Genomic DNA, 60,948 nt, shown 5'->3' with positions numbered 1-60,948 from the left:
ATACGCTGATCCAGAGCATCCCAAACATGCTCAATGGGTGACATGTCCGTTGAGTATGCTGGCCATGCAAGAACTAGGAGGTTTTCAGCTTCCAGGAATTGTCTACAGATCCTTGCAACATGGGGCCGTGCATTATCATGCTGCAACATGAGGTGATGGTCGTGGATGAATGGCACTACCATGGGCCACTCGATCCACGACGTTAACATCAGCAAACCACTCACCCACACAATGCCAAACAAGCTGTCTGCAATTTGGCCTGTACAGTGAAAACCGGGATTCTTCCTTGAAGAAAACACCTCTCCAAAGTGCCAGACACCATCAAATGTGAGCATTTGCCCACTCACTTCGTTTATGGAGTCAGGACGAGACCCTGTTGAGGACGATGAGCATGCAGATGAGCTTCCCTGAGACGGTTTCTGACAGTTTGTGCTGAAATGATTTGGTTTTGCAAACTGATTGTTGCAGCAGCTGTCAAGGTGGCTGGTCTCAGACGATCTTGAAAGTGAAGATGCTGGATGTGGAGGTCCTGGGCTGGTGTAGTTACACGTGGTCTGCAGTTGTGAGGCCGGTTGGATGCACTGCCAAATTCTTTGAAATGCATTTGGAAACGGTTTAAGGTAGAGAAATTAACATTCAATTCATGGGCAACAGCTCTGGTTGATATTCCTGCAATCAGTATGCCAAATGCATGCTCCCTCAAAACTTGCGACATCTGTGGCATTGCGCTGTTTGATAAAACTGCACATTTTAGAGTGGCCTTTTATTGTGGCCAGCCTAAGGCATATCTGTGCAATAATCATGTCGTCTAATCAGCATCAGGCTAACACATTACTGAATTAAATTTACCTGATTTCTTGCAGCTCTACAGCATGGTCCACTTGTCTTTGCACCCTGGTAAGGGCACTGCTTTCACAAGGTAGTTTATTGTAAGTATTATTGAAATTAATTAAATTTATATTTACAGTTATTTATTTTTACCAAAATAAGAGGGATTATCATCAGTGTTGGGGAAAGTTACTTTTAAAAGTAATGCATTACAATATTGCGTTACTCCCTAAAAAAGTAACTAATTACATTACTTAGTTACTTTTTATGGACAGTAATGCATTACAGTACGTTACTTTCGCATTACTTTTTAAATATGAGCAGGGCTTGATTGTTTTTAAAATAATATGTTTTATTTATAGCAAATGTAAAAGCCCTTTCACACCAAAAAGCGTGATGAATAAACCTCAGGCTGAAGGAAAAGTAAATTCATGTCTGTACAGTAGCACACAAGAAGAAGGTTCAACACTCAAGCAATAATAAAAAAATTTAAAAAATAAACACTGAACCACAATTGTTAGTTTGGGATTAGATACATTTGTGTAGTAACATATTTAATTATTGCAGGTTTGCGTCATATTCTGAGTTTGTATTTCACTGTTTTAATTAATTTTGATGAATACTAAATCAGTTTTTTTGCTAGTGGAATTCACATTTAGTCTAGAACTACATCTTGTTCACACAGCGAACACAACGCCTCTGCACTTCCGATTTCTCCCAATATGGGGACAGGAGACTTGTCAGTCAACAAATGGGAAAACAAAGTAACTGGCATTACTTTTTTGAAAAAATAACTCAGATATTTTCTTGGAAATTAAAAAGTAATGCATTACTTTATTAGTTACTTTTAAAAAGTAATCTGATTACCCCCAACACTGATTATCATACAAAATGCATGTTATTGTTTATTTAGTACTAACCTGAATAAGATATTTTACATAAAAGATGTTTACAGAGAGCTGAGCTCTCGCGCCTACGTTGGTAATAAAAATAGCCAATCATCATCGAGTCATTCACTTTCAGCGCTGAATGTAGGTATTAAATTTACTTTCTTCCGCCTGAAGAGCAAGTTGTCCATTTTATTCTAGAAGAAAAAAGTAATTTCCATCAGAGACTGAAAATTAATTGAATGTGTTATAGAAATTATTGCTTTTTTCCATTTTTTCCAAAAAAAACACTTTTTGTTTTGCATTTATGTGTGTTGGACATCATCAGCAGACAAATTAAATAAACTACCCAGAGTGCAGGGTTGTTTCATTTCTCAAAATCCACAGAGCCAAAAGAAACAGCCACTCAATGTCTGTGAAAGAAAAAAAAACATGATTTTATCAGTGACATAAAAAAAATCAAAGCTGTAAAAAGAAAATGGGACATCTTGAAAGCATCGTATGAACAATAGTGATATAAATCACCATTGCAGCCACACAGAAGTTTCTGAGGTTCGCAGCATTTTCTCAGTGTATGTCACAGGCTAAGATAAACGTGTTCGAGAGTGTGGCAGCTATTATGCCCTATCTTTCCAAATAACCCATAATTGCAGTGTGACACTATAATGTTTTGAAATTGCTAATGTTATGCTCTTTCATTACTAAGGTAGTAAATAACAGATGAATCAAGTGTAATTTGCACATGTCAATGGTTTTTGCTAATATACTTCATGTCTTCTATCAGGGTTCAATGTGGAGATAATTGCCCTTGAGACTACATTTAAACTCAATTCTTCAGACGAAATTAGGCACACTTTTTTGAACGAAGAAAAAAGATTGGGTACAGTAAATGGCTTGAGGTAGTTTTGTAAAATACATTTTATATATGTGTTTTTTGCTACTTTCTTTTTTTTACTTTCTCACTGAGCTCATTTTTGTCCTTTAGAAATGCAGCCATGACCTTTACCCTTTGAAACCTAATTTAAAACAGCACAGAAGTTTCAACCACATTGGTAAAGACTGTTATGTCGATGCTGACAGGAGGCAGACACACTTTAGGTATTTGCTCAGAATTACTGTCTGACAAAACACAATAAAGCTTTCATTAAAGTCCAGAACGAGGTTTAAATACATTGTCCTCAATGACAATGTTTGATTAAAATTCAACTGTAAATTCAAAGTGTAAATTCAAATTACACTCACAATCTTCTGATCCGAAACATTTTTTTGTACTTTTGTTATTTTATTTAGTGTGTTTATTTTGTATGCTATTCTACATTTTGCACGTTTCTGAATTTTGTATTTTTATAGAAAGCATTACACTTCATAACATACAAAACAAACTCCTCATGATTTACCTTTCATACTACTGTAGTCTTGTAAACTGTTAAATTGCATGATAAGCACCAAGTCTGATTTCACGCATCCTTGCGTTCTGAAATGTGTGTGCAGTTCACTACACGCACGTCACAGAAAACCAACGTTTATTTCAAAAAAATTAGAAATGCTTTTTATCTTTCACAAAATATATGAATGTATTTTGAACATAAATAAGCTACAATAATTATAGAAACCCTAATAAAATTGTAATATTTAAAATATATTTTTTCACAAATTATTTATTTTTATTTTTTATTAAACATAATCTGTTTCTGTGACCCACTGACCTATATGGCTCAGTTTCCCCAATTAGAAATGAAACTTTGACCATTTAATGCCTGGAAACTGTAGTCGCAAATAATCTGAAAGAAGAGAAATCGACATCCTAATCTTTCCTTTGCTTTTTTATGTGAATCGATTTCATGAATAATATTTAAGAACAGGTAAAGGCTGTAAATATAAATTTTCAGCTTGTCATGTGAAATGTCAACTCTTTTACACATTCTCGACATTCTCCTTGTGCGCAGTCTGAAGGAAACTTGCAGTGTGCATGACATAATTGTCTCCTCAGCTATCCGTAAAGTCACATCTGCCTTTATCTTGAATCTCTATCTTTCACTGAGGCGAAATCCAGTTTTCAATACATATTTCAAATCCTTAATCCAACTCCATTATTCAAATAGCTTCCACTCAAGGATTGTCACCATTCTACCATTGAAATGCTAATTCTGTATTATGTAGCTTCCGAAAAGATGCACAGCAGAGTGAAATGGAGCTTTGAGGTAGCGTCTCCCACCGTGTTCTTACAGACGTCACCTGTGTTCCTGTGCTGTTTTTCTCCTCTGACAATGGAGAAAAACCTTCACCCAGCCCTCCTGATCTTAAGCCTCATCCTGCCTTATAACAGACCTAATCATTTATATTTTGTGATGTGCCCCATTTCCTTTGATGGCAGCGTCGGTGGAGATTGCTCTAAAAGCACTAAAAGTCAGCAGGCTTTAGCTTGTTATTGCTGGAGTGACTCTGTGCTAGAGTGACCTGACATGCTGGAGATTTTTTCTCATCATCATACACATCAAGAAAGTGTACGGCCATGTATGTCCAAAAATGGGCATCAATAACTGTCATCAAGCCGATTACATGATAGGAAAGTGAAACGGCATGCAAATTACATATTTAAATAGAGATATATATAAATAATGAATTTCTGTGCCAAAACATTATGATGTTCAGTTTTTATTGCTTCACAGAGACAGGATTCTGCATAATTTTCAGGGAAATCAACTATACTTTTAAATAGTCAATGTGAAGACTATAGATGATCTGAGAGCAACTAAGTCTAAACACTCTATATTGGTTGTTATTTATCCCATATTACATGAAAGTGAGTATTCATGCTGTAAGTTTTCCTGAGTGCCCCTGTACTGTCCTGTCTCAAAAAAAAAAACAATCTGGAGAGGCTAAGATTTTTTACTTTACCTGCCATTTCTCACCACTAACAAAATGATACAGCTGATTATGTTATGTTTCATATAAGAGTTTTATTCTTGACCCTGTGTACAGCATAACCTAATCATATCAACCTAATCAAATTGGAGTTTTCAATTTGGTACAAATGAATGTCTATATTATTTGTCTGTATGCTCAAGGATAAAAGCAGCATAACTATGTTTTTTTTTAATTTGTTTTAATTATTAAAAATTATTAATGCAATAAATTGCAGTTTTCCATAAAATATTCTGGTGACACAACAGCACATGGTAATGCTCTCACTAAGTACTGGAGTAATACAACTATATTTTAAAGATATAGTACTCATATTTTGGTCAGAAATGACGGTTTAAAGTGAAAACACCTTAATGCTGGATTTGTTTCTTACAAACACACAGCTTTTGGCTTCACGAGACATTAATTGATGGACTGGAGTCATGTGGATTATTATGATATTTGAATCAATTGTTTGGACTTGCTTTCTGACAGCACCCATTCACCATTTCTTGGATGGAAATTACATCTTGAATTTCCATTTTTGGGTAGTTTTCATAGTGAATGCCATAGAAGAACAATTTCTGGTTCCTCAAATAACCTTCCAGTGAACAGTTCCTAAAATAACCTTTTTATTTTTTAGTGCGAAGGACATTTTAATAATCTAAAGAAAAAATTTTTCGCTATAAAGATCTTTTAGGTTCCATGAATGTTAAAATGAAGCTACAAATGCCAAGAAGCTTTAGTGTTGTCTTGCACTTGTAATTTCATCCAGTCCTTGTTGCTAAACAATGAGAGCGACACGCAGGCAGAATGTATCTTTAGATCCATCAGAAATGTGGCAAACATACTCAGCAGAGGTGAGAAACAGACAGCTGCCTGTGTGGAACGGCGATATCCATCAAAAGTGACAATAATGTTAAATGGCGCAAAAGGAGGAAATCCCAGTTAATGGACTCTAAAATAAACTTATTTTACTAAACCAAAAAGGTTTATGGTACCCACCAGGTTGGTCTCCCTAGAGACACATCTAAACACACATAAAAGGAACAAATATGCGGCAAGAACAGTGAATTTGTTTTGGCCTGTTTGAAACGGCTAACAGTGAATAAGACTGATGTTCATTGTATTCTGAAATGAAGCTGGATGTGAATCACTACAGGGAGTCAAAAGTGTGAGTCAGTTGTGGTCTTCAAGACATCATGCATCATCATGAGTCAAATCAGGGCTTTCTTTGATCTCATAATGGACCTTTGAGTCCGAAATATTTGCACGTAAAAAAAAAATAATAAAACCTCCCATTGTGTCAATCACATTTACACACTGCCTCCGAAACTTTCTTCCATCCTAAAAAAAATTAGGACCAGGTTTGATTTTCTGCATCCATAGCATGCATTTTGATAGGAAAGGATGACGAAAACGAAAATTTCGGGCTCAGTGTGCAATGACCTTAACTGAGGCTGAGACCTTAACTGCTCAAAAAGTTGCCCCATGCTATGCACCATCATCCTAACGACAAAGAAACATGTTGTAATTAATGGATTTAAAATGCTAACAAGCTTATTTAAGACATAACAACTACACTCTCAGTACTTGGTGAATAAAGTAGAAAAACTGTCTGAAATTGATATGCTGAACAGCTAAGTTGAGCACTCCCAAACAGGTTTAGCTGCTGAAAACAAGTTTAGTTCCATGGATTTGAATGATGGATGACCAATCCGAACCTTATAATCAGTGGCGCTGCACAAGATCCCAGGCCCTATGCATAAGCAGTCCTAATGGGCTCCTCCCCCTTGAAAATATATATTCCATGACTTTTCAAGGGCCCTTTCTTCCTTTGGGGCCCTGGTAATCAGTACTGGTTTTACCCCCAGTCCGACGCCCCTGGTTATAATGAATTACAATATTGTTACAAATGCCTTTACATTTTAGGAAGTAGATCTGTCAAGGTGATTGTTATCAAACAATGTTTTAATAAGCCCCAAAAATATATTATATATGTAAGTTTATCCATCTTTGCTTCGCTTTCCATCGTTTTACAAAACAGCTCGTTTTGCTGCTTGATACTGCAAACTGGTGTGTCTGCTATATTATTTTAATGTAATCTTAAATATGAACACATCTGTTTGTAGTGCAATCAGTTTTACAGTTTACTGCACTTTGTTATTCTTCTCGTTATTTCCCAACAGCAGCTAATGAACTTCTTCCAGTAAAAGCGCTTACGTTAGAAACTCGTGTTCGCTTGAGGTGGTAACTACAGGAACACCAGTCCGCTGATTTCAAGTTTACATGTTCCGGGGTCGTTTGTCAAATTGGTGAATTGTTTTTTTTGTCCCTTTACGGTCTCACAGAAGACAGAAATGAAACAGAAGACGGGCTTGAAAGGAGGTGAGGTACTGTAGTTAACGTAACTTTACTTGGTTTGATTAACCCATTTAATCCCAAACTTTTCCCAGACATGAACATATATATACACATATACACATATATATATATATAAAACATGTCATTAGTAACCATTTAAAATAATTATTATTTGGAAAATTGTTTGGAAAAGTGTTTGAAAAATTGTGTTTTATGTTCGGTCACAATTGTGACCTATAACCTATAGCACCAGTATTGTAACTTATATGTAACTTATTATTTATAGCCTTTCGTTTTGGAGCTTTGATCCAGCCATCATCTTCTCAGCCATCATCTTCTCAAACAGGAAGTAAACTGCTCTGGTCATCTGACAATTTGCACTAACCATGTAAAACTGCACATATTAAATTGAGACCCTTTATTTTCCTCATATTTGCAGAAAGTGCACTAAAACATCAGTATGGTTTTTAGAGCTTTATTAATGGGAATGTAACTAAGGCCTTTTTCTTCCTTGATTTTAACAAATGCATGAATGGCTTTGTAAAACTGCACTTTGTTGGCATGCACAATCCACCCATATAAACATATGAACCCATATTTCCTTCATTACTCAATAAAGCATTTGAAAAATGTCCTTGTGTGGTTTGAATAGTGTTGATTTCTGTGAATCTCTGTATATGCATGTGTTAACATTTCAATAAACACGGATCGATAACAGTTGTAAAGGGGGACTTGAGTAGGAGCAAAGGTCATTGTAATTACCAATACATAATACAATAATCTCTTGACAACATGACTTTTTTATGAAAAGGTATGGTTATGGAGTAAGCTGCAACACAAAGATGTGTATTTATAAATATAATAAATATATCCTAAAATAAAACAACAATAAGTATGTTTACCTTAAATAAGGATTAAAAGGTGTTATGTGCTTCAAACATATATGAAACATTTTTCTCAGAGTAATTTAAAAAAGATTTCTCCTTTTTATTTCTCGCACATTCACAGAAAATAACTTCTGGGTTGCAAAATAACCTGACTAAAGATTATGTGTTTATTGGTCAACGATGATACATTCTTAAAAATATGAGTGTTTCACGATGCCATAGAAGAACCTTTTTGTCTAAAAGGTTCCGTAAAGAACCTTTAACATCTGAAGAACCTCTCTGTTTCACAAAAGGTTCTTTAAAACAAAGATAAGAAAGAGATCTGTGACATCGCTGTGAAGAACCTTTAGAAGCACCTTTATTAGGCTATTATTTCTTTAATATTTTAGAAGCATGCATGTGGCACATTTCAACAGTATCTGGAGCAACCACAACAAAAAAAAAAATCTGTTATTGTAAAACATGAGTTTATGCTGAGCTGGGAATGTCAAACTGGAAAATGTCAAATCCATAATATAATTTTCTTACATCTGATAGATTGTTGAACTGGATGGGACTTATATATGGGACTATATACAATAATCAATAGCACGATAATCAACTGGTCTCATGGACTGACCCGATCGTTGGTAAGTTGCTCTGGCGTTATTATTGACGAAGAGCCTGACGATGTCACCTTTTGACGTCAGAGGTGAGACATTCCCTTTCAATAAAAGGCGCCGGATCCCAGGAGCATCAGAGGAACAGGAATATTAGCCTACTAGTGCTTTTACTCTCCAAAGACCCAACTGATACTCAGGGTAAGTCCCCGGGCTTCTTCTGATTGTGCATGTTCTATATGTTTCAGAGTGCTTCACTGATGCTGTTTTTCAGATGCACAGGTGTGTCGGCGGAGTTTGTGTGTCTCTTATTGTGTGCGCGTTTCTCACGGAAACACTCGGAATGGTGATCGCGGTAAGAGTTACTTTGATTCAAACTGATGAATTTCATTTGGTTAGTCATTTATGTTTGAAGGATATCAAATTACGAAAAAGTTGAAACAGTGATTTATTAAAGATATAGGAACTGTTCTGCTTCTCTCAACTTCACGGTGGCTTTGGAAAGAAAGAAAACGTTTTCAACGTTGTTGCGTTAGAAAAATAGCGCACGTTTGTGACAACATGCCCCAATACCTGGAAATGTTGTCGCGCTTTATTGGCCAAGTTGTCTACGAGATACGGCATTTAATAGAATATTAGAGGGTTTTCGGCAAAATGATTAAAAAGCATAAATGTAAAATGTAGTAAAATGTCAACAATACTGGAAAAGCCAATTTTATACTGTAATTTAATAAAGTGTATAGAGTTAAAACAATAGAACACAAATGACAAATTGCCCTGATAGTAGTTGAACATACACTTGTTTTGGGAACACAATTTAACCATTCAAGGCCTAGGATACTGGATTTTAGGATTTTGAACCATTATACAAAACTATTGCTAAAGAAAACTTAAAAATGATTATTATTATTATTATATTGTAATTTCAGTTCTGATTATAAGAAACAATATGGTTCAGAACTATAAGTTACTGAGAGATGAGGCATGTAACAACTAGCCCTGATCATCACTTAACCAAAAATGTTTGTAATTTTTGCAGAAAAACTATAAATGCTACAGTAAAAATGTGTTAATAGTTTAACATTTAATTTTACAGTAAATCAAATTAATGTTATTTTTTTGCAAGTATAACTATGAATTACTTTATAATTTATGGTAAAAAAAAAAAAAGTAGACTGGTATATTAGCATTACACCACTTAATGAAATATACAGTAATCAGTTTTAAAATATAAAGGCACCTGTCATCCTATAACACCTGAAACAATTTTTACAGTGAATGTCTGCCAACCAACAGTTTTTAACTGTAAATGCACAACATCATTTTTTTTACCATATATATTTATTGAACCTTCTACATTTATATACCACATGTTCTATAAAACAGGAAAAAGAGAAGAGAGGATGGACCCTCAACAGCGCTGGGTATCTCCTCGGTCCTCGTGAGTTCCCCATTACATCTTTTGTAGACTTTTTTCTATCTACTTAAATAATACCACACTCTGTCTTTCCCTGTAGCTGTTTATTAAAAAACAGCTGCCTATGATTTATGTAACTGTTTTAACGGATACATTTTTTCTTCATTTATTTTCCATTACTTCTGCTTTGAGCGCACAGGGTTGCTTTCTAAACCTTGGACTCTTAAGTTTGCTGTACTGTCTGCTCAGGCCTGTTCGCTCTCTTTGATGAAATATGTTGGGGTGCACTGATGTTCAGCTCACCTGTGTAGGTCAGTTACATAAGCTCCCTGTGTTTCAGGTCGTATTGATCACCTTATACAGATTAAGGATTCTCCCAGTGCAAGGGGGAGAGAAGATCTGCTTGGTCAATGTAAGATAGCACCTGCAGGTTATTGAAGTCAGAGGAGGAATTGCTCTGTGGCGTTTCGCTCTTTATGCTGTTTTGCATTGTGGTGAAGTTTCCATTCGGCACGAATCAAAGAAAGATCTTTTCACCTGAACTGGAAAGATCAACCATTGCTGTTTGAGGGCATCATTTAGTAACATATTCTGTGTGCAAATGCATGAAGTATTCTTCATGAACTTTCTAAATACTTCTTAAATTCAATTAGTACTAACCCATTTAGCAGCAGGTTTCTTTCTGAATAGGCTATATAAGCCTATTTTTCCTTGTCTATTTTGTGCTTTCACTCTTTTTACATCTTTAACTTTACCCTCTGTCTCTGCTTGTCATCTTGCTGTGAGCTTTTGCTGTTGTTTTTGCTGCTAGGTGCAAAAGGACTCTGTGAAAAAGGAGTACACTTTAGAATACTTTAAAAATGATAAAGTGCAAGGTTTTGGACACTTAATTGCATATTTTTCCCATTATAGTTAAAATTTATATTAAATGTATTTAGTTGTTTTTGGACCCACTTAAGTAAGATTTAAGTACATCTTTGAAATATGTTTGAAGTGTAGTTTCAAATGTCATAACAATCATTTATGGTTATTAAAATATGCTTAAATGCAATTTCTATTGAAACTTGTATGTCATGTATTATTTGTAATTATATCTAGTACATTTAAAATAAATGAACTTTAAATGAAATTATAATCAAGTATTTTACATGTGCTGCTTGTCAACATATCAAAATAAGTGTACTTCTTTAAAGCACAACAAAAGATTATTAAAACCTGATTTGACGTACATTAATTTACAACTTATATTACAATGCAGTGCAAGGTTTTTAAAAATACTTAAGTGTGTTAATAAATATAGTCATGAAAGAGGACTTTCTTAAATTTATGTAATATAATCTGCAAATACAAATGTAAAAAATATACTTCTATTTGAAGTACACTAAAAGTACTCTTCTTTTTCACAAGGATGTGAGCATGTGTACTTTGCATTGCAACAAAAAAAAGTAATTCCATGACTCAATTCCTGCAGGTTGCTCTACTCAATCTGTCCCAAAAAACAGAAACCCAACCAAAAAGATATTCCTCGGATAATGACTTGTCACATTAGGAACATATGTGTGCCACAGGCAGGTCTATGAATATCAGCCGGGGCGTCAGGGTCTGACGGCGTGGTGCTCAGCGGGCTGATGTTTAAATGATCAATGTGATTACGTGTGCTTTTGCTTTGTGATCAGATGCCATAGACAGCCACAGGAGCCTTGGCGACAAGCACGGACTGGCAGGCAAGAGAGAAATGCCCATAGATGAAGATTTCAAGACAGGTAAGAAACATGCACGGCCTGTAAGGCCTCATCAGTGTGAAAACCCAAAATAGATTTGTGTTAAGATCATGATTCTATAAGCTTCATTAGACTCTCTAAAGGCCAGGAAGTTGATTACACTATTCATTTATCGTTAATGCACTTTCACAGATGTTGTGGCAAGGCTTTGGAAGTAAATTCATAACTGAGAATGAACCTATAAAATCTTGTTTCTGCTTTTTAGCAGCTCTGAGGATAGCAGATGAGGATATTGTCCACACTATTATAGACTTTCTTTCTTATCTCAAATTAAAAGGTAAGTGCAGTTGTTATTTATTAGATTTTTTTTATAGATTTACAAAACTAAAATAAAAGATATCAACTTCAAATTGTTGTGAGTATAGTTAGTATATAAATATGTATGAAATTTTAGTAGTACATTTTTAAATACTTTTATTCAGCAAAGATGCATATTAATCAAAAGAGACTAATATATATATATATATATTATACACATATATAAATATATATATATGTATATAAACCCTCCCTTTGATTTATTTAATTGCACTTAAGATTTAATTAGTTTTTTCTTTTTGAAGAAATGTTATACTGAAATATGAAATAAAATAAACAAAATTTTTCAAATTGTAATCATATTTGGCAATACTAGCTGTATTACTATTAACTAACTGTTTTTAGAAAAAATTCAAATAAAAGGAAAGACCAAAGAAGTTTTCAGTATTTTTTGTTGTTGAAATTCATCTGCTGTGTTAGAAACCATTCAATCCAGTCGTCGCTTCTTACATTTAAAATTTGTTCATTTCAAATTCCAAAGCAGTTAAATTTATAAATGTAGAATTCAACTCTGAATTCTAGTAACTGAAACCATCAAAATATTAATAAACAGACACATAATAGTAATGTATAAACTGTAATTCTGAATAACCACCTCTGTAGGTTTTATGCAAATAAGAGCTTAATTTGACCGCAAGAAAGAGAGTTTTTCACATTTTTACTTACTTCCCCCTGCAGAAATCGGAGCTCTCGACAGTCTGCCTTCCTCTCTCACGTCAGACGAAATAAGTCAAGTCTAATTTTGACCGAATCCAGCACGGACACACCATGACCTCCACAGCGGCCGACTGAACTCACTCTGAGGCTGCATTAACAATCAACGTCTTCTCCACCGCACTGTTCTCCACACGCTAAACTCTCAATATCACCACGCAACTTTAATCTGTCAGAATCACTTGACGCCTGATGTGGAGATGGATTCAAAAATAAAACCTATAAATGGCATTCGACTCACCTTATTGTCTGTCTCATATTTTATTTTATATTCATAGAAAAAGGCAATAAGACCTAAGGTTTCTTCACTATTTTACTTTTTAGTACATACAGGCGGAAACATGAATTATTATTACAGCATGCTGTTTCTCTGGTCTTATCTTCCCAGAGGTCATCTGGCACTCAGACAGTGTGACACACAATATGGAGATCACCAGGGTAAGCTTTCCCCAGTGTAGTCCACAAATCCACCGTGATGCTTCTCTGTTAATCCAGAAATGACAGACAACACTGATGATATGCTCTCCTCTTGGCTCAAAGGTGCCTTCAAATGCAAGAAAATGGGTTAACACATCATTTTTTATCAAGACAACTAATAAAAAAAAATACATTTAGACTCACCATTGATCCACCCATATCAGTGCGCACCCAACCAGGGTGAAGGGCGACGCATAAGATCTTCTCCGCTTCCAGATCAACAGCCAAACATCTTGTAACCATATTCAAGGCACTCTAGAATGTCAAAAATCTAAGTTAAGCATATAGAAGTCCATAATTTATCCCATAAAACAACCAAACAGGTGTTTTACCTTAGATGCCCTGTAAGCGTAAAACTTGAAGCTCCCAACTTCGCCCCAGTTGAGCTGCACAGATCCCAGGAGCGACGACACATTGATCACAGCGGCTCTCTGGATTCCCATGTCACTGCCTTGAGCTGCCGCCCTTCTCAACAATGGCAGGAAAGCCTAGAAAAGATCATGGGGTACTCATAAATAAATATTGAAAATAAAATACTGTTAGGAAAGATTAGAGTTGCCTTTGGATGGTTATTAATCCAGTCATATTACCTTGGTCACAAAAAGAGGAGCCACTGTGTTACTCTCATAAGTTTTCATCATGGCATCTCGAGTGACCGTGTCCAGTTCACATGGCATGTTAATCGCTGCATTATTAATTAAGCAGTTCAAACCATCAGTGCCCACAATGGATTCCACTGACTGCACTGCTGCATCCACGCTGCTGTCGCTGGTCACATCTGAAATTATAAAGACAGACTGATTTTTGAATCCATTTGATCTGGTGGATCTAAAAAAAAACAAAAAAAAAAACAACGAATCTCAAAAGACCAATCTCAATGGTTTATTTATCTAGTTTATTTTTGTACAAAATAAAAATCAATGAAATATATTACAGAAGAGCATAGCTAGAAAACTGCTCACTATGCAACTTTCGATTACTTAGGACCAGTGTTTTGAACTAAAACGACTGAAAACTATTTTAAGTAATTAAAATAAAGTTTGGAATGAACCAACTATATGGAAAGTAAAATTGAAAATTGAAACTTAATAAAATAAAAAATTAAAAGTAAATGGTATCATTAAATAAAAATAAAATAAATACTATATATTATTATGATTTCCAGAAGTGTTTGAATCCGACAGATAACAATTACATAAATGTAATTTGGACTTTATTATAATAAATCTGACAGGGAACTTTGATGTGGACATCAAACACTTGTCACCGTCAAGAAGAACAATTATTTGTCCTTTGTCTCCACCTACTGGACATTTATAAGAATTGCACTAAAGTAGTAAAAATGATAATGATTTTTTGGCGTTTGGGTGTCATTTAAGATACATTATATTAATTGTTAAATAATACATATGAACAAATACACAGTTTATGTGTTTTATATACTTTTTATACATACCTCATTGAAACAAATATAAAGTAACGTTACTGAAATTCTCAACCAGTCAAAAAAAGCAGTCGGTGAACTAAACATTAACATAATTATTGACAAAAATCGTCTTTATGATGATGCAGAAGTGGAATACTACATAATTTAATTCTCTTAATTTATTTAGATTTTGCTCGTGTTGGTCACGTGACTGTGTAACTTACCTAAAGGCAAAACATGAACGTTTGGATGCGATTTGGCGAGTTCTTGCAGTTCCTGACAATGACAGTAAACCATAATCACTCGTTAAGCCACTTGACAGGTATGTTTATGTACACAGACGCTATGGTGCTCTGTGATGGCCTACCTTACCTTTGCAGCGGCTGGATCCCGCGCGGTCGCGATGATCTTTTGTGGTCTGTTCGGTGAATCCAGCAGCTGTCGGACCATTTGCAGTCCGAGACCTCGATTTGCCCCCGTGATGAGCACCGAGCGACACTTTGAGAAATTGATCTTCATTTTCAAGACGTGAGGAACACTCTCACTCTCAAGCGCACCCTCTTAAAGTATTTCACAACCTAAACAAGTTGAACAGGTCCAGCTGGAGGTGGTGTTAGTTTCAAAAGGCGCCAACCCACTTTTATACAGTCTATGGACCAACCTCCATACATTAGCTAATGCATTAAAAATGAATAGGGAAGATGACGCTGCAGAATTCTCTTACTTTTGTAATGGTTTTGTTGAAATGCGTAATCTTAACAAATTGTTTACAAAGCGGGTTTACAAAATAAAACAAAAATGTGTGAAATACCTTTTACTGTCTATGTGAAATACAGACGCACGCGCCCTCTCACGGTGTTTATGCGCGTGAGCTCAAATCCCGTTCGCGCTTTTCTACAGTAGTTATCTGAAACGTCGAAAAACATATCCAAAACACTTGTACGATTTAAGATAAGTTAATTTTGTTAATTTAAGCAGCCAAAATATCACTAACGCACTTATATATCTGGTAAGTATATCATAAAGTCTGCAGAGCTTATATTTTACTAATATTTTGAGGCGGACGAATGATTAGCTAATGTAAATCGCTAGCAAAACCAGTTTACCTCAGAGTTAGTAAACTAAACATCTTATTTAAATATTTGCTTATCTAGTTATATTTATATTATTATATACATTTTTTTTTAGCTCAACACAAAATAAATATCTTAAGAATGGAATAGTTTACTGAAGAGTATAACGTTACAACTTTCTATTACGTAAGTAAGTCGGGACCAGTGTTGTTTTTAAAAATAATAATTTAAATGAAATAGAAATCTTAAAATTAAAGAAGACAAAAGCACAGAATTACTAAAATTTAGATTAAAATGACAACTTTGCTAACAGCATCTGTAGATTAACATTTTGTTTTCTTTTATGCCTGATTGATTATATGTGATTCCAGTGCCATCTAGAGTTGTAGAATGAATGAGTTGGAGGACCAAGAGTACAGCTACAAAAGAGACTTATCTGAAGGGTCTCTTGTTCCTTCACACCACACCCATGACAGTCCTAGAATGGCAAATCTCATTAGTCACGGGATGCATTCAGTACCGGGTTACTCCAGGATGGAGGACGACTACACCACTTACAGGATTCTTCCACAGCTAACATGTGATCCTGTGCCTCCAGTAGCCCACTTCAGCTTAGCGTCCTATCCTGAATACTTACTGGCTCAGTCTAGCCATTATCAGCATGTACTAGGCCAACCGTACAGCTCCTGGCCATCCCAGGAGGCTTTTCATTATGGCATGTCATCAGTGAGTGTGAACAAAATGAAAGGATTTTCTGTGTGAAATCTGAAATTATGAGTCGGAACCGAACACATAAAGCACACGTGTCATGTCCTTAACTCATTAAATAAGTAAACAATGCAGAATTCTTTCTCTCATAGGGAGAGATCTGTCGAGCGGTCACCAGTATCAGCTCTGATAGTGCAGATGTTTACAGTCTGGAGGGGTATTCTACAGATCAAGGATTCAGACATCACGATGTAATGTGCTGCCTGAAGAAGTTTGTGTCATGTATGCAAAGCTTGTTTTGAAGGGACTTAATGGATTATTCGTATATAATTTTCAGAAAAATCAGCCTCATGCTCTTCATGTGCCACCTCATGACCAGAAGCTTCCAGTTGACACATCTAATATTTGTCAGGTATCATGTTTCTCAAATGTCCCATATATATATACAAAATATATTATTGCACAAACAAACACACGTCATAATTCTCATTATTTTCTCAAAAAATAAAAATAAAATGGTCATTTATATGTGGTTTTCAAAAGAAAAAATATATTAAAAAAGAATATTACCAATTGATTAATGTACGATAGAGCCTGATAGAGAATGTTTTTAAAATCATTATATTTGCATTTTCATTTGATGCCACTAGTTAGAAACTATTCAGAGTGTCAGGAGCTGATTGTGCCAGATTTTAGAGAAATAAAAATGAAGTCATTTCATCTTCTCTGAGATGTTACAGCCGGTGCAGATTGTGTGTGATGTGACCGGTGGAGGGCAGGTGGTCGTGCTGAACCATTGCAGTCCCGATCAGATTCCTCACTCTCTGATGATGGATCTCAACACAGTGTCTCTGCCAAAGCCATCTGAGCAGAGCTGCTCTACTGAGGACCACTCACCCACCGAAAAAGGTTAAACAATTATACTTGAAAACACTTGGAACGATTACAAAATGTAGACCCTTAAGGTCATTTAATTAATTTTTTATTCATGCATTTTTCATAGTTTATTTTTTCCCTGGGGTCTGTGTATAATGCTCATTAAGGTTTTTTGGTGCCAAAACCATGATGATTTAGTGTTTCGTGGCCATTTTCCATGCTTTCCATGCTCCTTAGAGTTGAACAGGCCTTTTTTTGTTGCTGTGCCTTTCAGTCTTCTATAGAAATAATCCTTTTTGCATGTAAAATGAAATGCATTTACTGTTGTTAAAAATAAACTCAAATAACTGAACCTCATATCTACTATGAGGTTAGTAGATAAATGTACTGTTGAAGTATTTAAATGTCATCAGATGCCAGACATTCGGAGAAGATCACGTCCACTGGACTGCCTCAGACCCACAAGACATCTGCAGGTGTCACATTCAACCTTGCGCCAGGACCTTACGCTTCTCAGGTAGATTTGCTGGGAAGCTGCATCAGTCAGTCTGAAACATTGAGTGAATGGTTAGCCTTTACCAGATAAATATATATAGGCCTATACTTATTTAAAAATATTTAAAAACACAATTAAGACATTACTTTATGCAAAATTATCCAAAAAAGGTGTTACATATTTGTGAGTGGATTACCAGTTAATTTGTAGGCAACATTAGAGTCTATCTATTCAGAGGTAAGATGGGATAACAGTCAGGTGTCAGTGACGGTCCTGTTTTATTTAAAGAACAGGGATCTATCAATATGATCTTAACAACAAGTTTGAATAATTCAATGTAAAATACAACATGTTTGTATAGTTATTCAAGATCAACGTAATACTCCACGAGATAACAAAGGAACCCAGAGTAACTTCTAAGCAGCTAAAGGTCTCTCTCACATTGATTAATGTTCATGAGTCCATCATCAGGAGAACACTGAACATCTATGGTGTGCATAGCAGAGTTGCAAGCAGAAAGCCATTGCTCTCCAAAAAAAAACATTGTTGACTGTCTGCAGTTTGCTAAAGATCATGTGGACACAACAGAGGCCTATTGAAGAAATGTTTTGTGGACAGATGAGACCAAAATAGAACTTTTTGGTTTAAATGAGAAGTGTTATGTTTGGAGAAAGAAAAACACTGGATTGCAGCATAAGGACCTTATCCCATCTGTGGTTAATCATCTTATCATCTTATTCCATTAGATGGTAATGGTGATATTAATGGTTTGGGCCTGTTTTACTGCATCTGGGCCGGGACGGCTTGCCATCATTTATGGAACAATAAGTTCTGAATTATACCAGTGAATTCTAAAGGAACATGTCAGTATATCTGTCTGAGAACTCAATCACAGGAAAAAGTGTGTCATGCGGGAAGACAACAACCCCAAGCACACAGTTCATTCAAACACCTCAATCCTGTTGAAATGTTGTGGCAGGACCTGAAGTTAAAATTAATTTTAAATTAATAAATTACATTTGTACCTTTTTTAGCTTCATCAGACGCTTTGCCCTACTCAGATTGTAGAACTGGAAGAGGAAGGACAGACCAAAGGACGTAGACGGTACGAGTATCATTACATAAAAACCTCATGCCTCTCATGTTCATTCTTGACAGCTGACCTGTACTTTTTGTAAAACAGTTAAATCATGGTATGACTATTCTTTGTTTATTAGTGTGAAGTGGGAAAAATCTAAGCGACCCTGCAACTGCACAAAATCTCAGTGTCTGAAACTGTAGGTATTTTTTTTTTTTTTAGTATTTCAGTTCTTCAGATGTAACCTCTACTGAGCCATGGTTATATTACCCAACAAATTTATTTGCTTTGGTCATGATGACTGATGCCTCTCTACAAAAATAACTGCTATGTCCCGACCATGAAGAATCAGCTCTTACCAAATGATTTATTTTTTGCAGTTATTGTGAATGTTTTGCGAACGGAGATGTCTGCAACAACTGCAAATGCTTAAACTGCTACAATAATACTGAACATAACTTGGAGAGATCCCAGGCTATAAAGGTCAACCACATGACAGAAACCTCATAAAATAAACCAGCTTAAATGGTCTCTTTGATTAGATGGCACTTCAATTTCTTTAGGCCTGTCTGGACAGGAATCCAGGGGCTTTTCGGCCTAAGATTGGCAGTAGGAAACAGGGGAATGTGAAGGGATGTCACACAAAGGGCTGCAACTGCAAGCGTTCAGGCTGCCTGAAGAACTACTGCGAGTGTTATGAGGTAAGCTGACCTGATAAGTAGTATATTTTCAATAATGTATTTATTTGTAGTCACTTTACACTGCAATTCCACACAGGCCAAAATCATGTGCACGTCCACCTGTAAGTGTGTGGGCTGCCGAAACTATGAGGAAAGTCCTTCAAAGATGAGCTCTGAGTGGGACAGGCCTAACTCCAGCATCTACTACCCAACCAGGTACATGTAATTCCACTGTAATACTAATCATGTAATTACTATTCATTTAAAAATAAAATTAAAATCAAAACACTAGGAACTGTTGGCTTGTCTTGTCAAAAACTTGACAACTTTTGATCAGTTTCATGTGTCTTTTTTGAAAAAAATTATTTCTTTCTTTCTTTCAAATCATATTCACCCCAGACTTTTGAATGTGTCTCCCAGATGCTTCAAGAAACCTACCTGCACAGCTACAGTACTGTTAAAACTGCCAAAATCAATGTCGTAAATAGTTTTTCTTTGTCAATGAACTTCTATTAACTAAAATAAATCAACATTTGGTGTGAGCATCCTTTGCGTTTAAAGCAGCTTTTGCCCTTGGTGCACTTGGGCATTGTTTTTCAGGTATGTCTATTGAAGCATCTTGGAGACGTTGCCACAGTTCTTCTGGATTGAATCTGTCTCAGTTTGTTCTGTTTCATCATGTTATTCCATATATGTGAAGCACTGGCTGTTGTGTTTGGAAATGCAAACTGATATTTTCACTACAGCAAAAGATAGACATAACTGAATTAAAACCATTTTTTATATGGTGAAAATACTCCGTTCTTCTAATTTTGGCCAACACTTGATATCATAAATACAATAATGTATATACAGACACCTCACTTCCGGTATAGGAGGCGTTTCCCTCCCACCTCCACTTCCTCTGTGTGACACCGCAAGCACATATGCAGTTAGAGTCACTCACAGCAATAAGTGGAACTGTCAGCTATGTCCTATCGATCATATTTAAAGAGTAAAAATGAGGGCCCAAGACTTTCAAGGTTGATCTTCAGTAGATCATGTGAATCAAGAGGCCTTCAGTGTCACTTTCAAGACTGATTGGACATGGATTTCTATGAACTGTTAGCCCACATTTATGGCATCACTGTAAACTAGCCCAACGAGATTGAGGTTACAGGCTACTGTTTGTGTCGTGCTTTGTTGGTTGTTTTTCAAATGGTAGTAAATGAGAGCAGTAGGGTTTTGTTATTCCTTTGGTCACTGAGGGTGTCTCTGTTGATAGGAGTCCTCTGGCGTGCATCACGCCCGATGTAGTGGAAGCCACATGCGGCTGTCTCCTCGCCCAGGCTGAAGAGGCAGAGAAGGAAGGGTACACTGCGGCTCACACTGAGAGAATGATTTTGGAGGAGTTCGGCCAGTGCCTAATGCAGATTGTCCGATCAATATTCAAATCTAACAGCGTGCAATTCAATGAGTAGCGGGGGAACAAATGCTCAGTGTTATGATTGATCCAGATGTGATTTGGTTACCGACAAGTGTTGTTTTTCTTTACTTCAGAAAAACACTTTTCTTTACTTTCTTTGAAAAATTCACATCGTCACGACTTTAATAGCACATTTTATTTATAGTTATTTATATATTATACTATTTATTCATTTATTTATTAATCTCTTTTTATTTATATTTTTCATTCCCACCACTTCACTTCAAAATTGTATTTATATTTAAATATATTATCTATATGTTATTTAAATTAATCCAACCACGTTTTTATTTGCAGTACGTTAATATTATTGTGTATTATATAGTATGTAAACAATTTGAACAGGAGCAATGTTTACATTTTTTTTTCCACATTACCTGTTACTTGTTCTGGAATATTTAATCCTGTTTGGAAACTTGATCTCGGTTCTTGCATTACAAATTTAGCGTTCTCATTTTGCCATTTTTGGCTGTTTTTCTGTAATAGAGCAGTCACTGGCTTTATGCATCAGTAACTGTTTTTCTGTCAATATTTATTTATTTAAATATAAATGGCATGTTACTTACAAATTATTAAAATATTTATTATTACTTGTATATATTTCCATTCTTTCCCACCACTGTACATCTGAATGATTTTAATTGAACATTTAATTAATATTATATATATATTTTAATATAAATATTATTTACATTTTTTATATAATTTATATTACCACATAACCTGCTGCTTGTCCTGAAACCTTTTTTACTGTTGGAAAACTTGATCTCGCTTGTTGTGTCAGGGAATTTCGATCAGGTTCTCAGTGCAAGCATTTCCATCCATTAGAAATTTAGCTTGTTAAAATGTTAATTTTGCCATTTGTGAATGTTTTTTTCTGTAATGGAATTCAGTGACTTTTTTCCTGTTACAGTGATATATATATGACTGACTATATAATTGACTGACATTTTTTTTTAAATCATTCCATTTCTTAAAGCTTTTATCTTAACACTTACCAAATCTCCAAATTTGACCACATTCTACATCAGTTTGGATTCAACTCAGTTTGGATTCAAGGTTGAGACACTTTTAGGAGAAAAACGTGTGTTTTCCTCATTTGTAGAATTTTAGAGAGACAGCTGTAGGGTAAACCTCACCGTATTGACTTTCATTATGGCAGATGCTCTTGACGTCAAGAGTGTTCCCATGATAGGACAAGGTTCAAGCAAGTGATGTCTCTCGCAGGGGCTTGTATTGAACCTTGGGTCCTGTTGTTAAAGAAGGACATAAATAGAGGAGTAAAGTACTGGACCACTCAGATTTGTTTAGTTCTTCTGATCAAAACCATTCTTGATCCGACAAAAATGGTAAATATGCATATACCTATTTTTATGTGCATACATTAGAATAGAATACCATTATTTTTTAACTATTTTCTTTTCATAGATATCAAGGATGTGGATTTTATGGACATGCACAGTCATATTTTTACTGGTGAGAGACTGTCATTGCATTCAAAAGGTAAGATCTTTTTAGTGTGAAATACCTTTTTATTATGATTACCTATGCTGTTTCTTTGACTTATTTACTGTTTATGTCTTTTAATAGACCACGTTATCGAAGAACTGGGGACCACAGTCAATGCTCTACTTAAAGGGAAAACGTGAGTGTTGTCTGGCCCCCCAATATTCTTGAAGTAATCAAATCGATTGCCTGTTATTGCTGATCCTGAGTGTCTGTTTTAGCTGCAATCTTTCGTTTTAAGTGTCCAGATTTTGATTGCTTGCTATATTTGTATTGACTCTCCCTTTTTCCCTGCAGATGGAAGACGGTTTGTTCCTGACATTGATGATATTATTTCAAGTTCAGGGTTGAAAAGCTGGTACGCAGTTCTCAAAGGTGTGGATCAATAATTCCTTAATATGTAAAATGGGTGCAGATGCTGTAGATAAATGAAACAAATTTTGACTGCTGTGTTTTCTTGAAGGGTTTCAGAAACTGAAGTCGCTGAACGCAAGAAAACAATCAGGATTGTTCACAATGCAGAACTTTGTTATCCGTTAATCTTTTTGTTTGCTGGGTCTGTACAGTGTGCCATATTTTATAATGTTTAAGATTCAAAATAAATCTTTTTATGTCAAATACGTGGGAGATTGATTGATTTATTTGACTGTTTAGATGGGGCTTTATATATTTTAGGATTGATGGTATATGTTCTGACAGTGGTGTTAGTCATGTTTTTATAAATAAAAGTTATAAATCAAACTTTGTTTGACTTGTTAAGATAACATTCACACTGAAGCTGACTCACATGCCTAGTTGTATGTGGTTATTTTATGCATGCACATTTGTTTCAGTGGCTATTCAATTTTAGTTGCACTTTTCTTAATAAACTGAGGTCATTGTATGTACATACAGACATTAACAACCCAGCTGAGGTACTTCAGATGACCTTAAATACCTCCGATTCACAGCCAAACTGCAACAGCTGCAAAAGGAGAAATCAGATCATGTGAGCAAGACGTGTCGCCTGCTCAGAGAGCAATGGCTCCTTTCACTGCCCTCAAATACACTTCAGTGTATTCAGTGAAAACACAATGGGAGATATTATCTCTCAATATGAGTTCCGGTTAACAGTGTAGATTCATTTATAAACTGCAACGTTCATCTGTCTCTTTCGCCATGCCTTTAGCCACTTTCACTTTCTCAGGTTCACATAACTTTGCAGCAAGCAATTGTGAATAGGTCTGTGTTGTATTTTAAGTATTTGTATGAATGGACTTTGGTATAGCTCAGGCACTTTTAACGTTTTAAATGTTACTTGAGTGTTTACAGTGGCGGGAAAATTAACTTAAGGGATGCAAATAAAAGGTTATGATTACAAACGAATGCATCAAAACATCACAAAATTCATTAAATCTATTACTAATATTTGCTCATGCTTGTTGTACTGTTTTCCCACTGAATATGATGTCAATTCCAAGATGATAAAATACTGACTTTCAGTTATTAATCAATTAAAATTCACACCAGCACTAGTCTCATATATAGTGAGTAAAATATTTATCCAATATGTGTTTATTTTTAATTATCTAGATAAATTGATTGACATTTAATTAATACATTTAACTGATACAGTAAAATAGTAATGCTGTGAAATATTGCGACTTAATATAATTTATTCCAGTTATGACAAATCAGAATTTTCAGCATCCACGATCCTTCAATAACAATTTTTTGGCGACCTGCTCAATAAACTTTATTTCTTCAAAAAAAAAGAAAATAAATGTATATGATGGGGACGTTGCTGGTTATATATCAATAGCTCCATCTTCTGGTATATTACTGGTGAGGCAGAAGGAACTCCAAATGGTTAACAATATTAATATTATTATTAATAGGATACTTATTTTAAGTCTGCGTATAGGCTATATTTTGAAATGCAGGTTTGAAATTCAGCCACTTAATGAGAACAAGAAAATCGATACGTTTACTAACTAAACAAAGTTCAGTATACATATACAATACAAATCAACACTCAAATGTAATAAAATAACAGGTAAAAAGTAGGAAAAAATGAATAAGTCCTAAAACAGTACTTCCGTTTCAAAGGCTTGCAGAGAGGTCCATTAATTTAAAGACTTCTTGCTGGTTGCAGGTACAAAAAAATAAAAGAAAAAAGAACGCTCTCGGTCTCGGTGCGTCTTCGCGCAAACAGAATCGTACAGCCAATTAAACAGATCGAGTTTATCACACGCGCAGCGGATTGGCAAACACACACATCTTTTTCTTTTTTCCTTACCGTGACCTTAATAAGGACTTGGCAGGTGTACAAGAAACTGCAGCTCTGCCTCTGCTCTGACTTTCCCTGTAGGGCGCATTTCCAGAGCACTCGAGCCGCGCGCGAAAGAAGCATTTATTTCAGCGTTTGGATATATCCAACAATTAACAGGACGATGTCATGCTTGAATCGCTCGCTTCATCTGCTGAGGGCTGTGATGAGACATCAAATCATACCTAAAGCTAATATTTCTGCCAAACCCGCCAAACATGTGCTCTCCGCTGGGGTGAGTATGAGTTGATTTCACTTGCTGCGCACTTGGATCAGACTCAGCGCGCGCAAGAGCCTGGCGGCCTGTGAAATACATGTACAAGGTTTTTATATTTAATGCCTGAATGGGCGAAGATAAAAAAAAGTTTTAAGTATGACATGAATACCTGTAGGCTATATAAATAAAATCTGACCCAGTATATAATGTAAAATGAGACTGGACAAATTCCGATAACGCCAATGATCGTATAAGTGAGTGTAAATGGCGCGCGAGTCTGTTTTCTGTCGTATCAACATTTTCTTAGCCATACAATAAAGAAATTAATACTATTCTTTAATTTATGTTTGAAATGCTTCGTGCCCTTGTACGTTCCTGGAAAACAGCCAATTTGCTGATCTTCTCGGACAAATAAAGTCGTCAAGTTGGGAAATCCAGCGCTTCATGCGATGGTCTTGCAGCTTGTTTGCTGGTCTGTGCTGTTCTAGACCAGCTAATATGTCCCAAAACATCAGATATGCTTTCATATAAAATACCTCAAGTTGTGCACAAGTACATTTTGCCCAAATAAAAATCGCATTATGGTCTCCAAGGGAAAAGGAGCCAAAAATATAACCAGCTTGAGGGTGATGCATGGGAAAATAGCTTGGCTAGTTTTATAACTTAAAAAAACAGATGAGCATCTGATCTGATGACCATCTCTGTGTTCTCATTGCAGGAGCAGGTCTTTGTAATGGTGACCATGTTCGTGACCATCCTGGGCCCCTCTGGCTGGGTCCTGGCAAATTTGGAGGAGTACAAGAAACGTCCTAGCGGAGCTGCATAAGAACCACTTGTCTTTGAGCATTCCTCCTTACTAAGACCATTTTCCCCATGTTAAGAATGTGTTAATAAATGAATGTACACCACAAACTGGTGGCTCTGGTCTGTACTGAATAAAAGGTTTTCTATTCCAAGTTGCATTCTACTTACAACATGTGCTTTAAAGTTGCAGGTACACGACCACAAGTCAACATAACTGAAACTAAAAAGATAAAAACCTTTCAATATCATAAATGACCATTTCAAAGTAGTTGACACTGTGAATTTCACTTGTAAAAACTAAGCAGCTAAACTCAGTGAGGTCACATGTTCCCAAACGTTATGACACAGATGACTATATTTTCAGGGTTTAACTTTAACACTGCTGTTCTCCAGTCAATAAAGATCTAGAATGAACAGACCTATTGATGACAAATATACACAATTTTGCTTCAGACGAAGAAAAAAAAAAAAACCTTATAATGACCCAACTCAAAATATCAAATGGTTAGTACATCCAAAAAGTAAGATCTATCATCATTTACTCACCCTCATGTTGTTACAAACCTGTGTGATTTTCTTCTGTGGAACACAAAATCACATATATTTTAAGGAACATTTTTAACCCAGGGCGTATAATTTTTATTTTCGGATCAACTATCCCTTTACATTTGGTGTTGCATATAAAAACCAAAAGAACGATTGTGAAAACAAGCTGCTTTAATGACATAATGAAGATACTGACACGTATCACATTAAGAACTGAGACTCAGGGAGAATGCAATGCAAGGGAACATTTGAATGGGACAGACAGCATGAAGGACATTCAAGTGAGGATGTCCTGAGCCTGCTGTTCCACCAACATGGCCATGTTCTTAACATCCCCACACCAGAAGTCCAGACGATCCTTCATGCCCTTAATCTGTGGAGATGGGGGAAAAAAACACTTAGTGTTGGCCGTAGAAAGTTTATGTATATGTATATATGTCTTCATTGGTTTGGACGTACCTGCTGCACGTCCAGTACTCTGGGCTGGACCCAGGTCATGTGAACTTTCTTTTCCACCTCGTCAATGCTTCCCTTGATCAGTCCGACAGACAGAGCCTTCATCACCAACAGCTCCACCTGAGGGAAAGGAGAAGGATAAGAGCATCTCCAAGACACCGATTAAGTCTGGTCCTGGATATAATACACTAAAAACACTTTATTATTACTAGCTTCAACCTGTGTCTACGTGATGAGTGAAAATGTTAGCCAGTAAGAGTACCATATACATGAGATTGAAGAAAACCATAAAAAAGCATTTAATGCTGTCTTATATGTTAATACATAAAAGTTATTTTTAAAACTACAATATAAATATAATTTATTAATAAACTACTTAATGCTGTGTCTATTCATATATTAATAAACTGATAATAAATGTATTATATATTAAAAAAAAATTCTGATTCAAAAGAGAAAGAAACAAACCTCATTCACTTGGATTTTTGCACTCTGTGCAATTTCCTGGAACGTCAGCTGCCTGTGATTGGCTGGCCGTGTGAAAGTCATCTATGAAGACAATCAGTCATTAACTGTTTTAGCTTTGTTACTCCATAATAACTCTTCCTGTGCAACTTAATTAGCAAGTAATGATGTACTTAAGAAAATGTCCATAAATAGATTTGGAGTCAATTACAAGTTTGATACATTCTTAATCAATAGCATGTATACCTCCATGACACAGAGTAACTGGATCTTCTGCATGAGTTTGGCCTCATGAGCTGCGAGATCAGGCTTTGAGGAGAGAGAGAGAACAACAAAAAATTAATGCAGGTTCACCAAGTAAAAATATTGACAAATCTGAAAAACACTTGATAAGGTTTTTTTTTTAATTTTATTTAATTACTCACCTGTTGACCCCATGCGGTCTTCAGGGCTTGGAATTTCTCCACGTTGCCTGCATTAAATGCATAGAGTGTGTCTATCAGCCACTGTTTATCTGTGTTCCTCAGTGACTCCAGGACCGGGTGCATCAGCTGTAAACATGACAAGCTGTTAGTGCACATAAATCCATAAGGACAAGCAGTTGCCAATGAAGGAGACACGTAGCAGAGAAATTAACTTCAAAATCAAAAGAAAATATAGAAATAAAAGCACATTCAAAATAATAACATATACTATTACATGAAATAAATAACACGTACGACAGGCACTTACCAGTTCTCCGAAGTTGTACACTCCCTCTCCGAGAAGGCCGGCCAGGCCTAATGTGAAAGCTCTTTCTTGTTGCTCTGCTTCTGTTATGAGATAAAGTGAGCATTAAACCACAATCCTAACTGCATCAGCATCTGGTCATTTTTCACCTTGATTTCTGTAGGGCCACCACTAGAGGGTGACACTGTTTCCCCAAGTCTCTTGTCAAATGTAAACATCCAGAAGTCATAATATTTACCTGGCAAGTCTTTTGCTTCCACACATCCCAAGTACCGCAGGGCGTCCCTGTAGTACATAGCGTGGTTCCCAATGATGCGGTAATATTTGCTTGACAGATCGTAAAATCGCCCGTGCACTGACGTCACACCAGGGAGATTGTTCAGCATTTCATCCACTTCCTCTATTAATTTCTGCAAATTTATAATACATAATACATGAATAATGGCCTCAAATAAAAGTGGTGATATCACTAATTTTGTAGATCATGTAGAATCCTATTCAGGGCTTGACATTAAAGGGTTAGTTCGCCCAATTTGCAAAATTATGTCATTAATAGTCATTATCTGGCTCAGCTCGGTGTTCATCTTCAGTTCTCTCTTCACAGCAGTTCAGTCAGTGTACTGTTTGAGTAAATGAATTACTCCGGGATATTGGTTTGTTTGAACTCAGAGGGAGTGTCAGCCACATTAAACAAGTTAACAGCTTAAGTAATTTGTGGATTAATGCATATTGGAGACGTGAACCATTTAAAACGATTCAGTTCGATTTGGTGAACTGGTTCAAAAAGATCCAGTTACATCAAATGATTCGTTTGCGAACCGGATATGACAAACTGCTTTGTTTTGAACTGTCTCACAAGACACGGAAGAGAAGACAATGCTGACTAAAGTCGTAGTTTTTGCTATTTTTGGACCAAAATGTATTTTCGATGCTTCAAAAAATTCTAACTGACCCTCTGATGCCACATGGACTACTTTGATGATGTTTTTCTTACCTTTCTGGACATGGACAGTATACCGTACACACAGCTTCAATGGAGGGACTGAGAGCTCTCGGACTAAATCTAAAATATCTTAAACTGTGTTCTGAAGATAAATGGAGGTCTTACTGGATTGGAACGACATGAGGGTGAGTTATTAATGACATAATTTTCATTTTTGGGTGAACTATCCCTTTAACGCTTGTCCAGGACAAGTCATACAGTCACTTGGTTTATCTATTGAATGAATTATCCGTTCGAAAAAATTGCTGACTTGCCGCCACCAACTGGTGGTTTGGTTTCATATTTAAAAGTATCATTGCATTTTTCCAACATTCCATATTTATTTTGTAAAAAAAGAAAAACATTAATCTTATAACATTATTTATGCATTTGCAATAGTATTGTGTAAATGCATTTATAGTAGTTATAGTAAATACATCTCAAATGCACTTTTAATGCAGCTTTAGTATTTCCTCTGCAGTGGAAAGATGGAGTTTGTTGATCCTGATTTAATTTGAATGGTAACAACCATACAGTCTAATTATTCTAACTGAACTTTTTACTAAGAATTATGAAGAATTTTACATAAATGATGACGTGTACATTTAGTAAGGTTAGGAAAATATTCCCCTTCATAAAGTTAAAAAGTGTCCAATCAATTTAAGGCAAATATTACAAATATGCTGATTAAAGTAGGACCTCACAGAGCAGCGATGAAGAGTATTGCTTCAGAAGGGATTAGATTTACGGCAAAAAAAAGGCTTTTTTTTGCCAGGACAAGTAAGTGAATGTCTGATTTATTTGTCTGAAGGACAAGCACATTTCAAGGCTTAATGTCGAGCCCTGCTATTGAAATGACTGGATTTGATTCAGAACAATTTTCTATGCTATGGTAAATGTAAGCACAACCTAAGAACAGAAAAATGCAAATAAATGACCTTTGTTGCGGGGAGGTCGCTGATGTCAAGCTTGAGGCTGCCAATTGAGGTTTTGCAGAGGATGACGGCCTCATCACTGGCTTTGACCTGATTGAGAAAAAACGACAATCAATGATTTCAACACCGTCACTCATACTGTACATTTCAAAAGAGAGCAAAAGAGAGCATTTTAAGGCAAGTAATGTCTGTCAGCGGCCATCTTTAAAACGCCTCTCGGGCACGCAAGTGCAGCATCCATCTCTTTGAATGGGGAAACATCAAACATAATTTAAGATTTTGTGGATGAAAACCAAGTGGCTTGGGACTGTCCCATAGACTTCCAAGTAAGTTACCCTGTCAAAGTCCAGAAAAGTATGAAAGACATTGTCAAGAATAGTTCATCTGCCATCAGTGGTTCAACTGTAACTGAGGTGGTTGAACCACTGATGGCAGATGGACTATTCTGACGATGTCTTACACACTTTCCTGGACTTTGACAGTGTAACTTTCATCCAAAATATCTTAAATTGTGTTCCTAAGACGAACAAAGCTTTTACAGGTATTTAGAAATGACAGGGGCTAAGTGATTAATGACAAAAATTTCATTTTGGGGTGAAGTATCCCTTAATCTGACAACAACTGTACCATAAATGTTGTTTATTTTGCTCAAATAGCATTAAAAAAAAGCTTATTTCTCAGGTTAGATCAGCCAGTGCGCATGCGCAGTAGTTGGCACGTTTCAGAGTTCTGACTGTTTCTATAGCAACCGGGACTTCTAACAGCAGCTGCACTGACATGCTGACTTAGGGATTGGCTCAATTAGGGATTGGCTCTTTTGCTTAAAAGGCAGGGCATCGTTCGATAGAGCGGCCATATTGAGTGTTGCATATTTCCCCTTTCAAAACTATAGTTTTATATAGAGTTATACATCTTGGTTATTCTATAGTCTTTGGAACAACTTGCTACCTTCTCCTTTGTTTTCTCAAGAAAGGTGATGGCTGTATTTGGATCTGTTAAAAAACAAAGATCTTATTAATATTACAGCATAGAGTAGCATTTTTTGTTTACTCTGTACAGGCTTTGCGATGGGAATCATTGAACACTGATAGGAAACACAAAGCTGTACCTGGCATTTGTTTTGCAACATGAAGGATGATTTCGACTAAGGACAATGGGTTGATTCTGTCCAGAAAAAAAAAATGTTTCCATTAAACTGCAAGTTTTCCAGAAGCACAAGTGCATCACAATGGCCATGTACAAACTGTAGATAACTAGTTGTTAATGGCGCATTCAAACGCACATCAGAGTTGTCGCTTTTCTGTATGTACAGTGTAAGAAAGTACAGGGAACAAACTATGTTTCAACTCAGTGTTGCCAGATCTTGTAAATTATAACATGCCCGCATTAATTCAAATGGTGCATTTTGGAAATAAGCCAGACAAACAAAATATCACAACCTACACCAGTCAACTTTAATAACTACATACACTGAATTGCTTGATGGGATAAAATCAAACATGCTCAATAAGCATAATTTATAATAAGTGGATACGGCAACACCTCAAAAGTGCACTTCTTCCAAACAGGTCAAAGTATCACTTTGGTCAAAAATAGCAGATTTCCACATTTGCTTGATGCCAGATTGTTGTTATGGTTACCATGATGTCAATCATCACCATTTCAACAGTGAGTTCTGTACGTCCAAAATTGTTTTGTTAGAGAAATCACTCTCATATTTAAATGCGGTTTTCACTCCTGAAATTTTACAATGTGTACATGGCAATTGAATAGAGATGCTAAAATGATTGACTGGTTTATAATTATCAGAAGCATGAGTAAATCTTACCGGTGTTCAAAATCACAGAGGAAGTTCTCATAGAGCTGTGGAAAGCAAATAAAGACTTTTAGGATGTTCCACATTATATTTTTGAAGTGTAAGAAGCAATTCTGATCTTACTCTATACCTGAATGAGACCGTCCCCTTTGGAGAAATAAGGGTCCTGCACAAAGACCGTCAACTTCAGAGTCAACTGATGCCACAATCTGTCAAAAGAGAGAGAGAAATTTAATAAATACAATAAATGTGAATTTATCTGTTTTGCTCCCATCTTACCATCTACTCAACTATATAACTACCTAGCCATCCATTTGTTTACCTTCCTTCCTATCTGTCTATGTCATCAAATCAGTGTATTACATTAGAAAACTGTTAACTTACTAACTTTCAAACCTCTCTGATTTCAAATAAAACACTTGAAAACAAACACCACCGCCTCACTTCAGCAATGACTTGCTATCCACAGAAGTTAAACACGCTAGTGCTCAATTTACAGTAACTGCAGCAACAAACATAAAACCATTAACTTACGCAATGAAAAAAAGAAAGGAAAAAACCCTAACGTTTTCTTTAAACAACGTGTAGTTATTACAGTATATTATATCCGATGGTATAATTAATATAAGTCGCCTTTAGCTTAGCATGCTAAATGACTCAGCTAGCCCACACTCGCACACTGAACACACAACATTCATACTTTCTGTTGTACAGATCCTCCATTGAGTGCCACTCCGAGGCCATCTCAGGCGTCGGACTTTTGCTCTGCTGTTGTTTGAGGAATCCGATGACATCTTTCATCTTGAATGTAGACGTTTGATCGTTTGAGGAGAAGAATGAAGCTCTCGCTACTGTCACGAATCAATCTACACCAAGAAACGGAACGGACGCCGAGCAGAACAGCGCGCTACCGCCCCACAGAGGAGTGGAGGAAGGGTGGCCAAGTCCCAGAAAAACACCAGCCCAAACCGGACTCAAAACACGCCCAAAAGTTACGTTAACTCTCTGATATTTTATGATCTCAGCCAAGACCATTATTAAGCCCCACCCCCTTCCCCCCACACACATATTTCTCGTTAACTTTTCCTTTCTTGACATGGTTTTTCCTCAACACACAAGTAGTGTGTAAGTAATTTACAATGTTGATGTGGGCAAAACTCACTTAATCTGTAGTTCCCTATATAAAGTTCACTTCACGTTGTGTTATGGGTTGTCCTCCTGTTTACCCTGTTACTGATGCCTGATCGTTTGTGTAACTGCACAAACCAATGGCGCTTTAGCCCGCCAGAAAAGGTGGAGCCAAGCTCTATACAAGTCGGCTCAACATCTATTTCACCAGAATCTTCAGCAACGAGACCGTCTCTTCACTGACCCTACTACGAAGAAGCCGAAGAAGCAAGAAAGATGACTGCTTACCTTTCCTCCTCACTCTCCGCCATGGAAGAAGCCCCCAGCAGTGGAAGAAGACCTTCCTCTGCGGCCATCCGGCAAATTAAGAGCATTTCCAGATCATATTTCCAGAGCAAATTTCCAATGGCATTGTTGTAAATGTCGTTCTGTGAGTGCAGCGCCTGCAAGGACCCCTTGCAAGACGTTGATGGGCATAGTGAGTGCGTCGCCTGTCTGGGTAACACCCACTGCGAGAACATGAGTTTCCCCCTCCTTTGCTCACGCATCGCATTATTTCACGAAAGTGGTCCTCACCGTCCTGCTCCCCTGTCTCCTTTCTCACCCAAGAGGAAGAAACAGCGGAGCAGCGTGCTTTTTCCCTCGGGCTCGAGTGAGATTACGTCGGCCCAGCGCCTGTGTACCTCACTCCCCCCGCAGCACCTCAGTTCGCCGGTGTGTTTCACACGTGAGGATCAATGTCCCTCGTCTGCTGCAGGCAGCTTGGTGTCTTTCGGCACTTCTGAATAGAAGGTGATCAGTTGACGACTCCATGTCATTGATGGCATCTGACGCTGAAGAGTGCTGCTCAACCATCTGGAGCGCTTTGGGTTGAGAATCAACCTGGCTAAGAGATTTCTGACTCCCAGATAGCGGGTCTCCTTTCTGGGATCAGTTATAGACTCAAATGTGCAAATGTGTTGATTTTGCCGGAATGCTCCCTGAATATTCAGCGAGTGGCGGCGTCATTCCAGTTTGGAATGACACGTCAACTTAGTACGTTTCAGAGGATGCTCGATCTCATGGCAGCTTCCTCCTTGGTTATTCCCCTGGGCCGCAGATTTATAAGTGCATTACCACCACCTATCTCTCAATTGGGCAACTGACACTTCTAATTGAGATTCTAGATAGAATGCCAATGGTCCGCTTGAGAGATAGTTGGCAGTACTGCACTTATAAGTCTGCCAAAAAGCTAGAAGCCTCACGCTCCTGCTGCTGAGAACACGCTCAGGAGGACGTCCTTAGGAGAGTCCAAACAGTTCGGACATTTCTGGAATCAGAGGTAAAAAACAATATAAATACTGTTCAGTTTCTTGCACAGACCGATCGTTTTGTGTCTGCTTTACACATCAATGTATCGTCACAAGCCGAAGGGTTTAATTTGGTTTTGTTTGTGTATGTTTTTTGTTTGTTTGTTTTTTTATGTTTTAGCCATGATTCCCATCCACTTACATTTTAAGACTGACAGACTGCAACGGTGTGAGCTAAAAATCTTGGTTTGTGTTCTACTGAAGAAACGAATTCACCTACATCTTGGACCCCTGGGGGTAAGCAGATAAACATCAAATTTTCATTTCTGGGTGGACTAGCTCTTTAACAAATCAGGCTTCAGTAACAGGGTAAACAGGAGGATAACCCATAACGTAATGCTCATTCCCTTATCTCAGGGAACCGAGGTTACATCAGTAACCAGAGCGTTAGTTTGTGACGTGACATAAAAGAGATTTACTAGCTTTTTCAGTGGTCCATAGTGGGGCTATTCATTCCAAGGATCAATACATGAGTTGTTATGAGTGTTACTGAGTTACTATTGCCTTTTTATCAACTCGAATCAGTCTGACCATTGTCCTCAGGCCTCTGGCATCAACAAGGCATTTTCGCCCACAGAACTGCCACTCACTGAATATTTTCTCTTTTTCAGACCATTCTCTATAAACCCTAGAGATGAAAATCCCAGCAGAACAGCAATTCTTGAAGTATACCCAGACAAGCCCGATATATATAGGACTATGCAGGTCTCATGAGGAATACACACACTCATACATACAGAGCTGGGTAGTTATTAATCTAGATTACATAATCAGATTCAAAAATTACATTTTAAAATATTCGTAATACAATTACTTTTTTGTTGATTACATGATAACATATGATTCACACAATAGCAATACATTTTTCATAATTTATTGGTTCTCCCTAATTCGTCTTTTTAATCTTTTAAAATGTTTTTTCTAAATTAACCTACCACTTATGTACATCCAAAGACTTACAGTATTTTGGAAATTCACATGAAGACCGGTTACTGGGTGGCTACACAGCATTTGATTTTTGGATTTATACAAATCTTTTAAAGGTTTAAGAAAGGTTTCAACATTGCATCATCTACTGATGAACACATACATTTTTATTAGAATTATCACTTAGTAGGTTACTTAACGATGTATTCCTATAGCTTTGGAGAGCTTATGTCTTGCAAACACATTAAAGTGCACAAATTCACTTTTTATCTTATTGACATGTAATGCATGCATTCCCAAACTTTTTTTTTTGTCATCTGAACATCTTTCACCTAATATATTCACTTGAAGTACCTTTGAGATTTTAAAATAAATATTTTAAAATAAGTATCATATTTGCATATTCACGGTTCTCTGTTGGTTGATGGTCACATGACAGGTAAACAAATAAAATATTACATTTTTTAGTAAGTGATTTATTTTAAATGAGTTCCTTTACGAACCCCAGTTAGGGAAAAAGGTAATTGAGGTAATTTAATGTTACTTTATGAAATGAATTATAAAAAAATTAACATATTTTCTTACTCTTTGTATTTTATATCAATATGGTACAAGATCCCTATTTAAGTCAATGTGATAAACAAGTTGGGTCAAAAGTAATCAAAAAGTAATCTGATTACATTACCTAAAATGCATAATGTAATGGATTACATTACTAACGACAACATTAATGATATAAAAATATCAACATTGAATTACCAAAAGGTAGGTATATAAAACATCTCAATTAAAAGAAAAAAAAATATGACAATATATATATTTTTTTAAACACATACAATTTGTGATACAAATTATACAACATTTCCTTCAGTCTTTAAAATGTAACTACACGGGCCACCAATAACAATATAAAGCAATCCATCCTTTAACCACACAGAAGAAAAGAAAAGTTGATCACAGGAGGCTTAAAACCTAAAAATGCTGAACTGTCCTTCCTCATAAAATATCACATCTCATAAACTATATTATATATATATATAGTAACTTAAAAAAATTCTCCTCTCAGCTCATCCTAAAACCAAGTGAATGAATAAATAAATAAATATCAGGTCTCTGTTGTGGTATTCCCCCAGTGTCACATTTGTTTTCTTCTCAGACCACATACTAACTGAAAAATAAAATCTGGTATGTATAATAACTTAAATTTATCCTGTTACATTAATAAATGAGCACTGTGCAACCAAACCATGTTTTCATCATCATTGTACAGAAAATATTACCTAGAGACAGGCCAACACAATAAACTTCAAATGAGACAAACTAACAATCACCAGGTGTTTTCCTTTGGAGCAAAAACAAAGCATTTAAATCTTAACGTGTCAAATTCTTTTATACGATTCACAATAAGCTTTTGTTTTTGATTAGAATTAAATACGCAATCCTATCCGTCCTGTTAAAAAGACTGGAGACTCGTTTCAGGAGAATTAGTTTGTGTCACTGTCGCTGTCAGAATTATTGGACTCTCCGAACTGTTGGCTGGCTAAATAATGAAGCTCTTGTGGCTCCAGTGAAGTCATTTTACCATCAGCTCCGATTTTCATTGGCTGGATCACCTGCTCCCTGAAAGAAAAGCATATTTGCTGTTACTTACAGTGGAAAATATATTATTTTGAAAGCACAATGACAGCATCGCTGCTTCCTAAAGTCACTTCATTACCTTGAGAGTTTGTCGAACATGTTGACCAGTTTCATGGCTTCGAATTCTTTCTGTTCTTCAGTCATTCCCTCCATAGGGTTGGGCTGCTCCTCCTCCACACGGCCGGTCACCGGATTGATGCTGTTCAACACAAAAGACAAACATTTCAGATTTGTTTCTAACTTAGTGATGGCTTTTATGGTTTCTGACAATGACGTACTGAGGTTTTGCCTCTCTGTACTCCTCGGTATCGCTGTCCTCATCTTCTGAATAATGTCCAGGGTCTCGGCCGCCTCTCATCAGTCCCCGAGCGGCCAGCAGCCCTGCCGCGTTACCATAACCTGTGTACTTGATAAACCTGGAAACTGATTGACATAAAAGAATAAACTACAAATTTACCTTTAAATATACACACACACACTAATGTTTAAAAGTATTAACATTATTAATAATTTTATTTTATTCAGGAAGGATGCATTAAATTAACCAAAAATTACAATAAGACATAATGTTACCAAAAAAGTGGTTTCAAATAAATGCTGTTTTTTTTTTACACTTTCAATTCATCAAATAATCCTGAAACAAAATATATCAGTTTCCACAAAAATATAGCATAATTGTTTTCAACATCAAAAGTTAATAAGAAATGCTTCTTGATCAACAAATCAACGTATTAGAATACTTTTTTGAAGGATCATGTGACACTTAAGATTGGAGTAAAGGCTCCTGAAAATTCAGCTCTGCATCACAGGAATAAATTACATTTTAAAATATATATTACAATAGAAGAGTGTTTTTAAATTGTAAGAATATTTCAAAACATTGAAAAATTACTGTATTACTGCATTTCTGATCAAATAAATACAGCTTTGGTGAGCAGAAGAGACTTTTTTTTTTTTTTTTTTAGAATTAAAAAAATCTAACTAATCCTAAACTTTTGAAAGTTTATGAAGCTTGATCACTTTTTTAATAAGATGTTAATATGTAAGTGGAATAATTTTTCTATAAATTTGCTCAAAATTGGATTTAGTCAAGAAATATATCAAAGAAATGTACTGAATAAAAAAAGTAGAGTTTGAGTATTTTTACTAACAATGTAACATACCACTCTCCTTGCACAGCACAAACAGGAACTCAGCCGCACAGTGCTTCACGTCCGTGTCTATGTGTGTCATCAGACGCACTAGCTTGTTCCGTAGAGCGTTCCCAACCTCAGGTCTGTTTTTGACATCTCGTAATGGTGGAAGCACCTGCGTAGACACACAACCATACACTTTCATGACCAAAAAATAAATAAAAATAACATCCATTAAGTTCACAGTCGAGTTTTCATCCAATCTCACCTTCATTCGTAAAAACTTCCTGGTCTCTCTGTGGATGCGGGCGCTCTCTGTTAGTAGATTTAGAGAGGGCAGCAAAGTTTCCTTCAGCTTGTTTCCCTGGAAATACAACATCAACAGGAGGAGACGTGAGCAGTTCAATGGTTGCACACTGGAGCTCCAGCTCTGTTCTGGTGTTGAAATCCCTCAAAGCATTCCAATCAGACACACAGCACAACAACAAACCAAGCACCAAAAGAAAGAACAAAAATAACTTTGTCGCAGGTGTTTCACCTCAACCTAACAAGGTACAACGCAACAAAACTCAAGCCCAATTTATTTGTATAGCTGTATGAATCTGGGTAAGGTTGGATATACTTATAGAAGTTGGAAAATCTGTACATTAATAATAAATGAATGTAATTTATTATTTATTTTTTTTACATTTTTTGTTGGAGAATATATAAAAAAAGAAATAAATAAATACATAAATCCAATGGCATTTAGGAGTTAAAATAAGTACGGTAATTGTAATTTTTTTACTCATTAAAATGATACACAAAAATATGTAAATGCCATATAACTCACAAAATGTGTATTTCTATATATAATTTCTACATTTGCAAAGACAAACAGAAAAAAAACATTTATATATATATACAGTATATATAAATAAGTTTGATTTTGGACCAATGAGATTTCACTGTGGGCGGAGCTAACCATGTGACAAAAAATGTGCCATTTTTAACAAACACTAGAAGAAATGTGACATATCACAATATTATTGTCATGTCTAGTGAAGACCAATAATCTGCATTTAATTAGCTTTTTAACTAATGAATGTTTTGAAATACTAATATTATATTCTTGCACAAAAGCAGTATTCGGTTGCTCACCCGGTCGAGTCTTTTCTCCATGAACTCCAGCAGCACCTTGACGGCGTCCATGTTGACGCCTATGTACTCGATAGAGCCCTGCTGGACTTTAGGCATCAGCAAGACGTCAAGACACGGAAGCGGCAGGTTCCCCAGAAGGTTCACCGTGTGGCTGCAAAACAAATTCACGTCACATTTGCTTTCCTTTTACAAATCGACTACTTAATTGGGATTGAGATCCCTGTGGGTCTGCTCTAATTTGTTACCAAACTCTACAAATCAGATCAAGACACACGGTGAGAATCTGTGCCAGTGTGTCACCGTTTATATGATTCAGTTCTGCAATTTAATGCATTATTGCGAAACAGTATTCTTGCCTTAATAAACCTCTGTGCATCTAAATCTTCTGCTCTGCTGTGTGTGTGTGTACCTGTGCATCTCCTCTGTACGCTCCTCTCCCTCGGAGGTGCTCATAATGCAGTGTCTCAGTATGGCACCCAGGTGTCTGTAAGTGGCTGCTTCCTCCTGCAACACACACACACACACACACACACACACACACACACACCAGCATAATGCAAGTCCCATGAAACCACATTAGATCTGCATCACAAATTAAACATTTATTTACACTGAGAGAACAGATCTAATTGCTGGGGGTCAGTGATGCTTATTCAGCAAGATGTGAGAATGAAATTGACACGCCTTCATGGGATTAGGAGAAAGTAAAAAAAAAAAAAAACACAGGTTTCGTGAGATTCACCAACTGAACTTAGCCAAAATATATATTTGGGAACTAAAATTTATATTATAAAATTCAAAATATATATTTGGGAAAACTTCAGTCCTGCTCACTGATTTGACTACAAAACATTGCCTGACACAATTAAATGTGGCATCACAGTCTCACCTCGTCCACCTTGCGGCGGCTGGAATCAAAGGTGACGTTAAAGAGGATCTTCAGGAGCTCCATGGCTCGCTCCGTCTCCTGTCTCCCCAGCGGGGGCAGCTCTGAGCAGCCGTCAAAGCCTGCACGCGCCACCTCGTACGTGTCGGGCCAGCAGAGGCCGAGCGTGGCGTCCAGAGCCTCGGACAGCAGACTAACGCCCCGCAGCTCGCGGGCCAGCTGGGCTCTTACGTCCACGCGCAGGGCAGTGATCAGGAACATGAGGCGCAGGTCGAAAAATCGCACGTCGTGGTTCCACTGCGGCTCGCGGCACTGTTTGAGCCTCTCGGCCAATCCCACAATCAGCTGGAGCTCCGCCCCTGCCTCCTGAGCCGCCTCACTGTTGAACACGATGTTGCACAAGCACTTCAGGGCCTCCACGATCACTTCCAGGTCCGGGATCTCAGGGGAGAAGCCCTCACCCTGACTGAGGCCAGCATGTCGGATCAGTATCTGCATGGCGTGGCGGGTGGCAAAGGGAACCAGGCTCTTCTTGTCACGGGACAGGATGCGGATGGTTTCCAGGCAGGCCAGCTGACAGGACGGCTGGAGGTCTCTCTCCAGGAAGCCCAGCACTAACTCGCCCAGACGCTGAGAGATGAGAGAGAGAGTTAACAGAGTTACAGTTAACAGCAGCAACCAACTCTCCACCATCACCATATGGACCAGCAGATCTTAACTGGTTTTGCAGATTTAACAATTTGAGTACCAACACTTTGTTTACTTTAAATTTTTACTACTTAAAAAAAGACTGTACATTTTTAAATTAGAAAATGAAATAAAAATGTAAAAATATAATAGAAATATAATATAAAGTATTGAAAAATTACATTAGTACATTTTTTAACGGTTTTGAAAGAAGTCTCTTATGGTCACCAAGGCTGCATTTATGTGATCAAAATATAGTAAAAACTGCAAAATGGGGGAAATATTATTGCAATTTAAAGTAAATGTTGTCTATTTTAATATATTTTAAAATGTCATTTATTTCTGTGATGGCAGAGCTGAAGTCATTTAGAACTTCAGAAAGCACTCTAATATCCTGATTTAATGCTCAAGAAACATATCTTAGTTGTGTTTTTATTTTTTATTTGAAATGTTTTTTTTTCAGGATTCTCTGATGAATAGAAAGTTCAAAAGTAAAAAAAATTAAAAAAAAAAAAAAATTTGTACAATTATAAATGTATTTACTGTGACATTTGGTCAATTCAATGCATCCTTGCTGAATAAAAGTATTAATTTCTTCCTTTCAACAACAAAAAACAAAAGAAAAAAAAACACTGACTACCATTTAAAGGGTAGTTCATATTTTAGATTTGAAATATAAAATATAAATATATAAAATATTTAAAAATACAGTACATATACACATATACGCCTGTGACGCTATCAAAACAGACCTATAAAGAAACCCACCAATTGAGAACCTCTGTTACAGGCTACATGAGAAAATCTCATGCGTGTTATTTTCATGTGATTCAATGTGGTTAAAAACGATCGGCTTTGAATTCATGGTTTGAAGCATACTTGAGACCTGTTTATGCTAGAGTAGCAGAATAACAACATTATGTCCATTTTTTCTCTGCTCTTCCCAATGTAATTTAATGAATCACATTGGGTGTTGTAGAAATAGACACCTGGAGTTTCTGAGAAGGATCATTCATTATTGTTAGAGCAGACAGCTTGCTATATACACGGGTGGATGACTGACAGCTCCTCAAATTCTCCCTGACTGTGTCTCACTGCCAAGACCTCCAACCGTCTCACTGTGGAATTTACAGTTACCAAATTGGAGTCCAACTGTGACACGTCCTTACATAACCCAGTCAAGCCATGAACCAAACCAGATCTGTTTGAAACACATCTCACCATGATAACCAAATATAGGAGCATTATGGAGTTACAGTCTTTACCAGGGGTTTTCAAAGCGGACCTGCAGTTTTATAGTAAAATACTATAGAAATTATTTGAAAAAAAAAAATGTATTTATTAATAATTATTTAAAATATATACAGATATTTTCTAGATAATATTTAAAAATTTTATTTTATCATGTACAAATTAAATGGTAATTATTCAATAAAACGGCAACAAAAATCGTCTTTATAATTTCACCTCAGAATTTTTTTTAGAATAAAGTAAAAAGAATATATATATTTATTTATATCATTTATTGTAAAAGTGCTATAGAAACACATTTGATAAATAATCACTTAAGAATAATTATTTTGAATTCATACAACTATTTTTTTCAGGTAAAAATGTATTGTATTGGGGTTTACTAAAAATGAAAAGCTTATTATTTAGTTTTAAAATGGCAGCAAAATATCACAAATTTTTGTTTTATTATTATTATAATTTTTTAAAGAAAATTAGATTTACTGTAGTAGTTTTTTTATTTGTTTTTGTATTGTTGTAGAAGGGATTGTTGTGAAACAGTTATTAAAATGACAGGAGTCAGCCCTTATATAAGAGACTACAGTAAAAAGCCAGCATTGAAGGCTACTGCATGTCAGTTCATATTAGAGACAAAAGCAAAAAATGTGGTCAGCAAAAGTGCAGTTTGGGAACAGGTTGACCAGAGTCACCATAGACTGAACACGTAAATGAACACTAAAAAAATAAACTGGGATGAGGACTGCAATAAAAATCTCTGCTCCTTCTTAAAAGCTATTCTATTTTTGCATGAATTTATGACTAACATTTTATAGTTTGCATTAAGCATTGATTTTTCTCTGCTTTCATCAACCCACCAGTACAGACCTGCGGGCCATTTTCAGGTCGTGACCCATCAGTTGAGAACCGCTAGTATTAGCATTGGCCATTATTGATCGACTACTAGTTTCAACATCACCAATGTGCTCAAATGGGAAAACATTGCAATTCAATTGAGACAGCATACAGATAAAATCATTTTTGGCTTGTTTCTGAACCACATTGATTCCCATGAAACATTCTCCATCCATCTCAACACAGTGTCATCTTATAAAACCCCAAAGTGTATTTCTTTATGTTTTTAGAATGATCCTGTCATGTGATACTATAAAACCTTCTTTGTTATACAGCAAAGTCAAAATACCAGATTCATAGCATTAGCCATTCAGGAAGGAGAAATAGGCTTTGGGTTCTTAGCTAATTTTAAGCTACATCTAAATCATCGAGCTACCCATATACCTCTTGCGAATGTCCATCCTATCAAAAACGCAAGCCAAAAAAAAGCACATAAAGTCAAAGATAGAACACATTACAATAGCAGCGCTATAAAATATGATTCATTTGACATACCCTGATATAAGCACACTAGCTTCTTATATTTACTGGAAATCAACTGAAGATTTTGTCATTGAAATATTAATGAATACTGAAAGTAATGTATCAAAAATGGCTGGACAAAGCATTAAAAAGCTCTCTGTTCAGGGACTGCTTGCATTATGATATCGAGTAAGGTTTACCTCTCTGTCTTCCTCTTCCCCGGGGGTAAATGAAAAACACTGGGATTTCTAAAAGAGAGGAAAAAAAAACATAATGTGAAATACAAAAACAAATATTTATGCATGGATACAAAAGATACCGCAAAGGAACAGTCCACCTAAATATTTACATTTGTTGAAAAAGTTTGTCTCTAAATCGGAATAGATTTGGAAAAATGTTGCTTTATATAATTTGCTCACCAATGTTAAGTGATGGACCGGAGTCGTGTGAATTATTTGTGATGTTTTTAACAGCTGTTTGGACTCTCATTCTGATGGCACCCATTCACTGCAGAAGATCCATTGATGAGCAAGTGATCAATTTAATGTGGTTCAACCAAACAAGGGAAGCCACAATGACATGAAGTGCCAAACAGCAGTGCATTAAGGAGTACTTATATTTATGACAATGTATTGCTAAAAAGAAATGTTTTTGGAGGGCAGGTCTGCATTACTTCTGACATCCAAGCATGTCAGCTTCGTTTCAAGCTATGTTATTGTTGTAGAGAATTATGTATTGGCTTTCTGTATGGCGTGTCAGGATAACAGCGTGATAGCTGACAACATGAACAAACCCACGGGTACTTTTTCTATTCTATTCTTTATTTGATTATGATATTTCTTTCTTTTATTACAATATTCTATAATATTCCTGGTTGTAAAATATCGTGTAAAAACATAACCTTGTAAATATCCACATCTATACAGGTAAATGACGTTCATTTTATATGCTTTAGCCTACTAGTGAAATTAATATGGATTTGCATAATTTGAAATAATGTATTATTCTGATCAAGGAAGCTCATCGCTCCTTTTTTTTATTACAAAAGAGGGGACAATTTAAATTGCATTGTGAAATGTGCAATATTTACAAAAATCTATATCAGCGTAGGGTATAATTGTATCACACAAGAAACATTCTCCATCTGCACAAAACAGTCACTTCCTCCCAGAATATTAACATGCATAACCTTACAGCAGTTCTGATTGACATATCTGACATGTACCTCTTTATTAAAGGTCTGTAAAGCTGTAAGTGCGGCGTCCTGATCGCCCGTTTCCATCTTCTCTATGATGGCATTTAAGTCCATTTTCATTGCTGTTCCGCCCTTCTGCTTTCAGGAAGAGCCAAAAATCATGTAAACAAAATCAGCTTCTACCCTCCAGCTTTACTCGAGAGATCCAGAAGCTCCTGGATGATGCGATTAAAGGAGTATTGGACTCATGGGATTTGTAGTGAAGACTACCATAGAGCCCCGTTTAAGACATCAACGGCTCTGGACATGCGCAGTGTCTGTTGTGATTGTCCCATAGTCCAACGGGAACTTTTGATAATGTTGATGTTTTAAAACATCAGTGTTGAAATACGATTATAAGAAATGTTCTTTTTTTCTTTATATTTTCCTGCATCGAGTTTTTTTGGTCACAACTGAGTTGTGTATGAAGTATAGATTAAATAACATGCTAATGTTGTGGACAGGAAAAAAAAACTATTGTACTTGTTTTATGACAGCATTTCATTTTTTGGAATAACTTAAAAACCTATATATATATATATATATATATATAATTTATTTTAAAAGTGCTATAGAAACACATTATATAAATAAACAAGAATAATTATTTTTAATTCATACAAATATGTTTTTTTTCAAATAAAAATGCATCGAATAGATGATATGGACAGTTCTGAGGATACATTTAGACATATAAAAAAAACACATATTCACATATTCACACACACACACACACACACACACACACACACACACACACACACAACTACATGGAGTTGTGGAACCATTTTGAGAAACAGCCAGAGTTACAATTACAATACATTGAAAATGTACCCCCCTGTGAATGCAGGTACTTATGGAAATAAATGGAAACTGTAAATGGATGTACTTTTCGAACACAAAGAAACATGGGTTCAAATCACAAGTTTGAACTAAAAAAAAGAGGTCATTCCACAATCCCAAAGATTTGTTCCGTCATGACTTTTGTGGCTTTTCTTATTGATGAGTGTTTCTACACTGACCTCTAGAGGTGGCAAAGGAACATCAGTTTAGCTCTGTTGACCTAAATGTTACTGAAAAGATTTGTGAAATAGTTTGTGGCATTAAATCTGATTTTTATGTAACATTGCCAGTAACTTAAGGGGAACTAATTATAGTGAATCAAGGCCATGTTTCCCATCGACATAATTATTCTGGTTTAACCATAACAAACCACTTCCCCGTTCCACCTTAAAGTGTTGTTTACAGTACGACAGCTCAACGTCTTAGAGTGATTGATTGATTCATTCATATTTTGTTGTTTGAGGAAGTTCCCTCTAATTATCAAAGGTTTTTGTTTTATCTGTGTATGACTTTGTATTGTCTGTGATGTAACATCAACAGCATTAACTGTACTTTGAAATGTTTGCCAGAATATAATTTATACATTAAAGAGGCAACGAAAACCTTGCTATTTTGGAGTTTGACAGAAACAGAGAAAAAACGTTCACACTTCATCTTTCTCTCTTCACCGCCAATGTCTATCTTATTCACTTATTTTCTTTTAAACGATACCATTAATTCTCCAAATGGGTGCAACTTCACACCATTTACTGATGACTCGGTGGAACTGACTGAGCTTGTCGGTTCTATTGTCTCAAGTCAGATGAATTTCAACCTTTGTGTTATTGTCTCAAACATTTGTGACTCACACATAATTACCGTCAAACACTGTTTGGGTGTCTAGTTTAAGATTAACAATACAAAACATTTGGTCAACCAACCCAAGACAGCATCAGTAAGATTATTGTTTAAGATTATCGGCCTATAAACCTTGAATATCATGGGAGGACATACAGTACCTCATTTTTATTTTTGCTTATATATAATAAACACCTTTTGATTTTCCCAAAGATTCTGGACCAGGAAATAAGTATAGGGCTGGTGCTGCTGTTATATTTGCATGGTGGTTAGTGCCATCGAGCTACCAGTAGTATGCAGGGGAAACCCCTCTCAGTGGAATGAGACTTTTACAGGAAACTAAAGTTTCTTTGCACAGGTTTCACCTGTTTAGTGTGTAATCATTGGTCATGAGGAATTCAATTACAAAAATATGATGAGTTACTACCGTTTGTGAATGGCATGTGTTGTCAAAGTCAAGTGAAAATGTAGATATAGACACCATATAAATAAACCACTGTACATCGTGTTTTGTGTTGTTTGATAATTTATTTTAAAAAGCTTATATATATAATAATTCATTAATATATATATATATATATATATATATATATAATTTAATTGAACAAGAGTGATACCTGAGCAGGAAGTATGCCTATGGCTATACAGTTTCACAGTACACAAGTTAGGCTAGCATGAAAAGCATATTGACATTAATAGGCCCATAACATGAATGAATTTACTGAACAAATACAACTTACCACTTTTCTGTAGGGCTGCGTCACGGTCCGTTTATCCAGGTCACTCGTGTCTGTTTTTCTGTCAAAACAAAGTATAGGCCTACCTCAGCGAAACGATTTCTTAGAAGATTAAAAAACTGAAAGATACTGTGCACTGGTAAAAAAAGTGAAGACGTGTAGTTGTCGTTCCCTCAAATTGTTAATTCTTTCGTCATCTACGCACTCAGCATGTTATAAACATGCATGACTTTCTCCCTTTAAAAAACCTGAAAGGGAAATATGAAGAAAACTGTCCTATTTGCTGGTGGCTTGCACGCATGATTCACATTCTGTATTCATGATAATATATAAAGTCATAATTTCATGTGACACGACAGTTTTATCGTGAGTTGAACTCCAATGAATCAGAGCAGTTTGGCGAATCGAACTTAGGAATGATTCGATCGTGATTCCAGCATCGCTACATCTTATCATCAAATATAGGCCTATCACATTTTATATTTCATGGACATAAGGGTGAGTAAATAAAAACAGACGTTGGATTTTTTTTTTAACTATATGACCTAATTTGGGGTTGATTCAGTCCTAGTGAGTAATATTTTGACTTGAAGGCTGTTCACATAATAACCATACTAATTGTTAATTAAATTAGTTAAAGTTAAAAGGAAGACCATTGATGAAGTGAACTAAGCAGGCAAAACGTAACACATTTTTACATTGTACAACATGGCTGACACGCAAAATATGCCATCAGCCAAACGAATGCACCTCATTTGAAACCTCAAAGGAGTTTTTGAATGTGAAGCAAAAAGATAAGAAGTATCCAGACTACACAGAACAAGCACAAAGCCTGCTCTGATCCAAGATCAGCTGATAGACTCCCGTCTGTTGCCACTGTCTTTATACCTGTGGTTATCTGCCATCTCTTCCCTGTTCTGGATGATGCATCTGATGATCAAGATGCTTTAAATAATGAAACGTCTGAATACAACACACATGGCACATTCAAATGGGTTCATAATCAGTGTAGTGTATTGAGATATTGGGTCGTTTAAGCATGTAAAGCAGAATGCTATTGCTATCTCATTCTACGCGTAAAGGCCTTATTTAGGGTGAAATGGATGAGATGTGCAAGTGCATGAACTGCAAAAATCATTTTAAATCAGAATTTTGTTTAGCTTTGCTTTAAAAATATCATTTAAAACATCTTTAAAGCAAGATAAAAAAGTAGTTAAGTATATAATAATAAATCTACTGCATTGAAAAGTATGTCTATTAATGCATTTAATTAGATTAGATCATGTATGCAACATTTTTGGGCCAAAAATATGAATCTCTCGGGTATGTGATGCAACCCTTTGGCCCAGCTCTGAATATATTAGCATGTCGTTTCTGTGATTTGGCCGAACAGTGTGTTGAGACATGCATCGAACAGGCGGCTGTCTTTTATTATTTTTACATTTTTTCCTGCTCAGTCTAACAGCAGACAGTGTGAAAGATGAGACGCTGTAAGATATACTCATTTGCTCTACCTCAGCCTCTCTTCTCTCCGTGCCACGGCCTTTGAGCGCACTATTCATGGATTTCATGCAGAAAAGTTATGTCTTATGTGCTATTTGTGTATAAGGTCAAGAGTTCTCAAACGTTTTTTTTTTTAACCAAAGGCCCCTTTCATTGCCACAAATTATTCAATAACACCATGAGAAAATACCCCCCCCCCCCCCAAAAAAAAGAAGGAAATACAATATTTATTATTTATTTATTTAGTCATTTTTTTACACAGACCCACTTACTGCTAGTTACTCTAACATAATTTTTTTTTCCTAATTGACTTTAAATCTTTACAAACTTGCTCACATAGACGCATTTTATTATATCCGAAATTTATTGATGTTATCGGAGAGTAATTTTATAGAATTTATTGATTGACCTTAATTGCTATGCATTAATACCTTGTTTAAATTACATTTGATACATGTAATAAATTATTCTTTTTAAATAAATAAATAAATATTTAAAAAATGCATTTGAGGATGAGAATAATGTATTTTGAATTAACATGAACAATAAAAAATGTTTAATTTGACATTAACTATAATAAAATGATTATATTCTAATTGATAAAAAAACATTAACCTAGATTAATAAACAGTTGACAAACAACAACAACAACAAACATCAGTTAACAATGAACAGAATAAACCATAATGAAGAATAATACAACATCATTAATTTTTATATCAGAATTATTACAGTTAACAAAAATGTAAAACTGGAACATAAACATATTTTTGGTTCTTTAAATAAAATAAATGGTAAGTGAAACAAGATCTACATACACATATATATATATAAACAAAAATTCAAATATTTATTAAAGTTATATGTAAAATAAACGAATTAAGGGTTGTATTTATATATTTAAGTACTGAGTATGTACTTATTCTATGGTTAGGATTAGGGTTTGATTTCGGGATCTTGCATGCAATCATGCATCATTTATTGTTATTATAATACTAAGTACATGTAATGTGTAACAAGGACACTGTAAAACAAAGTATTACTGAATAAAGATGACTAAAACTTTAACAAAAATGAAAACTTACATTATTTAAATATAAATAAACACAACTATATTAGCATTTCAATAATACAAAATCATGCTGATCTAAAAGAATATATAAAAATCCTTTTCCATTGATCCCCTGCCATTCCTTCTCAGACCCCCAGGGGTCCATGGATTGAAAACACCAGTACTAGTATTAGACAAAATGCCTCAGTTGAAGGTTTGGGATTCACAGTTACAGGAAGTATATCGTCTTAAGTGCGTTACCTACACATAATAAACTCCAGCAGCAACGCTTCAGTTATTCACATATTTGCAGTTGCTGTGTTTTGTTTTACAGGTCCCCTTCCATGATAGGAGCCCGTTTTTCCTTTAGTCACTGATAGGGAATGAAGAGATAGCACAACCATGCAGTGGTTAATTTTGTGGGTGCGGATAAAGATAAGGATTAAAAAAAATATCTAAATAAATCCCTGTGAAATCACGTTTATGAAAAGAACTAATACTCCAGAGAGTGATGGCAAAGAGTTGGAAGCTGAGAGAGGGATTTGCCTATGAAAAATCCAACAGGAAAACAAAGAGAGAGGCCAGAGAGTGTCAGCGGCTCTTATCTCACGGAGCAGCAGGGAGCTGTTTATCTATTGTCCGGAGGTGGCAGCACTGTGGCCGTGACACGCACGGTGGAACAATTAACTCGATGGCATTTCGTCTTATCTAACATAACTCAGCACTGACAACATCTTTGGCCACAGCTGCTGCAAATCATTAGCTATCATTGGCATCCGAGCAACAAAAAAGAAAATAAAAGACTAGCTTGACGTCCAGCTTTGTCCCTGTGTTTGAAGGGATGAGGCGTTCCCGGACTCTCTGGGACATTATTGGCTACTGGTTCAATCAGGTTGAAAATTCATCATTTCTGCGACAAGTCTTTTCAGAAAGAGCCCTTTATTCATCTCAGTCTCACAGATGTTGAAATTAATATAACTTTATGCATGAGTTTGATTCTTTCTAGGATTCTCAGGTGTCTTCCAACTTAAATAATTATGACATGAAATCTGACACTCAAATATTAAAATCAAATATAAATGTTAACATTTGCATAAATAAATAAATAAATCTAATGTTTTATATTAGTATTTTATATTGTTGTTGTTATTATTATATTTAATATTTTGATATATGATATTGATATTTAGACATAATAAAATAGGAGTATATTAAATACCTTTATATAACTATATAAATTCTAAACTCTCTCTCTCTCTCTCTCTATATATATATACATGGTTGTATAATAATAGATTTAATTATATATTTAACATACAAATATATTACGTTTATGAATCATACAATTATTAGATTAATAGAAAATTCAAGGAAAAGCATAAAATTACATCTGTGGGCTAATATTTTAGTTGCCATCTTGTCTAAATCTGGCACAATTTCAATTCGATTAATAGAAAAAAAAGACTTAAAAGGGTCTGTGTTTGCTGCAAGAAATAAAACAACCCTCTTAATTTGGTGTTTAAAATCACTTTTATTCGTTTTTTTTTCTTCATGACTTTAATTATAAAATGCACAACCTATAAACAAATATTGATAAAAACTTTACATTGTGGTTCATGATGTACAAGACCACAACCTAGTGCTTTTTTATACATCTTAGTCCTTCATTCCAAATCCTTTGTTGTTTTACCAGGGTAAGTCTACTCTAAACGGAGTTCATTCTACTTTATGAACTGCTCCCTGCATTCAAGACAAGCAAAGCTATTTAAAAGCAAAGCAGGAGTTGGTTTCTCATTTCCAAAAGCCAGTTAACCAGCTTTTCATAGTTGATACAAAAACATTTATGCCTTTACAGTCAAATGCATATAAAATAGTGGTACATATGTAATGTAAACATAGTAAAAATAGAATCAACTAATAACAAGTTGACAGACAAGTACTTAAAAAAACAACTCAAATGGCTATAATGTTATAAATACAGGTTTCACTAGGAATCTACATGTGAAGACAAAGTCCTTCACTTCTCAGACTCTCTCCAGCCTCGAGCGTTCCGGCCGAACTTATAGACAAGTCTACGTCCATCCACCCGTTCCAGGATCTCTCGTTTATAATAATACCTTTGGAGAGAAAGAAACATGCGACAAGCTCAGAATATTGATCAGAGTCCTTTAAAAAGTTGCAAAGCTCCAGGGAAGATGTTACCTCATCGCTCGACTGAGTTTCTCGTAGGTCATACTGCTGTTATTTTTCTTCTTGCCCCAAAGCTGAGCCACAGCTTCCGACTTAAGGAAGCGGAAAACCCCCTCGGAGCGATCCTCCCATTTGATCAGGCCAGGGTTGCGCTCGGGGTTCAGGAGGATGTCTCGGATGAACTCCCACAGGTGCGTCCCACGAGGGTCTGTGGAAATATGAGACGTTAGTTGAGAAATAGAAGGTATCTAAAACAGCCTCAAGACATCCACGTGCCAGAGGCTTCGGTGCGTGCTGCTGTCAAATTCTCTAAAGACAACCGCCGGGTGAAGTTCAGGACACTTTAAAAAAAAAAAAACATTTAGGGAACATGTGAAAAATTTCAACTCACTGTGTCTTTTGACCTGTGACCGCTTGGGATCTGAAATGAGAAAATTAAAATGAAACCACTGTTTTTAAAGGGGCAGCTCATGTTTCTTTTTGGATCATGGAAAACTTGTGAATAATAACTTCAACTTTGGCTTTTGGCTTAAGGGTACTTTGATGTCTTTTTGTAGTCAGTATTCATGTATTGAACTTTTCACTCCATTCATGGGAATGGAGGAAACCCTATTCAGGAAGTGCACTAGTTAATGCATATGTATTTTTAGTTCCTATGTTTAATTGTGTTGTTTAAGTTTCTATAGGTGGGCTGTAAAGATTTTCATTTGTATCAGTAGCTTTGCAACAGCACTGCATGACTATCTAATTGTCCTGATCTCGGTCCTTTTTGCCTGCAGTGAACAAATCCTTTCAGTTTTACGCAACACAGAATATAAGGAAGAATACAGCAAAGGGACCCACGGCAAATGGTGTTTTATTATAACTTCAAACCTTTGTCTATAAAAATATTTATTTGCAAGCAAGTATAGCATGCATATATTAATGCATTTGCAAATGCTTTTATTCAAAGCAGCTTTCACTGAATTCAAGAAATATTTTTTTTTTTGGGTGGAGTATGCCTTTAACCTGAAACATTACCAATGTTTTTGAACATTTACCATGGTATTACCCTCAAACACAATCCCTATATCATGGTACAGGCATAGTACTTTTTTATCTGGAAAGGAAGCAAGGAGAATGCTGTTTTTTTAGGATTAGATGTAGGATTAAGATCATTTACCTGGGCTTGATGGAGCTGGTGAAGATAATATGGTGTTGGGCTGGAATGAGTTTTTGATGTCAAACAGTTCTGAGGAAAGAGAACATATGACACAATATCATTAAACCATCAGCTTAAATAAATAATCATCTTGTTTTAACTGGAAATATGTAAACAAATGTGATGCTGGACCACAAAACCAGTCGTAAATCGCACAGGTTTATCTGTAGCAATATACAACAATACATTGCATGGGTCAAAATGATAGATTTTTCTTTTTATGCCAAAAATCATTAGGATATTAAGTAAAGATCATGTTCCATGAAGATATTTTGTAAATTTCCTACCGTAAATATCAAAGCTTAATTTTTGATTAGTAAAATGCTTTGCTAAGGACAACTTTAAAGGCGATTTTCTTAATATTAGCTTTTTTTAACCCTTAGATTTTCAAATAGTTGTATTTCTGTCAAATATTGTCCTATCCTAACAAACCATACATCAGTGAAAAGTTTCTTTAGCTTTCAGAATATGTATCTCAATTTCAAAAAACAAAAACAACCCTTATAACTGGTTTTGTAGTCCAGGGTTACAAATTAAAAAAATCAAATCAAATCATTGAGTAATTTCACAGGTACCTGAAGTGTTGTAAAAGTTTGATTCTTCCTTAAAGGGGAGGATTGAACAAGGGAAGTCTGTTGAAGAAAATGAAGTACTTGGTTACAAAATTTTGATATGAAAAGTCTATAATTATTTCGAGAGATTCTGTTAACTTCTGTTTTCAGCAGCAGATGTGGGTCAATGTTTTGTCACTGATATTATGTGAACTTTATGCTAGGAGGATTGGAATGAAACCTCTTTAGTTTTACTTTGTGTGTGGTTACTTACTATCTATTTCTGTTTTAATGTCCGCTGGTGTGAACATATCTGTTTGACCATACTGACCTGTGACATAAGAAAATAAAAAATATATCTCAATAACAGAGTACATGTTTTGCAAGGACTACCATCAAATTTCATCAAATATCATCAAACCAACCAAGTCACTCCCGCATCATGTGGTCTTAAACCAGTTTAACTTGTTGGTACAGTTCTCACATGTCACCTGTATATGTTTTTCTGGATTTTATTAGGTTTAGTAACACACCGTAATGGAAGGTTTATCAAACCTGACGGTTTATGAAAATCTTGGTCTTGTTAGCAACACTCTCCTGGATTCATTATAGCGTTGTAAGAAGAGGTAAGAAGAGGAAAGATGAACAAAGAATCTTACCAACTAGGACAGGTTCTAGGATTAGAATCCTAAAAATATTTTTTTGCCTTTCTGCCTTTATAGGACTGGCGAAGAGAGAAAGGAAACGATTGGAATGGAAAGAGGAGAATGGAACTGGGAAAAGACCACAAGCTTGGACTCAAACTTGGGTTATCCAAAGTCTTTGACCTTTCTACCCACAAGGCTATGTCTTCAACCTTGATTATCATCCTGTATGAAACAACAGTTCTATAGCACAAAACTGACAGAAAAACTCTATCCCTACACAAAGCCAAACCATAACATACTCCGTCAGAAGAAAACTGCAGATTGACGAGAAGTGCTAACTCAGTGTCAACTCTTAAACCCAAACGTGACAATCTGATTACTGGTTGACAACTAGGATCAACAAGATTGTTGATCTAGGAACATGTCAAAATCACATTAACCATCTTGTTCAGGGTTGGAAGGGTAGGCACTAGACAGAGGTAAAATGCAACCTCTAATCCCTCTGTATCTTACCGTTCCACTTTAGGTCAGTCAGGCTCTGGAAAAGAATGGAACCTACGGATCCGGCTGCTCGGGTGAAGTCTTGGAAGCTCATGATGCACAGTTGCCTCCCGTCAAGGTCAAAGTTCTGGAAGGGAATGCTGGTGGCATCGATTTGGTGCATGTCCAGCGTCTGTTGGAGCCATTCCCACACCTGGTACTTGGTCCAGTTTTGTGGGTGAAGATCTTGAGACCAGAGTCGGCTCATGTAACTGGAATTCACTGCGGATACATTGAGATTTCAGAAAGGGTTTAGTAAATGTCCCTGCTAAAAGCTGGTTTATGCTGGTTGGTGCTAGTCAATTTTGGCCTTTTTAGTGAAGTTGGTTGACCAAGAGAAAGTCTTGTTGTCTATCTAAGGGCAACTTATAGAAATACTAACTGGACCTGAGTGAAGTGAAACTGTTAAAAGCTGAGGTCAGTTTTCCAAGACAATCATAAGCTAACTATGGTCACAAGCAGAGATGGGCAGTATTTATAATACATGTATTTCAAATATAGTTTCAAATTAGTCATTTGTATTTGATAGGGTTGATGAAAATGGCTTCATATTTTGTATCAATATGCTATAGTTTAGAATTTTTGTAGTTTTAAAATACTGTAAAATACTTTGTAAGAAGTCTATATGGGGACATCATAAAAATGCAACCTCTACTCAGTAGTTTGCCCAGACTTGTTACTACACTATTAATGTCTACTTTAATGGGTCCTCTATACTTCTATTGCTCTCAATAGATTCAGTGGTTGGAGTTGGAGGTTAATACTCCCTGACAAGTTCTGGTGCTACTTTCTGATTACGTTTTTGGCTACATTTAAAATCAAAACATATTGATCATTTAATAATTGCTGAAATGCTAAAATTTTTGTTTTCAACTTCCAAATAGGTGTCCAATGATTGATAAATAAATAAATATTTGATTGATGAATGTTGTACTATAATTGAAGTAGCTGTTTAGTTTAGTAGGATCATGACATCATTGTATGAATGACTGCCTGAAACATAATTAGGGATTCAAGCATGTAGTGCTGAAACCCTATTATTATTCCGCCCTAAAACTGATCATGCAGTCCAAACCATTAAAATTGGTCAGACCGTAGTAGTCAATCGGCCTATCAGGGGTGCTACAGTGAGCAAAAATTTGAAATATATCATAACTCCGTTTGCTGTAGATTCAAGTGTCTTATATCACTGGAATCCTTGGCTCAAGACAAACAAATCTATCACTGATTTTATTTCCATTCTAGAAAAATATTCTGCCATTTTGAATTTTGTCCAAAACCTACTTTTGCGAACTAGTCCTAGGTTTTTCGCCTGATCGGACCCAAACCAGTGCAGAGATATTATCTGGACAGACAATATCAATAATTATCAAAAAATAAATAAAAATAAATAAATAAAAATTGTTATAAAGGTTAAAAACACTGTGTTGTATGACAAATTGCATGAAATTGCAGTTTTAAACACTAGATGGCAGCAGAAGACCACTAACAGGCTCATTCAATTTACTACTGTTCATAGGTTTGCGTATGAAATCATGCTTAGACATTATAAAATCAGTTATAACATTTAAAATCACATTTAGTCAAAATTTACTATTTTATTCATACAGTTTTTACAATTATGCCGGATTATGATTATTGATCATTGAAACCTGAAAATGGCATATAAAGTCTTGAAAAGAGAAGACTTGCAATAACTATTGTGTCACCTATAATTTATTTCAAATATCTATATGTGTAACAAAATGTGTGTGCATGTATGTCTGTGTCTGTGTATGTGTGTGTGTAAGCATGCTTATTGAGTATTAATATAATAGTTTAACCATTTTTGTGTCTCTAAACCTATTCTCCATTTTTGATGTGTTTTAAGGTCAGTCATACATCCAGGTTTGTCTAGACTCTAAAAGTATATATACCTTAAAGGTCTTAAAGTACTTGAACCCCAGTAATTGCTGCTTGCAGCTATATTATATTATTACATTTATGATTAACAAACAATTGATTAATTAGTTAGAAACTTGTTGCTATGAATTACCGTTAGTTGTCTTCTTATGAATGACTTGTTTGTCAATGAGTCCTGTTGCTGATGCCTTTTGTTACCAAACACAAAGTAACTAAATTAGGACACAATTGTGAGTCATTCGCAAACTGTTAAAATTAAACTGATGTTTACTTTAAAACTAACCTTCATCTGGGAGATTACAGGGATATGTGAATATTTGATCTGTCAACTGGTTGCGTATGTCAGATTTATGGCATGACTCAGACAGATAAAAGCTGTTGCTATCAAACATTATTTACTTAATCAGCTGAGTCAGTGTAATGTAGAAATGATAGATCAAGCAGGCAATTGATGGAAGGTTTGCTAATAAATTTCATGCTCCCTTGTAAAAGTATTTATTAGTATTTGTAAAAAAAAACTATATATATATATATATATAGTACTTTATTTTGATACATGGTGTGGTTTGTTGTATTTTGTAGTCTATTTTGATACACTTTAAATCAAGATATTTGGTATTTAAATACATTTAATGTATCTTTGCCAAACCCTGGTTGCCAGTTTTACTGAACTCTATTGTTAACAATGAAACTTGCAACCATAGCTGCTTTTGTGAAACGCACACCTGGTTAGGAGCTGTTCAAGCTGGATGACCAGCATAATCATAGTGTTATAGCAAAGTTTCCCGATGAAGTTGTTTGACTAGTAAGGTTATTGTTGAAGCAAACTGATTAAGGAAGTCTTGTTTGTATCACTAGAACAAAAGCCTTCAACCCTGCTTTTGGAGACCCATCATCCAGCAAAGTTGATTTACAACCTGCTTCAACAGACCTACCTATGATTTTCAAGCAGTCTTGAAGACCTTGATTAACTGGTTCAAGGTTGGAACTAAACTCTACTTGGGGCCAGTTGCATAAACTGTTTAGACTAGTCTTAAAAAGTTAGTCATCCATTTTTTTTTCTTTAAGACTGGTAATAACTTTTTTAACTCAGTAATGAAAAGGTTGATTGGTCTTATTTGTATTGGAAAAGTAAGACTGATATCCCATTGGCAACTGCTAGGTGGTCAAACTGGTTCTTAAGACAGTCTTAATATGGTGACTAAGTTTATGCAACCGGCATAAAAGCAGGGCTGAAGACCTCTGATCTAGATCATTCCAGCAGCATTACATGTGGGGACCAACATCCAAACAAAAAATATATTCTGGTGAACAGCTAAACTAGTCTTAGCAGTCAGTTATAGACTATAAAAAGTGTAAATAAAAGTACTGCATATGGTTTCTAGATAAGTGTAAATCACTTTCACTATCTGTACATGGTCCCCAGTGCATGCAACTGATAACCTAGTAACTCCAGCAGTGACTGCTAGAGTAAATGATTAATCTGACAGAAAAGTCTCCACCGATTAGATTATAAGCAAAGCCTACAACCTAAAATCTGTTCTGGAATTGTACTTGATGGTGGAATAATCACAAGTTCACCTTCTCTGGAGTTTCAGATAAGAAGAAACTTTACCATCAGTGCAGTTGTAGTGGGATGTCCAGGAAGCAGATAGCTGGTTATCGACACTCACATTAGCTGGGATACTCATGACACCGCTGGCCTGAAGGACCATGATCCAGTGCTATTGAAAGAAATGGAAATGAATGTTTATTTCTTGCCACCCAACCAGAGATGTTTCTGCAACTTTCATACAATGCACTAGAAAAGTCCAACTTAGCCTCAGGCATAAAGTGAATGCCTTATAACTCGTTCTTTGTGGGATTTGACCCAACAACCCTTAGCCCAAAATACTTACACTGCACCATCAAACTCCCTACTCAAACAATGTTTATAAATCTTGTTGCATGGGAGAGTAACAGCACACTTGCCGCCATTCTTGTAATAATAAACATACATACTGTGCCAGAAATTGACATATAATTAAGTGTAGACTTTATACCAGATTACAGTTATGTTCAGTGAGCTAAAACAAAGGTCTTGTATGTTCAAAGGGGTAAAGGGAGGGGGTGAATTTTGCATAGGTGTCCTTCGTGCCACGCTCAACCACACATGCAGACACATTTGCACAGGAATGTGTCAGTGTGTCTAAATGCTTTGCATACATAAAAGGTCCACCTGTCCTTCAGTTTAACAGTTAGATCAATGGTTCAGTCATTCCATGTATTATATGATCATATGATCAGCTTTATACAAAGCACTTTTTAAATTCATCTAACGCTGTGAATGCATCTGTGTTGTGAGTTACAGGTTAGCTGAAAGCTACTGCATAAGTACCTTTTGTACAGAGGAGCTCAATGAAAAACATCAGCATGATCGAATTCCAATCAAGTATCCCGACATGTTTGTCTGTTAAACTTTATAAAATAATGCTGTTACATGATCATTTAAAAACCTAGATTCAGGGCATTATAGATCCTAGTCCAAAAGGTATGCAACTTAATTTTACAGCCTCCTATGATACCTAATAACTTCAATGAAAAATCCAAGATGGTGGAATTTTTTTGCACAAGACAAATGTGTATTGCAAACTTAGATTTTAATGCAACATTAGTGTTTGGTGTGAATTTGTATGGCTATTTCATACTTGAGTAGCAGCATGCTTAAAATGCAATTTTTGTGGTTTGCATCTTATGTTGACTATTACAAAATGGTAATTTATGAGGTTCCACGAGGTTATGAAATGTGGCTTTATGTTGCATTGGAAATTCTAACGTTATTCGTATGCTCATGAGATGCAAAGAAGATGATATTTTATTCTATCTGCAAAAAGTGACATTTAATATAACCTTTAAGTTAACATAATAACCTTTACTTAACTACAGAATCTCACATGACACAGGTCGCGCGATCTCCGGTGTATTCCTATTGGTTGTCCCATCAGGATGCTGCTCATATCATCAATGTAAAGTTTTACTAAGGTCGTACATATGGTTGTTTTGACGCTTCAAGTTCAAGTATTCATATAATGATCATATTATAAAAAAGAAAACAACAACAGGATATGAACATGTAACACATGATAAAAATGTGATTCAGTCAAATGAGGGTAGCAATGACATTATTTAGAAGAACTGAGTTTATTGACATTCCCTGGAACGGTTGTTAGCCTGTTTAGTTTGGTGTCTTTGTCAACTGTGAAAATTCTCTTATACGTTGTGTTGTAGTGTATAAAGCTGTATGGGACCAACTTACCTGTCTTATCTGTTCCACTAACAAACTTCCTACTTGAAATCTGACCTATATTTGTCTTTTTATTGATCCGAAGATGACCTAGCAGATCATTTTATGGAATGTGTGTAAAGCTGGGGGAGCTATGCTAACAATAGAAAATGTTCACACCAAGAGCAAATAAAGGAAATTAAAAACTTAATAAGAAAAACGTTCAGTCAAAACTTAATTAAGATGAACTGAAACACTGAATTTTATCCTTCCTGCCACATAAAAATTATTTGCATTTTTTTCCTTAAATTTAACATTTCCAGTTTACTCAAATTAATTCATGAATAATTATAAAAATATTTTATGAATATATAAATAATAATATGAATGACAAAAAACACTATAATAACCCTTACATTTTTTAAAGTAATTACTAAAATGTATGAAATAATTTCTGGAGTTTAACATTTTCATTGTGCGGCAAAATATTCCTATCAAATATTTCTTGATTTCGTATTTTTATTCATTATTAATTATACAAAGATTTCATGAATATATAAATAATTATACTAATACTAATTAAAAAAATGCTAAGTTGCTTATAATATCATTTAAACTTAAATTTAAAAAGTAATTACTAAAATGAATTAATTTGTGAGGTACAGAACTTTTACAGTTTTCTAATTATGAATGGACACTTTGTGTAATCTCAATCTTCCTTTGTCTAGAATAGTGATATGAATCTCGTTTTATTTCCATGGAAAGATGATTCATAAATCAAATTACTAATGAATTGCTCTTTGTTTCTTTTAACTGGAAAAGCAGGTTGCCAGATTCTTTCCAGCATTATGAAACCCATCTGATGCATTTCATCCTAGACTGGTGTGTTACTATGGTGATGTCTACTTTAATGTATGAGGAAAGAAATCTAGAAACACATATTTGGGTGTTTATCACATTCCTTACAGTAACTGACCCAACAATGTGGGCTACAGGCTGTCAACTTCCTTTACCTATCAGTTACGGAGCAATATGGGCCATTTACACTCAATTTGTTTTGGTTGTACACAGTGTGCAAAGTGTTTCCAAGTTTCAGAGGCCCAAAAGAGTATTTAGACACCTACAAATGTATGAATGCATCATATAAAATAATCAACCCAAGTTGCATCTGCAAACAAATGACGCTTTTCATAAAAGTAACTTTACAGTTTTTTAA

At 35.7% G+C, this 60,948-nt stretch overlaps 8 protein-coding genes across 12 annotated transcripts in view; 4 read left to right on the top strand and 4 right to left on the bottom strand.

Annotated features, from left to right (window-relative positions):
- The first annotated feature begins 8,570 nt into the window (after positions 1-8,570).
- gal (galanin/GMAP prepropeptide) lies at positions 8,571-12,939 on the top strand. 2 transcript variants are annotated; one of them, XM_059536239.1, is made up of 7 exons: positions 8,571-8,670; positions 8,744-8,824; positions 9,856-9,910; positions 10,227-10,298; positions 11,563-11,649; positions 11,873-11,944; positions 12,664-12,939. In XM_059536239.1, the coding sequence occupies exons 2-7, from the start codon at positions 8,744-8,746 to the stop codon at positions 12,723-12,725; spliced, it is 429 nt and encodes a 142-aa protein (XP_059392222.1). In that variant the 5' UTR covers positions 8,571-8,670; the 3' UTR covers positions 12,726-12,939. The 2 variants fall into 2 exon arrangements, with proteins under 2 accessions (XP_059392222.1, XP_059392223.1); XM_059536240.1 differs by lacking the exon at positions 10,227-10,298.
- A 59-nt stretch (positions 12,940-12,998) lies between these two features.
- On the bottom strand, positions 12,999-15,257 carry zgc:110339 (uncharacterized protein LOC550490 homolog). The gene is made up of 6 exons (XM_059536238.1): positions 14,975-15,257; positions 14,827-14,878; positions 13,767-13,954; positions 13,509-13,664; positions 13,321-13,431; positions 12,999-13,243 (listed from the first exon to the last, which is right to left on the bottom strand). Exons 1-6 carry the CDS (start codon positions 15,119-15,121, stop codon positions 13,130-13,132), a joined length of 768 nt encoding a protein of 255 aa, XP_059392221.1. The 5' UTR covers positions 15,122-15,257; the 3' UTR covers positions 12,999-13,129.
- Positions 14,811-21,145, top strand: tesmin (testis expressed metallothionein like protein). 3 transcript variants are annotated; one of them, XM_059536235.1, is made up of 12 exons: positions 14,811-14,924; positions 16,047-16,401; positions 16,536-16,634; positions 16,721-16,795; positions 17,115-17,292; positions 17,673-17,776; positions 18,790-18,860; positions 18,973-19,032; positions 19,214-19,316; positions 19,397-19,534; positions 19,611-19,729; positions 20,778-21,144. In XM_059536235.1, the coding sequence occupies exons 2-12, from the start codon at positions 16,066-16,068 to the stop codon at positions 20,971-20,973; spliced, it is 1,479 nt and encodes a 492-aa protein (XP_059392218.1). In that variant the 5' UTR covers positions 14,811-14,924; positions 16,047-16,065; the 3' UTR covers positions 20,974-21,144. The 3 variants fall into 3 exon arrangements, with proteins under 3 accessions (XP_059392218.1, XP_059392220.1, XP_059392217.1); XM_059536237.1 differs by lacking the exon at positions 14,811-14,924 and adding an exon at positions 15,467-15,611 and having other exon boundaries at positions 17,124-17,292; positions 20,778-21,145; XM_059536234.1 differs by lacking the exon at positions 14,811-14,924 and adding an exon at positions 15,467-15,611.
- Positions 21,146-22,206: 1,061 nt separating this feature from the next.
- Positions 22,207-23,172, top strand: LOC132125029 (spexin prohormone 2-like). Its single transcript, XM_059536241.1, has 5 exons — positions 22,207-22,327; positions 22,407-22,481; positions 22,569-22,623; positions 22,782-22,859; positions 22,948-23,172. Exons 1-5 carry the CDS (start codon positions 22,325-22,327, stop codon positions 23,022-23,024), a joined length of 288 nt encoding a protein of 95 aa, XP_059392224.1. The 5' UTR covers positions 22,207-22,324; the 3' UTR covers positions 23,025-23,172.
- A 1,629-nt stretch (positions 23,173-24,801) lies between these two features.
- LOC132125030 (cytochrome c oxidase subunit 8B, mitochondrial) lies at positions 24,802-25,965 on the top strand. The gene is made up of 2 exons (XM_059536242.1): positions 24,802-25,027; positions 25,728-25,965. The coding sequence occupies exons 1-2, from the start codon at positions 24,917-24,919 to the stop codon at positions 25,833-25,835; spliced, it is 219 nt and encodes a 72-aa protein (XP_059392225.1). The 5' UTR covers positions 24,802-24,916; the 3' UTR covers positions 25,836-25,965.
- A 547-nt stretch (positions 25,966-26,512) lies between these two features.
- psmd13 (proteasome 26S subunit, non-ATPase 13) lies at positions 26,513-32,642 on the bottom strand. Its single transcript, XM_059536010.1, has 13 exons — positions 32,443-32,642; positions 31,873-31,951; positions 31,755-31,789; positions 31,035-31,090; positions 30,875-30,918; positions 29,930-30,016; positions 28,248-28,419; positions 28,013-28,092; positions 27,706-27,831; positions 27,527-27,589; positions 27,284-27,364; positions 26,819-26,935; positions 26,513-26,732 (listed from the first exon to the last, which is right to left on the bottom strand). Exons 1-13 carry the CDS (start codon positions 32,541-32,543, stop codon positions 26,637-26,639), a joined length of 1,137 nt encoding a protein of 378 aa, XP_059391993.1. The 5' UTR covers positions 32,544-32,642; the 3' UTR covers positions 26,513-26,636.
- A 3,983-nt stretch (positions 32,643-36,625) lies between these two features.
- ric8a (RIC8 guanine nucleotide exchange factor A) lies at positions 36,626-44,687 on the bottom strand. 2 transcript variants are annotated; one of them, XM_059536008.1, is made up of 11 exons: positions 44,460-44,687; positions 43,435-43,482; positions 43,157-43,174; positions 39,947-40,573; positions 39,467-39,561; positions 39,058-39,208; positions 38,186-38,281; positions 37,948-38,092; positions 37,063-37,207; positions 36,864-36,983; positions 36,626-36,766 (listed from the first exon to the last, which is right to left on the bottom strand). In XM_059536008.1, exons 1-11 carry the CDS (start codon positions 44,547-44,549, stop codon positions 36,631-36,633), a joined length of 1,671 nt encoding a protein of 556 aa, XP_059391991.1. In that variant the 5' UTR covers positions 44,550-44,687; the 3' UTR covers positions 36,626-36,630. The 2 variants fall into 2 exon arrangements, with proteins under 2 accessions (XP_059391991.1, XP_059391992.1); XM_059536009.1 differs by lacking the exon at positions 43,157-43,174 and having other exon boundaries at positions 44,460-44,686.
- Positions 44,688-51,082: 6,395 nt separating this feature from the next.
- ehf (ets homologous factor) overlaps positions 51,083-60,948 on the bottom strand; it is a 10,565-nt gene continuing 699 nt past the window's right edge. The window contains exons 2-9 of the mRNA XM_059535901.1: positions 58,086-58,194; positions 54,542-54,790; positions 53,656-53,712; positions 53,406-53,462; positions 52,792-52,860; positions 52,021-52,050; positions 51,642-51,837; positions 51,083-51,556 (exon numbers count right to left, since the gene is read on the bottom strand). Of these exons, the coding sequence (XP_059391884.1) occupies positions 51,457-51,556; positions 51,642-51,837; positions 52,021-52,050; positions 52,792-52,860; positions 53,406-53,462; positions 53,656-53,712; positions 54,542-54,790; positions 58,086-58,185 (858 nt within the window). The 5' untranslated portion in view covers positions 58,186-58,194 and the 3' untranslated portion in view covers positions 51,083-51,456. The remainder of the gene's footprint in view (positions 51,557-51,641; positions 51,838-52,020; positions 52,051-52,791; positions 52,861-53,405; positions 53,463-53,655; positions 53,713-54,541; positions 54,791-58,085; positions 58,195-60,948) is intronic.

The sequence above is a fragment of the Carassius carassius genome, chromosome 43, assembly GCF_963082965.1.
Source record: "Carassius carassius chromosome 43, fCarCar2.1, whole genome shotgun sequence".
NCBI lineage: Eukaryota > Metazoa > Chordata > Actinopteri > Cypriniformes > Cyprinidae > Carassius > Carassius carassius.
Note: the sequence above shows the minus strand (reverse complement) of the source record. Positions and strands in the feature narration are given on the sequence as shown.

What these genes read in the sequence shown, in the direction of transcription:
- gal (XM_059536239.1), top strand. Translation starts at nt 8,744, where the DNA reads ATGCACAGGTGTGTCGGCGGAGTTTGTGTGTCTCTTATTGTGTGCGCG. An exon ending in TGGGTATCTCCTCGGTCCTC is followed by an intron (nt 9,911 to 10,226) that starts GTGAGTTCCCCA and finishes CCTGTGTTTCAG; the next exon opens with GTCGTATTGATCACCTTATA. An exon ending in AGAAGATCTGCTTGGTCAAT is followed by an intron (nt 10,299 to 11,562) that starts GTAAGATAGCAC and finishes CTTTGTGATCAG; the next exon opens with ATGCCATAGACAGCCACAGG.
- zgc:110339 (XM_059536238.1), bottom strand. Translation starts at nt 15,121, where the DNA reads ATGAAGATCAATTTCTCAAAGTGTCGCTCGGTGCTCATCACGGGGGCA. An exon ending in CGTTCATGTTTTGCCTTTAG is followed by an intron (nt 13,955 to 14,826) that starts GTAAGTTACACA and finishes TTATAATTTCAG; the next exon opens with ATGTGACCAGCGACAGCAGC. An exon ending in CTCCTCTTTTTGTGACCAAG is followed by an intron (nt 13,665 to 13,766) that starts GTAATATGACTG and finishes GATCTTTTCTAG; the next exon opens with GCTTTCCTGCCATTGTTGAG.
- tesmin (XM_059536235.1), top strand. Translation starts at nt 16,066, where the DNA reads ATGAATGAGTTGGAGGACCAAGAGTACAGCTACAAAAGAGACTTATCT. An exon ending in CAGGACCTTACGCTTCTCAG is followed by an intron (nt 17,777 to 18,789) that starts GTAGATTTGCTG and finishes TACCTTTTTTAG; the next exon opens with CTTCATCAGACGCTTTGCCC. An exon ending in ACTACTGCGAGTGTTATGAG is followed by an intron (nt 19,535 to 19,610) that starts GTAAGCTGACCT and finishes AATTCCACACAG; the next exon opens with GCCAAAATCATGTGCACGTC.
- LOC132125029 (XM_059536241.1), top strand. An exon ending in GCTCTACTTAAAGGGAAAAC is followed by an intron (nt 22,624 to 22,781) that starts GTGAGTGTTGTC and finishes TTTTCCCTGCAG; the next exon opens with ATGGAAGACGGTTTGTTCCT. An exon ending in CTGGTACGCAGTTCTCAAAG is followed by an intron (nt 22,860 to 22,947) that starts GTGTGGATCAAT and finishes GTTTTCTTGAAG; the next exon opens with GGTTTCAGAAACTGAAGTCG.
- LOC132125030 (XM_059536242.1), top strand. Translation starts at nt 24,917, where the DNA reads ATGTCATGCTTGAATCGCTCGCTTCATCTGCTGAGGGCTGTGATGAGA. An exon ending in AACATGTGCTCTCCGCTGGG is followed by an intron (nt 25,028 to 25,727) that starts GTGAGTATGAGT and finishes TTCTCATTGCAG; the next exon opens with GAGCAGGTCTTTGTAATGGT.
- psmd13 (XM_059536010.1), bottom strand. Translation starts at nt 32,543, where the DNA reads ATGAAAGATGTCATCGGATTCCTCAAACAACAGCAGAGCAAAAGTCCG. An exon ending in CTCTGTGATTTTGAACACCG is followed by an intron (nt 31,091 to 31,754) that starts GTAAGATTTACT and finishes TTTTCTGGACAG; the next exon opens with AATCAACCCATTGTCCTTAG. An exon ending in TTGAGAAAACAAAGGAGAAG is followed by an intron (nt 30,017 to 30,874) that starts GTAGCAAGTTGT and finishes TTTCTCAATCAG; the next exon opens with GTCAAAGCCAGTGATGAGGC.
- ric8a (XM_059536008.1), bottom strand. Translation starts at nt 44,549, where the DNA reads ATGAAAATGGACTTAAATGCCATCATAGAGAAGATGGAAACGGGCGAT. An exon ending in TGGAGAAAAGACTCGACCGG is followed by an intron (nt 38,282 to 39,057) that starts GTGAGCAACCGA and finishes TTGTATTTCCAG; the next exon opens with GGAAACAAGCTGAAGGAAAC. An exon ending in ATGTTCGACAAACTCTCAAG is followed by an intron (nt 36,767 to 36,863) that starts GTAATGAAGTGA and finishes CTTTTCTTTCAG; the next exon opens with GGAGCAGGTGATCCAGCCAA.